General features: G+C 38.6%; 1 protein-coding gene across 1 annotated transcript in view; it reads right to left on the reverse strand.

Annotated features, from left to right (window-relative positions):
• Positions 1 to 71,256: 71,256 nt before the first annotated feature.
• Positions 71,257 to 72,089, reverse strand: part of LOC110131088 (uncharacterized) — a 1,331-nt gene continuing 498 nt past the window's right edge. Inside the window, exons 1-2 of the mRNA XM_020883469.2 lie at positions 71,450 to 72,089; positions 71,257 to 71,331 (exon numbers count right to left, since the gene is read on the reverse strand). The exon at positions 71,450 to 72,089 is cut by the window's right edge and continues 498 nt beyond it. Coding sequence (XP_020739128.2) covers positions 71,305 to 71,331; positions 71,450 to 71,866 — 444 coding nt within the window. The 5' untranslated portion in view covers positions 71,867 to 72,089 and the 3' untranslated portion in view covers positions 71,257 to 71,304. The remainder of the gene's footprint in view (positions 71,332 to 71,449) is intronic.

Consider the following 72,089-nt stretch of genomic DNA (forward strand, 5'->3'; position numbering starts at 1 on the left):
TTATGATGAGAAAACTGGAAGGGAGAGGAGAGAAAAGAGTAGAAACCTATGAGGTGAAGGGATTGGGAAATGTAATATTTACAGTGGCACATAGTACAAGAATTTTAGATACATCTCTCATTCTTCTTTCCTTTTAAATCTTTGAGAAATAGAGGCCAATCTTTTACAGATAACTTGAGGATACAAAGTTGAAGCTGCAAGATACTGTATGTCCCTAGAACTGGTATCTCCTAGCACGTTCCCAGCCTTATCACAGCAAAGACCGAATGGTGCAGATAGAATTGGTGCAGAAAGGGGATGGGTGTTACGATTTAGGAGGGAGATGGGAAAAAGCAAAAGATGAAGAACCAGGCCTGTTTAATTCATGAGCATGGAGAAGATAGGCCAAGTGGAGCAAAAGATGAAGAACCAGGCCTGTTCAATTCATGTGCATGGAGAAGATAGGCCAAGTGGAGCAAAAGATGAAGAACCAGGCCTGTTCAATTCATGTGCATGGAGAGGATAGGCCAAGTGGAGAGTTAGGGATTGGGACTTGGGGCCCTCTGTGGCTCATAAAAAGGCACAGTGTGGTGAGACTGGGTGTTAAAAGATGAAAAGGACTGAGGGAGAATGGGCAGGAAATACAGTGAAGGAGAAGAGATAAAACACAGGGCAGTGTGGGATTGAAAAAACCCATATGATTTGTGCTTGAAAAAACGTTCTGAAATCTCTATGTATGTTCTATACACAGTTGTCTTTCAGTTGCTAAGTCGTGTCTGACTCTTTGCAACCCCATGGGCTGCAGAACACCAGGATTCTCTGCCCTCCATTATTTCCCGGAGTTTGCTGAAATTCTTGTCCATTCATGCCCATGCTATCTAACCATCTCATTTTCTGCCACTCCCTCCTTTTGTCTTCAGTCTTTCCCAGGATTAGAATCTTTCCCACCGATCAGGTGGCCAAAGTATTGGAGCTTCAGCATCAGTCCTTCCAATGAATAGCCAGGATTGATTTCATTTAGGATTGACTGATTTGATCTCCTTGCTGTCCAAGGGATTCTCAAGAATCTTCCCCAGCACCACAATTCAAAAGCATCAGTTCTTTGACACTCAGCCTTCTTTATGGACCAACTGTCACATCTGTATATGATTACTAGAGAAACCATAGCTTTGACTATATGGACCTTTGTCAGGAAAGGGATGTCTCTGCTTTTTAATGCACTGTCTAGGTCTGTCATAGCTTTTCTTGTAAGGAGCGAGTGTCTTTTAATTTCATGGCTGCAGTCACCATCTGCAATAATTTTCAAGCCCCCAAAATAAAGTCTGTCACTGTACACAGAGCTGGGTTTTATGTCTGGACTTAAAAGATAGAAACTAACCTCAGCAGGTGTGAGTTACTGCAGTAGATCTTTTGATTAATCCATGCTAATTGTTAGTGATGCAGGAGAAATCAAAGAGTGACTTTTGTCTCAAGTGTTCAAGCAGAGATACAACTAAGATAGGATAGATGGAATAAAAGTTGTTCTTATCTAGCTGGCATTATGTCATGATTTTGCCTTGTTTTTAATCCATTCTTTTTTAACACAAGGAGTATTCCTGGTCCTTCTTTGTTTTCTTGTGTTTTTTCTTCTCTTACTTTCTCTTCTCCCTCGTCTTCCTCCACTTTCTGAACTGTCTTATCTGTTGTAAGGTTGTGAGCAGCTACAGTGAAAAAAAGCCCTCATCATGAGTCATTGTCTGGTTCAAAGAAAATGCCCAGTCAGTCCTCTCCCTCCCACCCCAGTCATTCATGTAATAAAACCACTCGCCATTTGAAATGAGACATTTAAAAATTGAAGGTCAATCACTGAGAAAGAAGCTATCAAGAGAATAAACTTAGATTAATATTTCCAGGCCAGTGGTTAAACTCCAGGTAGGCTGGAAATACAGAAGAATATCTTCCATCTGGGTTTAGAAAATACTGTTACCAAGGAATTGATAAGGTCTGATCACAAATATATTTAGTTTAGAATCAGAAAGAGTGGTGCTGGAAAAGCAAAAGACTTTTAAAAATTTCTGTATAATTACACCTTGGAGTCTATTATTTCCCCCATTGAATTGAATTCAACTGAATGTCCTGATTGAATCCCTTAATATGCTTTTTTAGGAGTTGAATCTTAACTGAGAAATACAGAATTGTGTCAGTGATGGGCACAGTTTTTTTTTCTTTTTCTTTTATTCAAATCTTTGTGGGTCAGGTTTAATACAGTAGCACAATCTAGTCATTTTTACATGCAAATATAGTGAAAGTTCAAAAGACCTCCAGTATAATTCAAACGAGTAGCCCTAACTGGTCATTTAAGCCTAGATAGATCATTTATTTGCAGCTTCCTCATCAATTAAAAAAAATAGCATTAAGATCGTTTTGTGTTCTTAGATTTTATTAGTTTCATTTAAACGCGGGGCATTTATGAGGCTGGCTTTTATTGTTTGGTTTGGTTTTCACTGATGAAAGGGAAAATTGTGACGATTATGAAGATATATGCATTTGTATTCTCCAAAATGGCTTCTCAGCCGGCTCACTGGTAAAGGATCCACCTGCCAATGCAGGAGATGTGGGTTCGATCCCTGGGTCAGGAAGATCCTCTGGAGAAGGAAATGGCAACACACTCCAGTATTCTGGCCTGGAGAATCCCATGGACGTGGGAATGTGGGGGGCTACAGTCCATGGGGTCCCAAAAGAGTCAGACATGACCTAGTAACTAAACGGCGATTTTCCCAAACACCCAGATCCGTGGTGGGCAATTAAGAAAAAGGAAGTGCTCAAATAGTCAACGTTAGTGTCTCACTGGTATTTGACTTTAGGACTTGGTTATTAAGGCAAGAAAGCCTCTGTCTCAGGATAGTATTTTTGATGCTTTAATTTTCTTTCCATGTAGAGTTTTGTATTTTGATTCTTAACTTGTAAATTCACACTACATTTCAAACTCAAAGAAAAGAATAAGAGCAGACTATAAAATGATATGGACACCGATTTAAGGAAAAAATTGACAGCTAATGAAATGATAGAGCTATCTGGCCTCCCCTTGAGGCCTCTGCCATCAGCCAACTTACAAGTCGGTCTCAAATTCTAAAGATGTAGGAAATTATTTCCTTTTTTTTTTTTCCCCTACAAAGGGAAAAGTTTGCTGTCAGTGGTACTTCTCAGAGTACATCCATCCTATGTTTCTGAGGAGCAATTTTTTGTTTGTTTGTTTGTTTCATCCTCTCCTCTGGGATCTAGTTCCATAGGAGGAAATGCAGACCTGATGGGAAGTAATAGCAGGCCTTTTATGGGCTGTAATTGATGAAAGAATGAAATGCACTAACTAAGTGAGAACAGAAAATTGGAGCCCAGGATCCCACTAGAAATCTCTTCTACTTTCTAGATATTTTTAAAGATTTACAAAACACTTCTGGTTGGCCCCCTCACTGCTTTCCATCTGTTCTGATTTTCTTACTAGCACCCCAGTTGCCATGAAACAATGAATTTTCCCATGAGACCAAGCAGATAATGTATTTTCAGATGGATTCGAAAATGAAAGGGAATGACTTCTTAATTAGCTGGCCATACATCACTTCACACTACGAAGGATTTACCATTAATTACTTCCAATACCAGGGGTGGGGTGAAAAGTGGAACACAATGAGGTATCACTGGGTTTCCCTGAAGTGTAAACATTTGTCCTGAATAGACAAATATTTATGGTCTGCAACATGCTCTGGAATAGTCAGCTGTTGTACTTGGGTGAGAGCAGGATTGTGGATACTAGTATGAAACTTGATAGTTTACACAATATTTTGCATGCTTTATTGTGTTTAGTCCTCAAGCTGACCCTAGAAAATAGCTGGTATCCATCAATTTTGTGGATAAAGAGTTATGTCAGGAAGATTTAGGAGACCTCTCCAAGGCTATCCTACCAGAGAACATGTAAACTCAGCGAAGTGCTCTCTGTCACAGAGGAAGATGTTAGGACTCTGGAATCCCTGGGAAGGAGAATGCTCAGCTTGTCCCTTAGAGCTCAAAGCATGTGTCTAGGCAACCTGTACTTGCCCTCTTTCAGGAGAGGCTCATCAGAGGGTATATTCTATTAACTGGCATTTCAATCTTATCTGCTTTATTTCCAAGGGTGACTCCGATTCCTAGGAGTTTCATTTCCAGAAGTTCAGCCAGGAGTGAAGTTGTTCAGTCCTGTACAACTCTTTGTGATCCCACTGACTATAGCCTACCATGCTCCTCTGTCCGTGGCATTTTCCAGGCAGGAGTACTGGAGTGGATTGCTATTTTCCAGTGGATCTTCCTGACCCAGGGATTGAACCCAGGTCTCCGACATTGCAGGCAAATGCTTTACCCTCTGGGCCTTAGTTTGTGAAAACCAGGTGGCACCAGTGCAGGAGACACGAGACACTAGTTCAATCCCTGAGTTGGGAAGATCCCCTGGAGTAGGAAATGCTAAACCACTCCAATATTCTTGCCTGGAAAATTCCATGGATAGAGGAGCCTGGTGGGATATAGTCCATGGGGTCACAAAGAGTCAGACACTACTGAGCACACATGCACACACACACACACACACACACACACACACACACACAGTTTGTGAAAATATTCTCTCTCAAATTGAGAATAAGTATTGTCTAATACTTTCAATGTAAACGGGAGATTGGATATACAGAGATTTGTGCCACATTCTGAGTGTTAAACAAATAACATTGTGGAGAGAGGACTGAGTCTAATTACAGCTCAACTTTGGAAGCACAAAGATGTAGACTGTGTATGTGGGAATCAACTTGTCTAGTTTCATATTTTTCACTTAGAAGAGTATGGTGATAAAATCTGCAGAATATCAGTTCTTGTCTTAAAACTCAATTTGCCTAGTACCTTCAGATGAGCAAAATGTGTCACCCCCGAAAAATGTCTCTTTGGAATGAGGGTTTATTTAGCCTGATTATTTATAAGGTACAAAAGTCTCAGGAAAAGCTTTTGACCTTCCCCCTAACTGCCTAAAAGAATTTAAATAAAGGACTGGTTCCCAGTATAGAGGACTTTCCTGGTAGCTTGGATGTTGAAGAATCTGTCTGCAATGCAGGAGACCCGGGTTTGATCCCTGGGTTGGAAAGATCCCTGAAGAAAGAAATGACGACACACTCCAGTATTTTTGCCTGGAGAATCCCATGGACAGAGGAGCCTGGCAGGCTACAATCCATGGGGTCACAAAGAGTTGGACATGACTGAGTGAGTAACATTTCCACACTCTCAGAATACAACTATTAGAGAGACAGTGTCCTGAGGAAACCCAGGCAGGGGCTAGATATCAAGTCCTCTCTATATCTCATTGCCTCTACATGGCCCTGCAAACATTTGTTTGCCAGCGTTTGCTTTTCTATCTTCATGTGAACTGCCTTCCTTCCCTTCCCAAACCACTATTCCCAACATCCTCTTTTATTTAGCTCAAAATGGTACTTAAAGTGAGAGCTTTAGCCATTTTGGTGAGTTACTCAGTTTTCCTGGGTTTCTCTTATGTACACATGTTACCAAAATTTGGATTTTCTCCTGATAATCTGTCTCATATCAATTTAACTTTTAGATCATCCAGCAGAACCTAGAAGGGTAGAGGAAAACTTCTTCCTCCTCAGCATTTTTCTTCAGAAAACCCTTTATAAGTACCCTCTTGCCATAGAGTAGTGAATATACCCTCTGTGGTATCATCAGTATCACACCCATATATGTATTCTACATTTGTTAGAATAGAGTCATTTACCACCATAGACAGCATGCTTTCCATCCTCTCTATGACGACTGAGATTCAGAAAAGTCAAATGACTTGCCCACGGCCATACAGCTTGTATATCAAGACAAACTCAAAACTGGCAGATGCCAAAGCCCCTCTTAATTATATTTCTGTCTAGACTAAGATTTCTGTGTATATTTTAAAGTAATATCTACTAGCTTAAAATTTTAACTCACTGTTTGCTACTGTTAACAAAAAGAAAAATTAGATCAATAAAAATCTATTTTAAAGTTATGGAAAACTATATAGTCAAACTTCCTTGGAAGGACTGATGCTGAAGCCGAAACTCCAAAACTTTGGCCACCTGATGCGAAGAGCTGACTCATTAGACAAGACCCTGATGCTGGGAAAGATTGAGGGCAGGAGGAGAAGGGGACGACAGAGGATGAGATGGTTGGATGGCATCACCAACTCAATGGACATGAGCTTGAGCAAGCTCCTGCAGATGGTGGAGGACAGGGAAGCCTGGTGTGCTGCAGTCCATGGGGTCACAAAGGTCAGACACAACTGAGGGACTGGACAACAACAACATATAGTAGATCTGAAAGTACCTAGCAAAAGCACTTCATAAGTGTATCTGATGAAGTAGACCTGAAAATATTTATCAAAAGCATGATACAAAAGGAGAGTTTTGCTGTTTTTTTGAGCAACACTGGGAGCCTGTGGTATGCTAGAGAAGAGATGCCTTTTCTCTTCGTTTTGCTGAAGCTACATTGCAGTGGGGACAGAGTCTGGAAGCGTTAACTAGTTTTATCTGCATGGGCAGTCAATCTGTGATTCAAGAATCAATCCCAGATGACCAAGTACTCACAGGAACTGTATCATTTAACCTCAGGCAGATCACTTAATCTCTCTGTGCTCCATTTGCCTCATCTTCGAAAACAGACAGCAAACTAGATCTTTTCAAAGGCAGTGGTTCTCAAACACTAGTGCCCATGAGAATAATCCCACAACTTTTGAAAACTAGAAAGTCCCCTGGCTGTCCCACGGCTAAGATTCCATGCTCCTAGCACAGGGGCTCCAAGTTCAATCCCTGGTCAGGGAACCAGATCCCACACGCTTCAAGAGGGTCCTGCTTGCCACAAGTAAGACCTGTGGAGCCAAACAAACAAAACTGCATATTTAAATAAAGGAAAAAATCCTAGTGTCTAGGAAATAACCCGTAAGAAATAAATCTGAACTTCTGACTGTGGAATCCAGGTATCGGCACTATTAAAATCTCCCTAGACAATTCTAATATACAACCAAACTTGAAATCCAGTGTTCCAAAGGCACCATCTGAGGCATTGAAGTGTATAGTGCAAGCCTTAGTAGTTGGCTGTCTTTCTTGCTTTCCTTTTTGGGAGATACAAATGTCTGACTTCAGCTTTGATTTCCATCCATTTTAAAGAGGCATCTACTTAGAGATGCAGTCTCACACAAACACACAGCCAGCCACTGGACTAGGCCTCCCACTACTTAGAGATGCAACCTCACACAAACACACAGCCAGCCACTGGACTAAGCCTCCCACTACTTAGAGATGCAACCTCACACAAACACACAGCCAGCCACTGGACTAAGCCTCCCACTACTTAGAGATGCAACCTCACACAAACACACAGCCAGCCACTGGACTAAGCCTCCCACTACTTAGAGATGCAGTCTCACACAAACACAGCCAGCCACTGGACTAAGCCTCCCACTACTTAGAGATGCAGTCTCACACAAACACACAGCCAGCCACTGGACTAAGCCTCCCACTACTTAGAGATGCAGTCTCACACAAACACACAGCCAGCCACTGGACTAAACCTCCTACTACTTAGAGATGCAGTCTCACACAAACACACAGCCAGCCACTGGACTAAACCTCCCATTACTTAGAGATGCAGTCTCACACAAACACACAGCCAGCCACTGGACTAAGCCTCCCACTACTTAGAGATGCAGTCTCACACAAACACACAGCCAGCCACTGGACTAAGCCTCCCACCTGCAGCCTCCCTTCCAAGCTCCTTTGGTTTATCTTAGTTGATTTTGACAATTCACCATTTGGGTCGTTTGTTTTTTCTTTCCTTGCTTTACAGTCCTGCTCTTAGGTTTTCAATTCACCACAAAAGAATGAGTTCTTAAAACCCTAGGTTTTAAGGTTTCAAGAACCTGGGAACCCTAGGTTTCCACCCCTGACCCCAATAAAAACGGAACCCCAGGAGCTCCTTTTGCTTTCTCCCTTCGTCTCTCTCCTCTCCTGCACCTCCAGCAACCTCACTGTGTGGCAGCAGGTGTGACTTGTGCTTTCTTGGACCTGTGAGTGATAAACCTTTTATTTTTCCAGGAGTCCTTTGATGGTTATTTGCAAAGGGTGTCTTGCTATCATAACAGGAACCACAAGAGTCAGTCCACCACAACACTGGCTATGAGTAGGCTGAGATCAACGCAAAACAAGGTGTTCAGTTGGCCTTCCATATCTATGAGTTTTGTGTCTGCAGATTCAACCCACTGTAGATTGAAAATATCAAAAAAGAAAAATTCCAGAAAGTTCCAAAAGGCAAAGCTTGAATTTACTGTGTACAGGCAACTACATAGTATTTACATTGAATTTACAGCTATTTACATAACACTTACATTGCTTAGATATTATAAGTAATCTACAGATGATTTAAAGTACACAGGAGGATGTGCATAGGTTATATGCAAATATGATGTCATTTGCTATAATGGACTTAAGCATCAGCTGAGTTTGGTCTGATTGTGGGGGTGGGGTGGGGGTGGGGTTCCTGGAACCAAACCCCCATGGATACTAAGGGATGATTGTGTATGTATCAATTCAAATGGAGGTAGTTCACAGAATACCATAGAGTATTATCCAAATCACAGTAGTGATTTTGGTGATGCAAGATGCAGCAAATATATGATGAAATAAGAATGAACATGCCATGCAAATCTCTCCATCCCTATTTTTCTTTCCTGATAGTTATAAGAAAGCTGGCATGCTAGGTTGCTGAATACTATGGGATTACATTCAGTGTGACCCACGGAGAAAGAGTGAAACTGGATTTGAATTTTAATTCTGCTACTTACTGGTTTTCTTGTCTTAGACAAGACACTTAAACTCCAGAAAAGCTTAAACAGAGAATAACACAGAAGAAATTACAGTGCTTGTAGGTCATAGTGAAAGTAAATTCACTCAGTCGTGTCTGACTCTTTGCAACCCCATGGACTATATTTAGAGCCCATGGGACTCTCCAGGTCAGAATACTGGAGTGGGTAGCCTTTCCCCTCTCCAGGGGATCTTCCCAACCCAGCGATTGAATCCAGGTCTCCCGCATTGCAGGCGGATTCTTTACCAGCTGAGCCACAAGGGAAGCCCTGCAGGTCATAAGTGCCATCTATACTAAAGTTACATGCCATGGAAAGACCTTTATAGATGAACCACACCCAGGGATGACTTCAAGGTAGAAGAGGTGGCTGGGCTAAATCCTGAAGGGTAAGTGGTATTTGTTAACTCAGGGCCGACATGGAGAAAAGATGACCTTGATAGAGGGCCTGATGGGTGTTCTCATTTAGAAGCTACCAAGAACATGGCATGTTTATGAGGGAATAGATTTCAGAGTGTGCTGAATGGGAGACAAAGAGATGTTGCAAGTGCAGATAAATGAAGCCGGTGAGGTAAGGAAGAGTCAGATGGTGAAGGGCCTGTGTGTGACATTCACCAGACTCGAACCGATTATAAAGCTAATGAGGAATCTCTGAAAACTTCAGAGCCAATCAGTGGTCTGATAACATATGTGTTTCAGGAAGTTCCCTCTGAATGCAGTGTAGGAAGTGAATCAAAGGTGAGGAAGACAAACAGAAGGGTAAGCTGGGAAAGGAGTCTAGCTAAAGGACAATGGTCGTCTTGAGCAAGGAAGTAGAGACAGGTTTATGAACTACTTGAATTTGAAGTGATAGATCTCAGTGATTAATTGGCAGAAGGGCTTACACAGAGAAAGAAATCCAAACAGAGAAATTAGATGAATGGCAGTAGTAACAGGAATGTAGGATGAGGAAGTTGTCTGAGGATAAATGTGACTTATGATGATTTGTTGGGCTTCCCTGTCTGTCTGGTGGGTCAGACAGTAAAGAATCAGCCTGCAATGCGGGAGACCTGGGTTTGACCCCTGGTTTGGGAAGATCTCCTGGAGGAGGGCATAGCAATCCACTCTAGTATTCTTGCCTGGAGAATCCCCATGGACAGAGGTGCTTGGCAGGCTACAGTCCGTGGGGTTGCAGAGTTGGACACGACTGAGCGACTAAGCACAGACCATTATGCTTTGTAGATGTTCAATCTTTGATCCACCCAAGTAGACATGTCTAGAGCTCAGCTGATCTGATGTGGGAGTCGTTAACACATCTGTGAAATTTGAACCCATAGAGTGATGAGCTATACTAGGAAGATTAGAATGAGAAGGGAATAAGACAGGACCTCCAGAGCAGGAAAGAAAAGTATATAAGTAAAGTACTATTAATATAAATAAAAGTAAAAAATATAAAGGAAGAATAAAGGACAACTACAAGTCAGGAGAAGAAGCCACTTAAAGAGGATTATCATGGATGTACTTCTGTTACCTTAACTTCACAAAAATGGAGTTAAAGCCGTAGATCTCCAGGAGTTGTTGAAGAATAAATAAATAAATAAGTCAGCTGGAATTCTAGAGGATCTAAAAGTTCTTATACCTGTCATCACAGATTTTTCATTTCACCCATTTCTCTGCATTCCCTCAGCTCTTTTAAAATGTAAAATATCCAATAAAAACGAAGTTCAGATTTTTGTGTTTATCAACCTGCCTCTGTGGCTTCAAACACTATGGCACTTACAGTCTAAGGTGAGGTTAAAAAGTCAACCCAGATCCTGTCAGTCATTAATGGCTATACATCTGTGAATCTGCCTAGGGAGCTGGTCATTAGGAAGATCGTGATTTAACTTGTAAAATGGAACCAATTAAATCTGGACACCATCCTCAGGTTCATATCCCCAGCTTCTATGCCTTGCAGCACAGTTTATTTCTTGTCCCTGGAATACTAATCATGCATTTTTCAGTTCTGCTTTCTCTTGTGGCTGGTGATCATTTGGCCCCTACAAAGCAGCGACTATTTTCAAAGTATCAGATTCATTTCTTGGCATCATCTAATACTATACTGAAGTACTTAGGACAGTTTCATTAAAAATGGTGATAGACTAAAATGTTAGTTCCCATATTCAAATTCTGTGACTCTGATGCCTCGATTCCTGATATTCTTGTATAAACACCGCTTATGCAGGATGCTTGGAGAAGGCAATGGCACCCCTCTCCAGTACTCTTGCCTGGAAAATCCCGTGGATGGAGGAGCCTGGTGGGCTGCAGTCCATGGGGTCGCTAAGAGTTGGAAGCGACTGAGCGACTTCACTTTCACTTTTCACTGTCATGCATTGGAGAAGGCAATGGCAACCCACTCCAGTGTTCTTGCCTGGAGAATCCCAGGGACAGGGGAGCCTGGTGGGCTGCCGTCTATGAGGTCACACAGAGTCGGACACGACTGAAGCGACTCAGCAGCAGCAGCAGCAGCAGCAGCATGCAGGATGCTATATATCCGGAGCACAAAGTTCTGAGAGGATAAAGTCTGATAATTCAGTGATGTATGCCAAATACTGGGAACTAAATTTTCACAGTTTATCCATCACTGACATGCTTTGAGAGGTAATAAGAGCAAGATCCGCTGAATTCTTCAGAAGAATTCAGGTTCTTGCTGACAAAACAGTCATTTAAATTTTCCCTATCAAGGGTTCAGATATAATTTTGTGATCCATAGTTCAGCAATAGGCTCTTGTTCCATTCTTTACATGTTCTCTCTCCTCTGTATTCTCTTCTTCTCTCATCTCTTCTCCCTGGATATTATATCATATCATCTACAGCTACTATCAAATATCTTGTTCATTTTTATCTACATGTCTCTGAATAGTTTCCTGCATACTGAGTTTCTCCTTCCTTAATTTTCTACAATCCACAACTCGCCATCAGGCCCTGTCTTTGCCCTGAAACTCTTTTCATTGACATCATCATGGCATCTGAATTCTCAAGTTTTAGGAGCCCATTTCATTATCTTCCTGGACCTGTTTGTGCATTAGTCTGTGTTCATCATTCCCTCTCTGCTATAACTTCTCTTTGATCTCATGATACCACTCTGTTTCCTGCTTATTTCTGAACATCCCTTCCTCTTCCTATTTAAACAAGCATCCCACTCTATTCCATTATCAGCCTAATACTTTCCTCCTGCCCTGCAGTTCTAATCCTCTATATTATAATTAACAGAGATACATAAAATCCAAACTTAAACACCAAGTTGAGATATCTGCCGTGATTTAGACCCCTGTCATGCTACGGTAAGAGCTATCATTTTGTATAAGCACAAGAACACACCTTGATATCCTCAAATACAACTTTTTTCTTTAATGTGTTGAGTTTGTTGTTTTATTGATTGTTCCTCATTCTACATCACCAGTCAGGTTGTGTTATTCAACTCTTGATGGTCTACTTTAGCTTTGCTCTTAATAACCAGAATTGTCTCAAAAAATTAGTAAACAAAATATTTCAAACAGAACCTAGCCCCTTCCTCCTCTGGGACTTACTAGTTTCTTTCATATATCAAAATTGCTTGATGTGGAAACTCTGCAAGCCTTTAAAATCATCATTTTATCACTCTTTCATGGAACTGTGAGCTCCCCTTGTGGCCGTGGCTCACCAATGACTAATTTTTTTTCTCGAGATGGTGACCTTGTAACCATTACCAGACCAGGCATTCCTATGGAAAATGCAGTGTAGGTTGGAACAATGCAGACATTAGACATAGCCAAAGATGAATTTTAATCTGGCTATGCCACTACCAGCAAATTGACATTCAATAAATTGCTTATTGAAAATTGAAAATGTTGAATTTTATTGAAAATGTTGTAAGGAACATATAAGACACATTTATGAAATGGTTAGCAATGTTCTTAGATGAGTAACTGGTAATTACTGAGGTTTTTCTCTTTGTTTTCTGTTTTTGTTGTTATTACATTTTATGTCCATGTCCTGATTAGCCAAACTAGATTTTTACTGACTTTTTTAAACTCTTGTCTTTGTTAAAAAGTTGGGTGTGTCTGTGTGTGTTTCTGGGTATGCAGAGTGGGGAGAAGTTGGGAGTATCATTTTAAGACCATGGTCTCCATGCAACAAATAGGAGTTAATGTTGAGGTTAGGACTAAGTATGGTCTGCTTCATTCCTTGTTCTAACAAGTGAGCAGAAACCTGCCTTGAAACAGACTTGTCATTATGTTTCCTCATCACCAAACACCAAACCAAAATGAGGGACATGAGTATTCATGCCTGTTCATGTGTTTGTGGAGATATAAACTTCGGATCTAATTATTTGCATCCTGCCTCTCTCTGGATTCAAACTGGGGGTGAATGTTAGGAAATTTTCCTCTCAGTTTCTGATGATTCGCCAACATGAAAGTTTCATTCCCAGCGAAGAGAATAGGACTGCAGATGTAAAAGTTTTGTGTCTCCAAGACTTAGGCTTATGTTTTAGGCAGAATGTAAACTATTTAGGTCATACATTTTAACAGTGATTACTCACAGGCTGTGTTTTCTGGGTGACACAAGAGTAGACTCTTGAAGAAGAAGAGTGATTTGGGAGCACTGCTGCTCTATAACTCTTTGGCTCATGATAGCACATGGTAATCAAAATAAAATTTTTTTGTCAAACCCAACAAGTGCCCAGAGCACAGCAACAGCACTGAAATTGGGCTTCCTTGATTACATGCAGAGAAGGAAGGAGCCCTTGTGAAACCTTGTTAAGGGCTTCCCTTACAGCTCAGCTGGTAAAAAAAAATCTGCCTGCAATGCAGGGGACCTGGGTTTGATTCCTGGGTCGGGAAGATCCTCTGGAGTAGGAAATAGCAACAAACTCTAGGATTCTTGCCTGGAGAATCCCATGGACAGATGAGCCTGGCAGGCTACAGTCCATGGGATTACAAGAGTCGGACACGGCTTAGTGACTAAACCATGAAATCTTATCATTCCGTTAGCTCAGCTTTTATTTTCAAGGTCGATTGCAATTTAATTTTTATTATTGAGCACTGAAATATAGAAACAAGTTAAATATGTAGAAATAAATAACTGTCTCCCCAAACATATTCTATTTTGGGATAAAGACTGCTTGTCACTAAATCTTCTCACTGGGACATAAGCAAAAGCACCCCCGAACCATTTGGCATGAGCTCTCCATCTTCCTACTAGCCTATCCTCTCTCTTCACTGACGCAACTCTCTTGACTACTGAGGCTGTGAATTCGTTTTTCATCCTCTGCTCCTGTTCTTTGTTCACTTCATTTAATAACTTACCTACTATACTCAAAGAGTCTGTTGTGTGAAACATAATGTGTAGAGTGGTGTTTTGTGATGTTTTACACTAATATGATATTTATAGACAGCCCGAGTGGTTCACACCTGAAAAAACTAAAATAATTGCACCATTTTAATTTATTTATTTTTTTGTTTGTTTTGTTTTAAAGAAAAGGCTTTGGCTTTAAACTAACCAAAATTTAAACCTCAACTCTGTCAGTCAAATCCAGGCAAATAGTAAATTATATAATCTATAAATCTATGTTCTCCAAATTGTCAGATGGAAAAAAATTAAATGTATTTTCAAGTTCATTTTAATAATCAAATGAGATACTCATTGTAAAGTGCTTAACCTAACCCAGAAACTTGGTGAAAAGAAAGTGAAAGTGTTAGTCACTCTTTGAGATCCCATGGACTGTAGGCTGCCAAGCTTCTTTGTCCATGGAACTCTCCAGGCAAGAATACTGGAGTGGGTAGGCATTCCCTTCTCCAGAGGGTCTTTCTAACCCAGGGGTTGAATTCAAGTCTTCTGTATTACAGGCAGAGTCACAGGGAATAGCAACTTTATTTGGAAAACCATCAGACCCAGAAGACCGTGAACTAGTGCCCCAAGGAAACATCTTGCCAGGGTTAGGAAAATCCATGCTTATTTTATACTAAAAGAAGAGGGATTTATAGTTTTCTATGTATAGGTCTTTTGTTTCTTTAGGTAGATATACTCCTAAGTATTTTATTCTTTTTGTTGCAATGGTGAATGATATTGTATCCTTAATTTCTCTTTCTGTTTTCTCATTGTTAGTGTATAGGAATGCAAGAGATTTCTGTGTGTTAATTTTATATCCTGCAACTTTACTGTATTCATTGATTAGCTCTAGTAATTTTCTGGTAGAGTCTTTAGGGTTTTCTATGTAGAGGATCATGTCATCTACAAACAGAGAGAGCTTCACTTCTTCTTTTCCTATCTGGATTCCTTTTACTTCTTTTTCTGCCCTGATTGCTGTGGCCAACACTTCCAAAACTATGTTGAATAGTAGTGGTGAGAGTGGGCACCCTTGTCTTGTTCCTGATTTCAGGGGAAATGCTTTCAATTTTTCATCATTGAGGGTGATGCTTGCTGTGGGTTTGTCATATATAGCTTTTATTATGTTGAGGTATGTTCCTTCTATTCCTGCTTTCTGGAGAGTTTTAATCATAAATGGATGTTGAATTTTGTCAAAGCCTTTTTCTGCATCTATTGAGATAATCATATGGTTTTTATCTTTCAATTTGTTAATGTGGTGTATTACATTGATTGATTTGAGGATATTAAAGAATCCTTGCATTCCTGGGATAAAGCCCACTTGGTCATGATGTATGATTTTTTTAAAATGTTGTTGGATTCTGTTTGCTAGAATTTTGTTAAGGATTTTTGCATCTATGTTCATCAGTGATATTGGCCTGTAGTTTTCTTTTTTTGTGGCATCTTTGTCTCGTTTTGGAATTAGGGCGATGAAAGAAATCAAAGAGGACACAAACAGACGGAGAAACATACCATGTTCATGGATTGGAAGAATCAATATTGTCAAAATGGCTATACTACCCAAAGCAATCTATAGATTCAATGCAATCCCTATCAAACTACCAACGGTATTTTTCACAGAACTAGAACAAATAATTTCACAATTTGTATGGAAATACGAAAAACCTCGAATAGCCAAAGTAATCCTGAGAAAGAAGAATGGAACTGGAGGAATCAATCTGCCTGACTTCAGACTCTACTACAAAGCCACAGTCATCAAGACAGTATGGTACTGGCACAAAGACAGAAATATAGATCAATGGAACAGAATAGAAAGCCCAGAGATAAATCCACGAACCTATGGTCACCTTATCTTCGACAAAGGAGGCAAGGATATACAATGGAAAAAAGACAACCTCTTTAACAAGTGGTGCTGGGAAAACTGGTCAACCACCTGTAAAAGAATGAAACTAGAACACTTTCTAACACCATACACAAAAATAAGCTCAAAATGGATTAAAGATCTAAATGTAAGACCAGAAACTGTAAAACTCCTAGAGGAGAACATAGGCAAAACACTCTCTGACATAAATCACAGCAGGATCCTCTATGACCCACATCCCAGAATTTTAGAAATAAAAGCAAAAATAAACAAATGGGACCTAATGAAACTTAAAAGCTTTTGCACAACAAAGGAAACTATAAGCAAGGTGAAAAGACAGCCCTCAGATTAGGAGAAAATAATAGCAAACGAAGCAACAGACAAAGGATTAATCTCAAAAATATACAAGCAACTCCTCCAGCTCAACTCCAGAAAAATAAATGACCCAATCAAAAAATGGGCCAAAGAACTAAACAGATATTTCTCAAAGGAAGACATACAGATGGCAAAAAAACACATGAAAAGATGCTCAACATCACTCATTATCAGAGAAATGCAAATCAAAACCACAATGAGGTACCAGTACACGCCAGTCAGGATGGCTGCTATCCAAAAGTCTACAAGCAACAAATGCTGGAGAGGGTGTGGAGAAAAGGGAACCCTCTTACACTCTTGGTGGGAATGCAAACTAGTGCAGCCGCTACGGAAAACAGTGTGGAGATTTCTTAAAAAGCTGGAAATAGAACTGCCATATGACCCAGCAATCACACTTCTGGGCATACACACCAAGGAAACCAGATCTGAAAGAGACACGTGCACACCAATGTTCATCACAGCACTGTTTATAATAGCCAGGACATGGAAGCAACCTAGATGCCCATCAGCAGATGAATGGATGAGGAAGCTGTGGTACATATACACCATGGAATATTACTCAGCCATTAAAAAGAATTCATTTGAATCAGTTCTAATGAGATGGATGAAACTGGAGCCCATTATATAGAGTGAAGTAAGCCAGAAAGATAAAGACCATTACAGTATACTAACACATATATATGGAATTTAGAAAGATGGTAACAATAACCCTATATGCAAAACAGAAAAAGAGACTCAGATGTATAGAACAGACTTGTGGACTCTGGGAGAAGGCGAGGGTGGGATGTTTCAAGAGAACAGCATTGAAACATGTATATTATCTAGGGTGAAACAGATCACCAGCCCAGGTTGGATGCATGAGACAAGTGCTCGGGCCTGGTGCACTGGGAAGACCCAGAGGGATCGGGTGGAGAGGGAGGTGGGAGGGGGGACTGGGATGGGAAATACATGTAAATCCATGGCTAATTCATTTCAATGTATGACAAAAACCACTGCAATGATGTAAAGTAATTAGCCTCCAACTAATAAAAATAAATTGAAAAAAAAAAAGAAGAGGGATATGATCGCTAGTTACAAAGTTCTTGGTGTAGGAATCCATTGTTCTTGCAGCTATTCATATAGGTCTGGTCATCACACACCTGTAAACTTCCAACATGGCAATTGTTATTTTCTGCTCTGCAACTTTTTATCTCTAGATAAATGGAAAAGTGTTATATGTTTATAGGTCAAGCCTGAGAGGCAGAGCCATGAGAATGGGCTATCATATATATTTCAGGCTACAGGCAATATTCTTTTAGAAAGGTGCAGAGCCAGCATGACTAAGCACAAGCGATAGAACATAAAGGTTGTAGCCAAAGGACCAGACCTATGTTGTTCTTCTCTGCCACAAAAGTGCTTAACTGTTTACCCTCTACCCCTGAGCAGAGGTAGACAAATCCATACATGGGCTGAAGCTCTCTCCAGTAGGTCCTATGTAGACAAATGGTGAGAATGCTCAACTTGGGCAGTAGCAATAATGAACTCTCCAAAGGAAATTTAACATATGTTTTTGCTCACAAGTAAAACTTCTGCAAAAAAACCCCTCTCCCATCCATAACAGCATTGTCAATGAAGAAATCAGGAATCTGACATCTTTTTTTGTCCCCAACACCTGTAACATTGTCAAACTGTTATAGAAGCTTCACAGACCAATGGATGAATAGGTAAAACAATGGATAGCTGTTTCCCTTCTGCTAACTTGGCAGGTATACTTTCCGGATTTTTTGTTTTTTAAAAAAGCACACTTTATTATGATCTCTTTCTCTCTCTCTCCCTTTCACTCAATACTTTTTGGATCTTTTATCAAAATAAGTGAGTTTGTGGAGTTATAAGAGAATATGAGTTTAGACCTCACCCTGTCATGAATTAGCTCAAGAACTGAGGCAAGTAACATGACCCATCTAGGCTTAATTGAAAAATCTAAGAGCTGAACTATAGCCTATGGCTATTTTAGCTCCCAAATGATATTATCATTAATATTTCTTGGTAAGAATTAAAGTTTTGCTTTGTGGTTCCAGAATAAAGCTAGGTAATCAACCCAGAAGTCAAACTTTTAAACACAATGTACTAAGTCTAAAACTTCTGAGATAATTAGTCTTGCTCAAGCATTGGCTTTGGACAATGCATATCTAAAGTAAAGAAAAATAATCAATTATTCTGTGTTCAATACTACATTCTACATATGCCCATGTTCTTTCTTATTCTTTTCATTGAGATAAACAGTAAGAAGAGAGAAAATAATGAGTACTTTCCTCTAGAAGCTTGTCTTTTCTGTTTGTTTGCAGAGTATGGATATTTTTAGCTATTCATTCTTTGGGAAGTTGGATATACAACATGAAAGGTTGAGACTTTTATAGAAAATAATCTGTCCTTATCTGAGAAATCTGTGTCATGATGCCTTTCAACCAACAATAATGAGCCAATTTGTCTCTTGTTTTTCAGAGCATTCCCTGCCTTATTAAAAAAAAGTAGTTCGTTATAAATAAAAGTAAAGACTTAACAATAGAACATGCAATTAAAATTAAAAGTTCCCAGGATCCAAAAAGACCTAATTAATTTAAAAAAGAAAGTAAAACTCCACAAGAGACAAAGATGCTCACTTCAGTGGTTTGATATGAGGTCTCACAAGTGGAAAGTGTTTAAAATATTTACTGATATGTGAAATATTATTAATTATTAGATTATTTTTGTTTGAGAAAAGCCAAGAAATATCTCTCAAACATATTATTATGTTGTCTTCTAGCTGTAAGTTTTCATCCAAAGTTTACAAGTTAGGAAGGAGAAATGGATTAAAAAAATGTGTTTATAGTCATAAAGTTGTTCTTTTACAGTACCATTAGAATGAAAAAAGAAGCTTTTTCTCCCATTTCAGGTCATCCCTTTTCATTTGACTATGTCATCAATGCATATCTATGTGGCAATTTGTATTTGTAGAATACAATGCCATTGTACTGTATGATAAACTTATCAGGTAACACAGACCATAGGAATATAGCTTAAGAAAATAAGATGCTATAAATATTGTGAAATAATCAAAAATGTTGGTAGTATCTCTAATAGTGAAAATAATACAGATCCATTAGATAATGATGCACACTTTTTCATGTAAATTAAGATTCTCTATGTAATTGATTTTTACAAAAGACATGCTAAAGATAGATTATAGTCATCTACTTTTTTCTGAGAAATGGTTTTCTGGGATAAGAATTATTACTTCATAGTTTAATTTGTCTGTGTTTTAAATTGGACATTATATGTACATTGCCTTATAAACTTGACACATTTAAATCAGATAAACTATTTTAAAAGTATAGTTAAATCTTAAAAGTTCAAAATCATTGCTCTGGATATTTTGCTTAAATATTTAATAATATATATATCACTAGAAGTGTAACTTTCCTTTTAAATAAAATTATTTGTCTAGTGTTTCAAAGAGTTAATCATGAATCCTTAGTAATGCCTTTCACAGCTGGCTTTGATTTCATCTTAGTTTGGCCTACAATTTAATGGTTCAGAAGTATGTTAATTTTTAATTTAATCACTAGGCAAGGTGATTTTAACTTGTAAAATCTTTTTTAACCAGTATGTTAATTTTTAATTTAATCACTAGGCAAGGTGATTTTAACTTGTAAAATCTTTTTTAACCAGTAAATATATACTAATTTGTAGCAGAAGAAATATAAGTCAATCATCAAAAATGTGGTGGTGGTTGTAGTGATTTAGTGGCTAAGTCATGTCCGATTCTTGCGACCCTATGGACAGTAGCCTGCCAGGCTCCTCTGTCCATGGGATTCTCAAGAACTCTTCCCCTTCTCATCTCTATCAATCCAGTGGACAAGTCTAATAAGCATCTATTAAGCTTAAAGGGGATTTTAACAATCAAAAATGCAAAGAGATTAAATCAATGGTAAAAGGAACAATTTTATCATGTGGGCTGGGACTCTCTGACCAGTAGAACAAGGAAAATAGGAAGAGATGACCTATGAATTCTGAAATTAAAAAAGCATTTTTATTTTTTAATTCTAGATCCTTTCAGTGTTTCTTGCATTGGGCTGAGTCCCACTGTGATAAGTCACTTGTGACTATATTTTAGCAATACCTAATCATACAAATGGGCTTCCCTGGTGGTTCAGATGGTAAAGAATCTGCTTGAAATGCAGGAGGCTTTGGTCAGGAAGATCCCCTGGAGAAGGAAATGGATACCCACTCCAGTATTTTTGCCTGGAGAATTCCATGGACAGAGGTGCCTGACAGGCTACAGTTCACGGGGCTGCAAAGAGTAGGACACAACTGAGCAACTAACACACAAATAAGTAAATAATTGAGAGTTTTCTTTTTAATTAAAAAATAATATTTGGACTTCCCTGGTAGAGCAGTGGATAAGAATCCACCTGTTGGTGCAGGAGACTCAGGTTTTATCCCTGGTCTGGGAAGATTCCACAGGCCATGGGGCAGCTTAGCTGGAGCTCCATGACTATGAGACCATGTTCTAGAGCCTGTGAGCTGCAACTACCGAAGCCCGTGTGCCTACAGCCTCAGATCCACAAGAGAAGCCCCCACAGTGAGAACCCACTCACTGCAATGAGGAGCCCCCGCCTGCTGCAGCTGAAGAAAGCTTATGCACAGCAACACATGCAGCCAAAAGTAAATAAATAAAAAGCTTAAAATAATAATCATAACAGTTAAGACACATTCCCACTATCAAACCTCAATATCTCCATTCAAGATACTATTTTTTCAGTAATAATAATTCACATAAAATATATTAAAGGGAAGGTGCTAGATATGAAACATAGAGTCTGCAGCCCTAGATCATCATTCACTGAATGTGTGTGAACATGAAAACTTAAGTGTCCCTGAGGGGGCCTCAAAATGCTAAATAAAATATTCTAGCTTGGTTGCATTTTATGACTCTAATATTCAAGTCAATTGCATCCATATAAAATTAACCTGCACAATATTTTCATGTTCTCTCTGTAATTAAAGGGATAGTAATATTTCACCTTTAGCTGTGGTCTTAAGGGTTGTTCTTAAAACACATAAGTCATCTGAATAGAAACAGCTTAATCTGTCATACAGATGATATTTTATTTATAACATATCATTATGAAATCAGATGAAATTAAAAGAGCTAGATAGTTATATGTTTTCAATTAATTTCTTAGCATCTTTAGGCAATATCAGTATGTTGTGGTCAATTCCTTTAATTTTGTTGGGCATTAACTGAGTCCTATAGTAAGGAGGTTACTGTTAGTCATAGACTATTGTTCTCAAATTTTTGAAATGACAGGCAGTCTGTGTTTATAAATCTAAGATGGAAACAGCTCTCTTTTGCATCATTATTTCTCATGGAGTTGAGGCCTTTAATATGTGTCATATAAAGATGAAATAAATTTGACCCAATCATGATGATAGTAATGATGATGATTATGGTTTCAGAGATGTTGCTGGTGATAATTTCTGCAAGTTGATTGAATCAGTGACATATAAATGCAAAGAAACCATTACAGAATAATTTTGCTTACTTATGGAAAATTCAAAATATGACTAGGAAAAAGTACTTAAAAAAGTGTTTCTTAAAAAAAAAGTGTTTCTTAAATGTTAACTATTTAAATAATATTCTATCTGTAATTGTGCCAAAGTTCCTAAGACATTTTTGAAGTCAGATTGTTACTAAATCTATAGGTGTACAAAGAATAAGATGGAAATTATTATTAAAACTATAGTTATACTTTGAATAATACAGAAATATTTCACATATATGGAAGAAAATGTTGGACATTCCTTGTAAGCTTAAAATGAACTCTTAGAGAAAAATCTTTAAGACCGTTGCAGATGTTCTCAGTCAAAATAATAGCCTCATGAAACATTATTTCAGCTGTTTAACTGATATAACATGAAACCTGAGAGGAAATTAAAAGACTAGCTTTATGGAATTTGAAAACTAAAAACACATTTAAATCTACATGTGCTACTAGTCATTTGCTTTGGAATTGGTCATCCTATCCCATATAGGTATAAACATAAAATGCTACCTATTAATTTGCTTTCTTTTCCACCTGGCATATTTACACATACAATAAGAAAACTGTATTTACATTTGAGAAAATTACCGATCTCAGAGCTCTGCGAATATTCAGTGACATTGAATTAAATACTTATTATGTGTCTTTCTGCTGTTAGGACAAATAGATTTATAAGCATAAGATGTCCCTGTACTAAAGGGTAGTGTAGCATCAAGTGAAAACCAAGTGTTCTGTAGCAAGACTATCTCTGTACCTGCTGGGAACCTGTTTCTTCTGCTAGTTCTATGATTTGGGGCAAAGTACTTCATCACCCTGTACCTCAGACTCATCTATGAAATGCAAATAATTCAATCATTTCCTCATAGGTTTGTTATGAGGATTAAATTAATCGTATAAGGAAGTGCTTTGTACACAGCTTGTCACACACAAATATGTTGTTATTATTATCACTTTGCTGGGTCTCATAGTTTTAGTAAATATGCTTGAGTTGTAAAAAATCAGGATAATACTTTTAGTCTTTATGAATTCAATCAGTACCTAACCAACAACATGATTATAGACTGACTGATATACCTAAAAGTGAACAAGATGTGAAAGGCAATTGTTGGAATTTGCTGAACGAGAATAACAGGTGAAGGAAAAAAGACTTCCAACAGAGCTAGAGAGGTTCCGTCATCTAAAAGGGGAAGGGAGAAATGCTGTCCACATCCATTTGCCCAGTGATTCCCTCAAAGGGTGGAAGGAACATTGTTAATTGAGAGGAAGATAAGAAGAATCTATTATAGAGTTCAGTAGTACTTCACCAAGCCAGCGCATGGTGCAAGTGAGCATGGCATTAGCATAAATTCCGAGGCTCAAATTGTTGGAAATGCTGCAATCTTGTTCCTTTGTTTAATTTTATTTAAAAGATGATAATGTTTAGGGTATTCAAGGTGAAAAAAGTTTACATGTCCAAAATTATATAAAAAGTAAAAGTTATTATTGGCTCTGAAAACTATCCAATATTACTTATGCAACCAATATATTAACAGTGAAACCACAAAGTTTTTTAGTGGAGTACATATATGCATAGATGTTCACCAGACAGGACAACAATATTGCATTATCTCTGCCTCCATTTCCAGATGAGTTGCTCATATAATAGAAACCAGATTGTTAAACTGAATATGATACAATCTCAAACACCATAATATATTATAGGGCTTATTTGGAAACATGAGAACAATTTGTGATTTTTGAACCCTGTAATTCATTTAGAGAATATAGAAAGATGGAGAAAGGGGAAAGAATATTGTCAGGATATTAGAAAAGAGATGATGTTGGCAATAATGGACATGTAAGTGAGAGACTCAGCTTGGGGTTGCTCAGGGCCCTAAAAAAACTGAATTTACCTAAGATGTAAGGTAACTGCAGTAGATAAACTCTGCAAAAGTATCACATGATGCTCAGAGTATGAAGAAGGGGTCAGCTCGAACCATCTTCCAGGCCCACAGTGCTTTCCATCTCATTGAATCTCATCCATATTCTTTCAGCTTCCCCGGGGCTTCTGGGAAAGAGCAGACGGGAAGAAGGGGAAACGCTGAGCAGTAGGGAGTAGAGATTCACCAGGACCCCATCCTCTCTCTCCACTGCTGGCTTCCAGAATGAAGTAGGTCCTAATTAGGGATGAAGAGAAAAGTTTAACACTGAGTCCCTTTAGAAATTTCCATCAATTTCTTGACTGTTTAAAAAAGGTCGTAGAAATGTCTGCATTACCTACAAGAGAGCAGAGAAGGTACAGATGTGCAGAGTACTCAGAAAAAGGAGCTGTGGAACATAAACTTCTCACAACACATTTTAATGGGAGAGTAGGAAATCTGCATTAAAAATCTATTTTTAACAAAAATGGGATCATAATACATGCAGTGCCTTCACTGCTCTAAGTCTCTTCTTTTATTAACCTATTTGTTTAAAAGAATATCTTTTTATATCAGCATACGTAGATAGCTCTAAAATCTCATTCAGAAGATAGAAGTGGAATATTTTCTAACTTATTTTGTGAGGCCAGTATGACCCTAATGCCCAAACCAGGCAGACACAATAAAAGAAAACTACCAGCTGATACCTTTCATGTACACAGATACAAAAACCCTTAACAAAATATTAGTAAATTAAATCACATAATGTATAAAACAATGTATACACTACGACCAGATAGAATTTTTCAAGTTATTTGAGGCTGGTTGAAGGATGGGCCACCAAGTGAGGGTCCTGGCCCTCATGCAGGAAAGAATTCAGAGAAAGGCAAGGCAAAAAAGGGGAAAACAAGTTCGCTTAGAGATACAAGTTCCATAGGAAAAAGAGCCAACACAATATTGAAGAAGAACAGCAAAGTTTGAGGACTAATGCTACCTAAATTCAAGGGTTACTAGAATACATGGTAATCAAATAATGGAACATTTGTGAAAGATAGACAGATAAATCAATTGAGTGGACTAGAGCTCACAGGAACAGACCCTCATAAATATAGTTAACTGACCTCTGACAAAGGGTACTGGCAATACAATGGAGCAAATATTTTTTTCAATAAATTATGTTGAAATAACTGGATATCCAAATGCAAAAAAAAAAAAAATCTAGACACAGATCTTATATCCTTCCCAAGAATTAACTCAATATGCATCATAGATCTAAATGAAAAATTATAAAACTCTTAAAAGGTAACATAGGAGAAACCTAGTTGAACTTGAGCATGGCGTTGACTTTTTAGGTACAACACTAAAGGCACAATCCATGAGAAAAATAATCGATAAGCTGAATTTTATTGAAATTAAAACTTTGTACTCTGTCAAAGACAGTTTCAAGAGAATGAGAAGAAGCCACAGACTGTGAGAAAATACTTGCAAAAGACACATTTGAAAATGGTTACCACTCCAGAGATGCTTTCTAATTCCCGCTTGACTTCACATTCCAGGATGTCTGGCTCTAGGTGAGCTATCCCACCATCGTTATTATCTGGATCGTGAAGATCTTTTTTGTACAGTTCTTCCGTGTATTCTTGCCACCTCTTCCTAATAATTTTTGCTTCTGTTAGGTCCATACTATTTCTGTCCTTTATCGATCCCATCTTTGCATGAAATGTTCCCTTGGTATCTCTAATTTTCTTTAAGAGATCTCTAGTCTTTCCCATTCTATTGTTTTCCTCTATTTCTTTGCATTGATCACTGAGGAAGGCTTTCTTATCTCTCCTTGCTATTCTCTGGAACTCTGCATTCAAATGGGAATATCTTTCCTTTTCTCCTTTGCTTTTCACTTCTCTTCTTTTCACAGCTATTTGTAAGGCCTCCTCAGACAACCACTTTGCCTTTTTGATTTTCTTTTCCATGGTGATGGTCTTGATCCTTGTGTCCTATACAATGTCACAAATCTCCGTCCATAGTCCATCAGGCTGTCTATCAGATCTAGTCCCTTAAGTCTATTTATCACAGATCTAGTCCCTTAAGTCTATTTATCACTTCCACTGTATAGTCATAAGGGATTTGATTTAGGGCATACCTGAATGGTCTAGTGGTTTTCCCTACTTTCTTCAGTTTAAGTCTGAATTTGACAATAAGGAGCAGGAGGAGAAGGGGACAACAGAGGATGAGATGGTTGGATGGCATCACCGACTGGATGGACATGGGTTTGAGTAAACTCCGGGAGTTGGTGATGGACAGGGAGGCCTGGTATGCTGCAATTCATGGAGTCACAAATAGTCGGACACGACTGAGTGACTGAACTGAACCACTCCAGTATTCTTGCCTGGAAAATCCCATGGGCGGTAGAACCTGGTAGGCTACAGTCTGTGGGGTCACAAAGAGTCATGCACGACTGAGCGACTTCACTTTCATTTTCTTCTTTTCACCAAAAATTTATAGAAAACTCTTAAAACTCAACAGTAAGAGAACAAACAACCTGATTAAAAATTGAGCCAAAGATTTTACCAGACGCCTCAACAAAAAATATGTAAATGGAAAATAAGCATATGAAAAAAATGCTCAACATCATACCAGAGAAATGCAAACTAAACAATGAGATACCACCACACATGTCTTAGAATGGCCAAAACCGCAACACTAACAACAGCAAGTGCTGGTATGAATGTGGAGTGCCAGGAATTCTCATTCATTGCTGGTGGGGATGAAGAATGTTACAAAGAGAGTTTGCCAGTTTCCTACAAAAAATCTAACCATAGTCAATGATCCTGCAGTTGTGCTCCTTGTTATTGATCCAAGTGAGCTGAAAACATGTCCACACAAAATCTTGCACAGGGATGTTTATAGTAGCTTTATTTATAATTGCCAAATCTTAGAATCAAAATAGTCTTCCATATGTGAATGAATGAATTTTGTGTTATGTCTAGAAAATGGAATGGTATTCAGAGCTAAAGAAATTAGATATCAAATCTTGTAAAGCCATAAAAGTGAACGTGAAAGTGAAGTCGCTCAGTCATGTCCTACTCTTTATGACCCCATAGACTGTAGCCTGCCAAGCTCCTCTGTCCATGGGATTCTCTAGGCAAGAATATTAGAGTGGGTTGCCATTTCCTTCTCCAGGGGATCTTCTTGACCCAGGGATCAAACCCGGGTCTCCTGCATTGCAGGCAGATGCTTTAACCTCTGAGCTACCAGGGAAGCCCAAAAAGGACCCTTTAGAAGCATTTTCTGTAAGTGAAAGAAAGTGAAAGTGAAAGTGGACATGGCTCAGTCATGTCCGACTCTTTGTGACCCCATGGACTGTATAATCCATGGAATTCTCCAGGTCAGAATACTGGAGTGGGTAGCCTTTCCCTTCTCCAGGGGATCTTCCTAACCCAGGGATCGAATCCAAGCCAGTCTCAAAAGGCTTCACACAGTATGACTCCAACTATATGACATTCTGGAAGAGGTAAAACTATGGAGTCAAAAGATCAGTGGTTGTCAGGGATTGAAGAGGGGGAGAGATGAAAATCACTACAGTGATTGATACATGTCAGTGTACATTTATTAATCCCATAGTATGTATAATATGAACCTTATTGTAACCAACATATTTTGGATTATTATGCTGTACTGATGCATGTTTACCAATTGTAGCAAATATACTACTCCAGTAGGGAATGTTGATGATGGGGGAAGCTGTGCACCTGTGGAGGCAGAAGATATAAAGGAAATCTCTGTAGTTTCCCCTTAATTTTGCTGTGAACCCAAAACTGATCGAAAACATTAAAATCCTAAAAAAAAAAAAAAAAGAAGTCTACTACCTTGAAACTAGCATCCAGATTTAGAAACAAAAAGATTATCAAAACCCAGAAATTTTCCTTGTGTCCCATTTCATTGGATAATTCAAAGGTAGTTATTATCTTGCAACTAACATTACCTGATTTTGTCCTTTGGAGAAGTGGAAATATACTGCATGCAGTATTTTATCTGGCTTATTTCTCATCACAATGTTATGTTTGTGAGATGCTTTTACATTTTTGTATGTAGTTATAGATCATTCATTTTTATGCTGTATTGTATTTGTGTGAATATATTGCATTTTAATTTTTACATTATGTTTCAATCAGTATTTGTGTTGTTTATAGCTTGGAGTCTTACAAATAGTTATGCTTTAAATATTTTAGTATATACCATTAGAGTTACATTTTTCTTCAGCCTTTAAAATCAAGTATGTATCTTTGGTGAGAAGAGGGTAAAAATACTGTATTTGAATCTAAGTGATGGATACTTAAAATAGTCTTATATTCAAATGGCATATTTGAATGTTATTAGATATATCTGGAATCATACTCTTTAAAATTGTAATCAATGATAAAATACATTACTCTAGTGAAAAAGGGAAAAAAGAGACCAGCTATTGCTAAAATAAAAAGAGCACATGCCAAAATAATGTAAAAAAGCTCATTGATGCTGGTCTTATATCATGAATTAATCATGTTTTAGCTCTTTAAAATTACAGAAGTTACCAAAATTTGTCTGTGCTTCAGGTTCTCAGTCTGCAAAATGGGAATAATGGTAATGTCTACTCAAAAGCATTGTGGAAATGAAGCAAGTTAATATATAGAAAGTACCTTCTGCAGTACCTGGCATGCAGTGAGTGCCAATAACTGTTTATTTTTATTGTGCTGAAGGAAAGGTCCAGCTCAGAAGAATAAGAGAAATTTGTAAATAGTATTTGGCAATGTACCCAATAATTGTGAAGGAATAGTTCCTTACCTTAGAATGAAACTTAATAGTTTAAAAATTCTTTCAATCTCATTAGTTGTCTTCCAGGAGGAATTATTCCTATTTTAAAGAGGAGAACAGGATGTCTCAACAAATTTATATACAGTCAGCCCTCATTTCCTGGGTTCTACATCCACAGATTCAACCAACTGCAGATTCAAAATATTTTTTAAAAATTTCCACAAAATTTTGAAAAGCAAAACTTGAATTTGCCATGGCAATTATCTACATAGCATTTACATTATATTAGATACTATAAGCAATTTAGAGGTGATTTAAAGGATAGGGGAAGATATGCATAGGTGATGGTCAAAACTGTGCTACTTTATGTAACAGACTTGAACGTCTGAGGATTTTGATAACTGTGGACTTCCCTGGTAGCTCAGCTGGTAAAGAATCCACCTGCAATGCAGGAGGCTCTGGGTTGAGTACTGGATCAGGAAGATCCCCTGGGGAAGGGATAGGCTACCCTCTCCAGTATTCGTGGGCTTCCATGGTGATTCAGATGGTAAAGAATCCACCTGCAATGTGGGAGACCTGGGTTCAGATCCCAGGGTTGGGAAGATCCTCTGGAGGAGAGCATGACAACCCAGTCCACCCAACCGTCTCCATTCTCTCTCCATGGAGAATCCCATGGACAAGGGGCCTGGCAGGCTAAAGTCCATGGGGTTGCAAAGAGTCAGACACGACTCAGTGACTTAGCATAGCAAGCACAGCGAAGGTTGGGGGCGGCGGTTCCTGGAACCAGTCCTCCATGGATACCAGTGATAACTGTATTTGGTTAGAAGGGGGCTTTCCCCATTAGATAAGAAAAGAGAGAGAGAGAGAAGGTGAGAGAGAAAGAAGTGGAGAGAACTATTACAGAAATGAATAAATTACAAAAAATTTAAAATAAATAAGGAAATCATTATAAATGGAGTAAACCCTGGTGGTACTATAAGATAAAGGAAAATGTAGAATAAGTTCATGAAATACGTACAATGCTATTGTACAGTTACTAGAGGTGAAACAAAAATATAATTCTGAGTATCTTAATAGCCAAACCCAAGAAAGACAATTAGTTTTAAGATTCATCATGAAGTTAAGAAACACACAATTGCACACACATTCTCAATTTCAGATACCTACATATAGTCTCATTCACACATTTTTACATAGACACATATCTTCACACACAGAGAAATACACCCTAAGAGTTCAGTCAGTTCAGTCGCTCACTCGTGTCCAACTATTTTTGACCCCATGGACTGCAGCATGCCAGGCTTCCCTGTCCATCACCAACTCCTGGAACATATTCAAACTCATGTTCATAGAGTCGGTGATGCCATCCAACCATCTCAACCTTTGTTGTCCTCTTCTCCTTCTGCCTTCAATTTTTCACAGCATCAGGGTCTTTTCAATGAGTCAGTTCTTCCCATCAGGTGGCCAAAGTATTAGAGTTTCAGCTTCAGCATCAGTCCTTCCAATGAATATTCAGGACTCATTTTCTTTAGGGTTGACTGGTTGGATCTCCTTGCAGTCCAAGGGACTCTCAAGAGTCTTCTCCAACACCACAGTTCAAAAGCATCAATTCTTTGGTGCTCAACTTTATTTGTAGTCCAACTCTCACATCTGTACATGTCTATTGGAAAAACTATAGCTTTGACTAGATGGCCTTTTTGGCAAAGTTATGTCTCTGCTTTTTATATGCTGTCTAGGTTGGTCATAGCTTTTCTTCCCAGGAGCAAGCGTCTGTTAATTTCATGGCTGTAGTCACCATCTTCAGTGGTTTTGGAGTCCCCCAAAATAAAATCTGTCACTGTTTCCATTGTTTCCCCATCTATTTGCCATGAAGTGATGAGACTAGATGCCATGATCTTAGTTTTCTGAGTGTTGGGGGAAAAGAAATGCCCTTTTCATTATATGGGACTGGAATGCAAAAGTAGGAAATCAAGAGATACCTGGAGTAACAGGCAAGTTTGGCCTTGGAGTACAAAATGAAGCAGGACAAAGGTGAACAGAGCTTTGGTCATGGCGAACACTCTCTTCCAACAACACAAGAGAAGACTCTACACATGGACATCACCAGATGGTCAATAGGAGAATCAGATTGATTATATTCTTGGCAGCCAAAGATGGAGAAGCTCTATACAGTCAGCAAAAACAAGACCGGGAGTGGACTGTGGCTCAGATCATGAACTCCTTATTGCCAAATTCAGACTTAACTTGAAGAAATTGGGGGAAGCCACTAAACCATTCAGGTATGACCTAAATCAAATCCCTTATGATTATACAGTGGAAATGACATATTGATTCAAAGGATTAGATCTGATAGAGTGCTTGAAGAACTATGGATGGAGGTTTGTGACATTGTACAGGAGGCAGTGATCAAAACAATCCCCAAGAAAAAGAAATGTAAAAAGGTAAAATGGTTGTCTGAGGAGGCCTTACAAATAGCTGAGAAAAGAAGAGAGGCTAAAGGCAAAGGAGACTAGGAAAGATACACCCATCTGAACGCAGAGTTCCAAAGAATAGCAAGGAGAGATAAGAAAGCTTTCCTCAGTGATCAATGCAATGCAATAGAGGAAAACAATAGAATGGAAAAGATTAGAGATCTCTTCAAGAAACTTAAGAGATACCAAGGGAACATTTCATGCAAAGATGGGCACAATAAAGGACAGAAATGGTATGGACCTAACAGAAGAAGAAGATATTAAGAAGAGGTGGCAAGATACACAGAAAAACTACACAGAAAAGATTTTCACAACCCAGATAATCATGATGGTGTAATCACTCACCTAGAGCCAAACATCCTGGAATTCAATGTCAAGTGGACCTTAGGAAATATCACTACGAACAAAGCTAGTGGAGGTGATGGAATTCCTGTTGAGCTATTTCAAATCCTAAAAGATGATGCTATGAAAGTGTTGCACTCAATATGCCACCAAATTTGGAAAATTCAGCAGTGGCTGCAGGACTGGAAAATGTCAGTCTTCATTCCAATCCTAAATAAAGGCAATGCCAAAGAATGCTCAAACTACCACACAATTGCACACTTCTCACACACTAGTAAAGTAATGCTCAAAATTCTCCAAGCCAGTCTTCAGTATTACATGAACGGTGAAATTCCAGATATTCCAGATGGATTTAGAAAAGGCAGGGGAACCAGAGATCAAATTGCCAGCATTCCTTGCATCATCAAGAAAGCAAGAAACAGACATTTCTACAAAGAAGAAATACATATGGCTAACAAATACATGAAAAGATGCTCAACATCACTCATTATCAGAGAAATGCAAATCAAAACCACAATGAGGTACGATTACACGTCAGTCAGGATGGCTGCTATCCAAAAGTCTACAAGCAATAAATGCTGGAGAGGGTGTGGAGAAAAGGGAACCCTCTTACACTGTTGGTGGGAATGCAAACTAGTACAGCCACTATGGAGAACAGTGTGGAGATTTCTTAAAAAACTGGAAATAGAACTGCCATATGACCCAGCAATCCCGCTCCTGGGCATACACACCGAGGAAACCATATCTGAAAGAGACACGTGCACCCCAATGTTCATCGCAGCACTGTTTATAATAGCCAGGACATGGAAACAACCTAGATGCTCATCAGCAGATGAATGGATAAGGAAGCTGTGGTACATATACACCATGGAATATTACTCAGCCATTAAAAAGAATTCATTTGAATCAGTTCTATAGAGAAGGATGAAACTGGAGCCCATTATTCAGAGTGAAGTAAGCCAGAAAGATAAAGACCAATACAGTATACTAATGCATATATATGGAATTTAGAAAGATGGTAACGATAACCCTATATGCAGGATAGAAAAAGAGACACAGATGCATAGAAAAGACTTTTGGACTCTCTGGGAGAAGGCGAGAGTGGGATGATCTGAGAGAATGGCATTGAAACAAGTATACTATCAAGGGTGAAACAGATCACCAGCCCAGGCTGGATGCATGAGACAAGTAATCAGGGCTGGTGCCCTGGGATGACCCAGAAGGATGGGATGGGGAAGGAGGTGGGAGGAGGGATCAGGATGGGGAACACATGTAAATCCATGGCTGATTCATGTCAATGTATGGCAAAAACCATTACAATACTGTAAACTAATTAGCCTCCAACTAATAAAAATAAATGAAAATAAAAGAAAGCAAGAGAGTTTCAGAAAAACATCTACTTCTGCTTTATTGACTATGCCAAAAGCCTTTGACTGTGTAGATCACAACAAACTATCGAAAATTAAAAAGTTGGGATAATAGACCACTTGACTTGCCTCCCATGAAATCTGTATGGAGATCAAGAAGCAACAGTTAAAACTGGACATGGAACAATAGACTGGTTCCAAATCGCAAAAGCAGTATGTCAAGGCTATATACTGTCACCCTGCTTATTTAACTTATATGCAGAGTATATCATGTAAAATGCCAGGCTGGATGAAGCTCAAGCTGGAATTAAGATTGCCAGGAGAAATATCAATAACCTCAGATATGCAGATGATACCACCCTTAAGGCAGAAAGCGAAGAAGAACTAAAGAGCTTCTTGATGAAAGTGAAAGAGGAGAGTGAAAAAGCTGGCTTAAAAGTCAGCATTCAGAAAACCCTAACAGTTGCTTCTCAGTATATTCATAGCTTTATTTTGAATTGAGGTTTTTTTTTAAAAAAAAACCTTCTCCCCTTTAAGGGAGAAACACAGTGAGATAAAGTGGCATGCTTCCTACAGTCATTCACACATTACATGAAAAACCTCGGCAGGCTACAGGTATAATATGACACCCTACCCGCATTGTAGTGAAATGGACTCTTTGTGGGGACAACACAGTCTCTCAGAGTGACATCACTCAGCTCTCTCTGGCTGGATGCAGGAATGATTTCTGCCTGCAAATCTTCAGTTATCACTAATAGTTCACAATGGCAATAGAGAAATTGCAGTCCTTTACCCATGAGACCTCTAATGTTGAGAAGGGTAGCTTCCTGATTCTGGAGAAGATGAACTCCTGATGTGAGATGTCCCACCAGGTCAAGTTGCTGGATATAAAACAATTCCATGTGAGAAGGACTCTGAGAGCAGAGTGTTGAGCCCAACTCTCATTCCCACGTTTTCCTAGGTGACCGACTAGTTATTCAACTGCTTCCAGCTTGTTTTTTATCTATAAAATAATACTTTTAATATCCACATGACAGAGAAGTTAGGAAGATCAAATGAGATAATCCATGTAAAGTGCTGAACATAGAGACTAATCCGTAAGAAGTACTCAGTGCTAGAAATTTTTGATTTTGTTATTTCTAAAAGAAAGAGAAAAACTCTCTCTAGTCAGTCTATCTGGCAATTGCCAATTTCACTCTTTCTTAGCATTTGTTTCAGATTCATAATCAAACTGAATACTATCTGCCTAGAGGAGAATAAACAGTTTTCTATAGATAGGGGCTATGGCATTTCACTCAAACACAATGCAGTTTTTTCTACAGAATGGTAGTCTAAACACATTTGTATTTTATGGAGTTTAAAGTGACTAGATAACTTGTTAATGACAAAATATCTGATGATCCTGCTTCTTAAGGTTAAGCTTTAAAATCTGTATCAGCAATAAAGAAACATCTAAGAATTATATTTTTAAAAAGAGACAAGGAATAGTTCATCATACCAAAGATGGTCACTAAGTGGAAATCAAGTTTGAAAGACATAATATTATAAAGATTTGGTGTAACACGAAAAAGAGTAGGGCTTCCAGAGCCCCTATTAGAAGAGCACAAAGCGACTGGACCCCCTCTGCCAATAGGCTGGGTGACTAAGGCAGGACCCCAAACTTCTTAGATTCTAGCTCCACGTCTGAAGAAGAACAACTTGCTGACTGTCCTGGCTCAGATTCAGCGGGGAGAGTGAGGACTAGGGGCAGTCAATACACACTGGAAGTGCAGCGAGAAACCTTGATTTTATTCGATTTCTATTTTAAAAAGTGGTTAAAACACTGAAGACACAGAATAAGGAACTGAAAGTGTCTCTCTGTGGCATCACTGAAATATTAGAGATGTCTGAGTGGTACCTAAAATGCAATAGAAATGCTGAGAAAAACATAATCAAATTAAGAAGAAAATCATAATATAAAACAAAACGAGGAGCCAGTAAGGGAACTTCTGGGGAATAATTCTGGGAAATGATACTAACCTGATATGCGTTTCTCTTCAGCAATGCCAGGGCACTCTTGAGAAGTTTTAAAAAGACATCTTAACTCAATCCAGAAGGAGAAATATTACTTATGAGAAAAATTTTTATAGCAGACATTCTTTGGGAACTTTTCTGCTTTTTTACTTTCTAAAACAGCTGTCATCATAATACAGTTCATGGACCAAACGTGGTCGATCATCTGTATTTGTAAATAATAAAGTTTCATTGGAGCAGGGTCACACTCATGCAGCCACACATGGCCTATTCTGCTTCCACAGTACTAGATAGAGCTGAATATTTGCCATGAAGACCCTGTGGAGCCTAAGATGCTTACTACTTGGTCTGTCATGATAAAGTTTGCCAGACTGTGTTCTAAAACACACTTTATGCATCTCTATAAACACAGGTTATATTTAATTAATAATGCAAGCACCCATTTTATACATTAGAATAGGAATTTGCAAATTATGGAATAAAAGTAAAATTATATCTAGTTTATCATGTTGTTAGAGGATTAAGTATTGAACCTTTGACTTTTACTTTTTCATCCAGTTAGGCCTTATACGTTCTCTTATGTGTTTTTTCTTATATAAAGAGAAGTTGTTTAAACATCTTTAATTATTTTTCATGAAAACACAAATCAGATTTAACCTCTTTAGATACAGCAGCCTGTGTTATGCATTCTTTGTTAATTCTTTCATTCAAATATTATTTTTGTGAGCATCGTACTAACTGCAAAGTGATTTTCTTGATGTTAAGGATATAGAAATGAGTCAAGGAGAAAAGACATCCCTGCCTTCACTTCGCTTCCCATTTTTATGTAGCCCAGGCCACACTGAGCACAGTAGTAACCTGCATGAATGACTGACTACATTGCTGAGTGATACATAATGGCTTCAAAAGGCACAGCTTCCTTGTGGGGAGATAAGAGAAGGACTCTTGAGAAATCATCATAATGACTGCTTCTAGACCAACTCTAGTTTAGACTTTCAAAAATTAAGAGAAGGCCTTCCCTTGTGGCTCAGCTGGTAGAGAATCCTCCTGCAATGAGGGAGACCTGGGTTCAATCCCTGGGTTGGGAAGATCCCCTAGAGAAGGGAAACTGTACCCACTCTAGTATTCTGGCCTGGAGAATTCCATGGACTGTATTGTCCATGGGGTCACAAAGAGTCAGATACGACTGAGCGGCTTTCACTTCACTCAGTCAAAAACTAAGAAAAGCCTAACCTCTTTGAGATGTTTACCTACGAGATGTTTGTGTGTGTGTATATATATATATATATATATATATATATATATATATATATAAAATGTTATGGGAATAAAATTTTTGCCAACCCAATATTTGGTTGGCCAAAAGTGTGTTTGTGTGCGTGTATGTGTGTGTGTGTGTGTACATGCTAAGTCACTTCAATCTTGTGTGACTCTTTGCAACACTAGACTGTAGCCCACCATGCTTTTCTGTCTATGGGATTTCCCAGGCTAGAATGCTGGAGTGGGTTGCCATTTCCTTCTCAGAGGATCCAATCTAGGGATCGAAGCTGTCTCCCGCACTGGCAATCCGCACTGCTGGATTCTTTACCACTTTGCCACCAAGGAAGCCCCACATAAACACATACATGTTTAATGTCTGTTTCCGTTGACTTACAGAGAAATATACTTAACATATATGGGGCTAGAATTCTCTGAAAAATGCACATAATTTTAAAAATTAAGGCTATTTATCATATCTAAGGCAATACTTGCATCTGAATCAAGGAGAAAAGTTTGCTCATTTACCTCAGAAAACTGTCCTGTTGGAATTTCCACAACTGAAATGCTGGAATTCTTACACATTTATATCCACTAACTACTTTTATTTATTTTGATGTATTATTTCTGGCAGGTTTTGTTTATACAAAAAAAAAAATGCAGCTAAATAGCAAAATAAAGAATCATTCAATGAGTTTTCAACTTACCACAACTCCACTTCTGCCAAAGGAATATTCAAATTATCATTATTACTACACACCTAATCTTTTGCTTTAATGTCTTAAATGTTAATTTACAACACTATGTCAAAAAGCTATTTCATATGAAGATGATCGCCAAATAAGAATCTCCTTTAAACTGCAGCTCTGAACATGAGCACCTCAATGAATATTGGATTTAAAAAGTCATATTTCTCAGACTGTAATCATTTGGGGATTGGTGGGGAGACTACACGCTTACCTCACTTTAAAGGAAGTGGATTTCATTTCTGAACAACTATATATTGCTAAAACTTTGGCTTTTGCCCTATTTTCCAAATGATGTTTATCCCTGTGGCCATTATGAAGGATTGCTTTGCCATTTTAATAATCAGATCTGCAAATTTCCATTTGGCATCAAATCCAAACAGTCCAATCTGCTGGTGATTGACATCTCTGCTTGTGCATCAACATCTACTAAACCAGATGTTTTACTTCTTCTCCTGCCAAGAGTGAGCATCTCTTTATGATCAATTGTCAAGGCAAGTCTGTCAGTCAAGGCATTACTAATGTTTACATAGAAGAGCGTAAGTCATTCAACTGCAGTCATGCTATACCATCCATCTAGATTGTTACCATTTTGAAATTACATTCTTTTTTTCAAGAAGAAAATCAGTTGAAGCTTTCCCCGGAAATATCTGCTAATGTCAAAAAGAGCCTTCTGACCCTGAACAATATAATCTTCTAATTGCAATCAAAATGAAGCTCTTGTTTATGTGAGCAACTAACATGAGCAACAAGACTGCTAGTGACTTTGAAAGTCTCCATAGTTTCTCTTAAATTTAGATCCTTGCAACAACTTTTCTTTTTAAAAAGCACATTTCCTTCTCAGTTAAATTAGGTGGTGCAAAAATTGGGAAACAGTGCACAGCTAATAATCTCCTATAGCATCGTATTCACATGCTTCTTCCCAACATAAAATAATGCACTGTTTAATGAGTGCAAAAGGATAATGTTTTAACATGGCATGGAATTATGCTGATGACAATGTGAACAAGAAAACATTATCTCCTACATTTAAAACAAGCTTAAAATATATTAGTCTTCTTCAAAGACTGTTGGCAAATAATAAAGGTGGATAATTTTTCCATTGGGAGAATACTTCATAGTTATCTGAAGGGGCCTTTATAAAATATTTAGTTCAAACCTTATCCTGAAATGAAATATAAACACAATAGAAACAAATTGCTCATTCTGGAATATTTTAGGAATAGTAAGAAAATCTTTAATTTCAACAGTCAAATCTTATTGCACCCAGTGTTTTTTAAAGGCCCAACAACTTTTGGAGTGTATTCTGTATATATACATATATGTATGTGATGTGTTAGTTGCTCAGTCACATCTGACTCTTTGTGAGCCCGTATGTGTTTATGCAAAATTACTTGAAGGAGTATAAGGGAATAGAAAAATTGATAAATATTCTCAAAAGGACATGGAATGAAAACACTTAAATGTCAAATACTCCCTTTGAAGTTCAAGAGTGTTGTCTCCACAACCAATGAATGGTGTGTGTGCGTTACCTCATTAATATTAAGCTTATTTACTCACTTTTCACATCAAGAACCAGTGCCGGCTGAACATTTCTGTCAATTTTTAGCAATACTTATGAAAGAAGTCTAAGATTGTACTCAGTTCTGAGATAACTGACAGATGAGAAAGTTTACCTCTCTAGCAACATTTCTTTTAGAGACAGAATCTGGGAAGAGATGAACCAAAGTATGACACAAAATAATGATTCTTGCTTCCCCCATACATTTAAAGTACCAGAGTAATAAAATATTGCACATTTGAAAGCTTGGTACTATTAATTTTCTTGGGCTTTCCCGTTTATAGTACTTCCCCCCCCCCCCATTCTTTTCACTTCTTTTCTAGACAATGGAAGATCAGCCAAATTCTTTCAGAAGAATTAAATGTGAAATAAGAAAGTAGATTAGCAGAACATATCAATCCACATGCTCTGATTAGTTACATGAACGCTTTTAAAGTTTATCTGTATTACCATCGTCAGCTGAATGGATAAATGAGATTTGAGATCTATATATGTATATAAATAGTATTTATATAAATATGTATAAACACTACTTATATATATTTACATATATATGTATAATGGATATTACTCAGACATAAAAAAGAAGTAATAGCATTTGCAGCAACATGCATGGACCTGAAGACTGTCTTACTAAGTGAAGTAAGCCAGATAGAGAAAGAGAAATGTTATATAACATCACATAAGTAAGTGTTAGTCTCGCTCAGCTGTGTCTAACTCTGTGATCCCATGGACTGTAGCCTGCCAGGCTCCTCTGTCCATGAAATTCTTTAGGTAAGAATACTGGAGTGGGTTGCTATGCCCTTCCCCAGGAGATCTTATCAATACAGGGGTTGAACCCAGGTCTCTTACATTGCAGGCAGCTTCTTTACCATCTGAGCCATATGTAGAATAAAACATGGTATAAATGAATTTATTTACAAAACATAAATAACTCACAGATGTAGCAAACAAACTAATGGTTACCAAAGAGGAAAGGAATAGGGAGGGATAAATTAGGAAGTTGAGATTAACATATAGACACTACTATATGTAAAATTGATAATCAACAAGGACTTACTGTATAGCACAGGAAACCATACTCAGTATTTTGCAATATTGTATAAGGGAAAATACTGCAGAAAATACACATGTGTGTATCTGTGTGTAATATATATATATATAAACTGAATCACTTCGTTGTACACCTGAAACTAAAGCAACATTGTGAACCAACTATGCTTCAATAGAATGTAAAACAACAAAAGATTAAAACCAAAAAAAAAAAATGTTTAAATATATAGATTTCACATGAATGGATTCATGTAAATCCTTTCAGATGAAGTCCAGCAGGTAAGGTTTAGGAGAACTCTGGGTAAACTGAGTCTTAGTGGCAGCAAAGCATAAATTATGTCCAAGAAAGGACAAACCTCTTCAGAGTCTCAGTAAAAGTGTCAAATCATGTCACACTTCTGCCAGGACATCTCCCTTGGCTGGGCACAGCTCACAGTGAGAGGTCTGCAGCATTGCCTCCATAAAAACCTGACTGATGGGAGCAGAAAGAGAACGATTGCCAGCACTCTCGATGTCCGCCCTTCGTCTTTAAAACATACTGCTTCTCCTCGGGATGATTTTCCACCTGCAAAGACAGGCACTTGGAGAAGGCGATGGCAACCCACTGCAGTGTTCTCGTCTGGATGATCCCGTGGACAGAGGAGCCTGGTGGGCTACAGCCATGGGGCCACAGTCAGACGCAACTGAGCACACGCAAAGATAAATGCTATTTAATTTGGTTTTACTCTACATACAGTCAGAGGTCTCCGTGGAGGATCAGAGAAATTAGAGATTTAAGTCAGCGAAGGTTGTTTAGCATGATCGTGAACCTGCATGAGCCCCTTCAGAATTCTGTGGGGAGGAAAGCTGGTGGCTGATGATCAGAAGACAAAGCTGGGCTACGGGATGCTGTCCTAAGATCATCGGCTACAGAGAACATTATTTTTATTTTTTTTTGGAGTATGATTGCTCTGCAGTGTGCTGGTTAGTGCCCGCTGTTCAGCATGAAGCAGCTGTGTGTGAACGCAGATCCCCCTCTCTCTGACCTCCCTCCCAAGCCCCTCACCACCCCTCCAGCTGGTCACAGAGCGCCCCACTGAGCTCTCGGCTTTGCAGCCACCGCCCGCCAGCTCTCCATCCCACACGGGGCGGTGGGGACGTGTCCACGCTACCCTCCCGGCTTGTCCCGTCCCCTTCCTCCCACGTCCGCGCGTCTGTTCTCGAAGTCTGCGTCTCTGTTTCTGCCCTGCAAATGGTTTCAGCTGCACCATTTTTCCAGGTTCCACATTTATGCACTAGTATAGGAGATTCGTTTGTCTCTTTCTGACTCACTTCACTCCGTAGGCAGACTCTGGGCCCATCCGCGTCTCTGCAGATGACCCAGGCTCGTTCCTTGTTATTCTGGGCACTGTTCGCAAGGTGAGAAAGACCTCCTGCTGCTGCGTTGCCTTGCTCTTTGCAACAGCTTCCCATTGCCAAGTAGCAATGGGAGGAGGTGTCTCCCTGAACTACAAGAGAGACATACAGAGAAGGGAAGCTTTTGTGAGAAAATATGAATTTGTGATTCTTGAAAAAAAAAATAAGGTAGGACAATTCCTCTTGGTCATTAGTTGGTGTGATTTTCTTTAATGCTTTGTCGCATCCATGAACCTAGAAATGGTGAGAAAGGCAAGAAGAATGACAGGCTCATGAAACAAAAGATATCAGCTTTAAAAAGCCATTTGAGTGGTTCAGGACACGTAAGAGATTTACATCCAGCTTAAAAACAAACTAATCAAAAAGCATGAGTGTATTTAAACAGTTTTTTTTTTTCTTAAATGCTTATATATTTTTGCGATTGCGTGATAGTCTTCACTTGGCCCAGATACTCTATAACCATTTTTTAATGTAAATCTTTTCAAAACAAAACAAAACAAACAAACAAAAAATATTAAAGGTTACAAATAATCTGAGGAGACTGAGTCCTTTTCTGGTTGTTTCTCCAGAAAACTTTTAGTGATAGGAAGTTATTTATACACTTTTTTTGTCCTCAGCACCTGAAATGAAATGTCTAACTCATTTATCTTTGTGAGTGCTAACAATGCTCTGTTTAAGGACCTATTTCAAATCACAAATACATAAATTTTTATGTTTGAGATATCTTTCAGTGAGAAGTAATAATTTTTTCAATGGGTTTCCTTCTCTGTGGGCAATTAATTCCAATATACTTTTTGCAGTAGAAAAAAAATGAGAATACACACAAGAAAGAACACTTATGCCTTCAGCGTAAGTTGAAGGCACCTGAATTTCAAAATTACTGAAGAAAAGATGAATAAATTCTAGGGATCTAATATACAGCATGGTGACAGTAGTTAACAGCCCTGTAAATTTGCTAAGAGAGTAGATCTTAAAAGTTCTTACAACACAAACAAAAAAGGTAATTTTATGAGGTGATGAATATATTAACTAACTGTATTATGGTGATCATTTCACAAAATATGTATGTACCAAAGCATCACATTCTCTGCCTTAAATTCATGCAATGTTGTTTATTAATTATATCTCAGTAACCATGAAAAAAAAATTACTGAAGGAAAACCCAATAACTTAACTAATATTTAAAATTATAATCTAAGAAACTTTCCATGATTTATAAAACATTCAAACATAAACCATTGTTTTAAAATAATGTGATATGCTCTCTGTACTGATGTGGAAAGATTTTAAAGATATATTTGACTCGAATAATATTAAAGGGTATCAGAAGAATGTATGTGAATATACTTTGTGTGTGCACTTTAAATAAATGGGAAATTTCTAAAAGGGTATTCAAGAAATTATTTTTCTGGATTTATACAGACTATCTGTCCTTGAAAACTTTAATTCCATTTTACAATATTCATGCATTATTTTTTATAGTGATAGTCAAATCAGTAAAAAAAACTAGAGCTGATTATGTCAGCTATAAGTGCAATGCTAGTTCAGACAAAGAAACTAAGAAAACAAACAAGTCATTGTAAGTAATTGTGATAGGTAAAACCTATGAGAATTTGACTGTGTAAACTTTAAAATATAAAACAATGTAGTAGACTCAGTCCCTGCAAAAGTTTGGTCTTCTCAACTCACAGCTAAGCAGACGGAGCTAAGTTGTTCGTAGTTTAGTGCTTAGAGGGAACTTTGGGATCATCTAATAGAAATTCTCATTTTATAGGTGAGGAATGTAGAAGATAAGTGACTTGTCTTGTTTCACACGTAATCAGTGACAGAGCCGTAACAATAAGGCAGGTTTTCTGATTGCTCCATTGGCCACCTTCCTTCTAAATGACAGAGAACAACCTATTTGTCACTAACAAAGAAAGTGACCCATCTGCTAATCGAGTATCATTACTGAGTAACTTGCGTTTGTCACATCATTTCTCTGCTAATAATTGCAGTTATGGGAAATGTTCCAAAAGAAGCCAAAGAAACAGAAAAAAATAAAAAAAGAGAATGAGGACACGTTTTTACCCATGTGTACAGTGAGTTTTGTGCAGGTATGGTTTGAGCATGTTGATAGAAATAATCAATTCACTTTCAAAAATTCACAATTAATTGACTTAAAAAATAAAATCAAATGAGTTTTAATGAGTAATCAGGGCCTCTAAGGTCCTGTTTCCAGAGGCTCTGAAACCAGAATGCTTAAGGTAAAAACTGGCCCAAGTGGTTTGACTTGCCAGTGTCCAAGATAAGTAAATGTCTAAGACAGCAGGAGATAAACCACAGAAAATCTATAAAATGTTTCCAAACAGTTTTCTGCATCTAACTCTGATGGTTGACAAAATTTTTGTTTTCATAATAATTCCACTTGGTATAATTTGGCCCCTGTTTTATGTCTAAGAAATTTTCCAACGCCTCCAAACCAGTTCTGGTCTGTTTCTATCTTCACTTCCCAAATTCTTCTAAGTTTTCTGTCACCTTCAATTTGCAGGCATACTTTGTGAATCTCATCGCACCTTCAGGAGCCCACCTAGGGATTCAAAACATAATATCAGGTTCCAGTTGTCATCAAAGACTTATTTTGGAAAGTGGCCCAACTTCAATAAGGCCCTGGTTTACCAACCACACAGCTTGATTCAATCGTTAGCAAGGTGATGCTTCAATCACCAACTGGTTGCCAAGAAGAGTCAAGAATCATCGCAAACACTGGCTGTCATTTTCATCAGAATTCCCAAGAAGGAATGAAAAATGAGGAGCGGACTCACAATGACCCTGAGCTCCTGATGTCCATGTAAATCTTTAGGCAAGCAAAAGTTTAGCACCTTGGTCACATTACCCCACATTCAGCTGAGTCTGTCCAGAGACGTGAGAGGGTGGAGAGAGTGGGGAAGGGTGCTTTGTTCCAGAGTCTTCTTCATGCCTGCAGCAACTGTTAGACGCACCTGGGGAAGATGAAGGCAGATTCCAATCCAAGCCACCTCCATCAGAATTCTCCCATGTTGCAAAACTGACCAAGCGATTTAACACTCACAGGACAGATTTCCTAGACTCATTTATGGCCACCTGAGCTGCAAATGGGATGAGGGTTTTCCTGCTGGGAAGTAAAGGTATAATGACTCTCCTGGGGCAAAATTCAATATAACATAAAATAAAAGTCAATAATAAGACATCCATTGTTGCAGTAATGGTGTTGAACTATGATTATTCTGTCACCTCACTCTTTGAGTAGAGGTCTGCAATGTAGCCATGATTCTATTTTTATTTTGTCTGTTTGTTTGTTTCATCATGTTTTGATTTTGGATGCCCTGGTGTTTAGATCATTGCAACATGAGCTAAGGCCTGAGTGGCTGAACATCTTTTAAAACATCATTTTGCAAGTTATTAGATTTGGGGCATATATAATGTTTTAAAATGGCTAACCTTTCTTTTAAAAAGTGAGCTCATCTTTCTGCATTAGACCGTTTCTGTAAGAGTCATGTAAGAAGGTCATTAGCATCATTTGTGTTTCTCCTTTACTTTTAGCAAATCCTGGGTGAAAGAATAACATCTAACAGCCCTACAGCACTTACTACATGCCAGAAATTCTTCCAGCGACTATGCGAGTACTAAAACCATTAACTTCCAACAACCCCGTGGGAAAGGCGCTGCTGTATTTCTCAGTTCACAAATGAGGAAACAGGCAAAGAATGTTCAAGCTACCTGATTAAGGTCATGCAGCCGAGAAGTAGCAGCTACAGACCCCAGCACCGGTAGTCACTTCTCCGGACGGAGATCCTCTGTGGGAGGCAGCACAGACCTTCCCCCGAAGAATTCTGGTCCTTTATACCCTTGAGGACTGATCACGGGAAGGACTGCTGCTGAAGCTGAAGCTCTGATACTTTGGCCACTTGATGCAGGGAGCTGACTCTTTGGGAAAGACCCCAGTGCTTAGAAAGATTGAAGGCAAAGGGAGAAGAGGGTGACAGGATGAGATGGCTGGATGGCATCACCACCTCGATGGACATGAATTTGACGAAACTCCTGGAAATAGTGAAAGACAGGGAAGCCTGGTGTGCTGCATGCCATGGAGTTGCAAAGAGTTGGACACAACTTGGCTACTGAACAAAAACAACACAATTGTGAAGGCAGGGTAGAACACAAGAATAAAACAGAAACCCTAAATTAAACACTCAGCAATTTAGGCTGTTAGCTTCTAGGCATCTAGATATGTTTCTCAATGGAGAAAATGAGGCTAGGGACTCTATGATACAATTTTGCATAATAAGCAGCACCTTTCACGAAATTCAGGGCAAGCACTGATAAATGCTTATGAAGTCAGTTTGGACTCGGCGCCCTCCTTAACCTCACCTCTGCTCACCAGTGCCCTTTCCTAGGGTTCTGTGTCTGCTCCTCCGTCGGAATGCAGCCTTGGACTGTCCAGTTCACTAGTTCTGTGCCTCCTACACAGATTGCCTTTGGAAGTCAGTGTTCCAACCTCTGAAATTATTCCTCTCCTACCTTCCATTAGTAGTTGGAAAGAGATGTGATTAATGGGATGGTGAATTTAATATTTTACTCTCTGGAAAGTATTTTATTATTGTTCTGTTAATTGTTGTTTTTTTTTTTTTTAAAGACTCTGTGATGAGACTCTGATTCTTGTATTTAAAGCACAAAAGCAAGATGACAAAGAGGAAAGGTGTAAGCAAAACACCATCTTTCTGATTTCTGGAATCAAGAAGTGTGGTCAGTTCTTGACTCTGCCTACTTACGTAAGTATCGTTCAGTTCTAAAGACAATCCTTGCAAAGGGGTTCTGACACTTGAGCTGCCTCTCAGGCTGACAATCAAACAAGTGATCAGAGTCAAATTATGACTTATTACTCCACCCCTACAGCTGGGTTTGGTGCTGGGTATTAAAAGGTCTGGTTGAACAATGCCGCCTCCCCTTTTCTGAATATGCAATGCTCCTGGCCTTTGTGGATGCTGTTCTGCCTGGTAACTTTCCTCCTGCCTGCCCACAGCCACCCACATACAACCTTCCCCTTATGCTGAGTACTGCTATGGGCAAGACACAATTTCAATGGGAACTCATCCTGAAAGTAGTATAAAATGCATTTCATTTGTGGCCATGTCATACTTATCTCCTAAGTGCCCCCATAAGGACCAGAGTGTACAGCCGCATCACAAGTGGACAAAGAACTGCTTTTTGTACTGAGTTTCTGAACATAGACAGGGTGTGATTTTTACCTTGGTTAATTTTTCACATGTATTTATTCTTTGCCTTATATTTGCCATTCTCTAAATCAATGGTATCATCTTTTTGGAGCTATATGAACACTGGGCTTCCCAGATGGGGCAGTGGTAAAGAATCTGCCTGCCAATGGGAGACACGGGTTCAATTCCTGAGTTGAGAAGATCACCTGGAATAGGAAATGGCAACCCACTTCAGAATTCTTGCCTGGGAAATCCCATGGCCAGAGGAGCTGGGTAGGCTACAGTGCATGGGGTTGCAAAAAAAGTTGGACACGACTGAGTAACTAGACAACAACAATGAACACTGAACTCTGCCTTACTAAATCAATGAAGAAAAAAAGACAAATTTAAAGAGAATTATTTCATTTTACATTTTACATTTACAAATGCATTATTTTGCATTTTACAATGGGAACAAAGAGAAAAACACTCAAATTGCCTAAAAAATTAACCTAAATTTATGTCACTTTGCCCAACAAGGGCTGCTATGGAAGATATTTTAATTATTGAAGATTAGATAAGAAACAAAAGCTAAATATATTCTAAAAGTGTATTTCAATTTAATTCTATGTTATACTTATTAAATATTTGCAATTACCTATTTAGGGCTTCCCTAATAGCTCAGCTGGTAAAGAATCCTCCTGCAATGCCAGAGATCCCAGTTCAATTCCTGAATCAGGAAGATCCACTGGAGAAGGGAAAGGCTACCCACTCCAGTATTCTGGGCTTCCCTTGTGGCTTAGTTGGCAAAGAATCTGCCTACAATGTGGGAGACCTGGGTTCAATCCTTGGGTTGGAAAGATCCCCTGAAGAAGGGAAAAGCTACTCATCCAGTATTGTGGCCTGGAGAATTCCATGGACTGTATAGTCCATGGGGCTGCAAAGAGTTGGACACGACTGAGCAACTTTCACTTCACTTATGACCTATTTACTTTTTAGGTATTGAAAATAGAGGTGAATAAGTTCACCACAGAGATGAGGAAGAAAAAAGCAACAATGAATCTGATTTAATATGCTTTTATAAATGTAAATTTAAAAAAATCAGAACTAACCTGTAATGGAGGCTGAGTTCTACCGTCTGTACCTTTGTGAGGCCCTCTCAGTCCTGGCTGATTGCAGACACTGGAAGTGGAAAACACCCAAAGGCACGAGGGGTGGATACTTGAGTAAAAGGCGAATGTGAAGCCGTGAGAGAAAAGGCTGAAAAAACTCTACGCTCTGATTAGGATCTTTGGTGACACCCCACTGGTGAGGATGATACAAACCCATCTGGAGCATGGCTTCGGAATGATTCCGGCCAGATTAGTTATCAGTTATCCTTAGGGTGTCAGAAAATGAAGAGCGGAGGGGACCAGGTCAGGCAAAGTGGCAAGTGTGCCAAGGAGGACGAAGGGAAGGAAGGAAGAGAGGACGGGAAGAAAGGAAGGAGGGAGGAAGGAAAAGGAGGAGGAAAAATGCCTCTAACTGGAACATAGACTTGTAATATGTCCCTTCACTGCCAATATGCTCTGTGAGCTAATTCCCCTACCTCTTCATTTTCCCACCGTATCATCAGAAAGCCCTTCTGAGAAATGTATTCCCTTTCTGGCAGTCTTGATGTAAAACCTTTTCCGTCTCCTTCAGTGCAAATAGATAAGCCTACCTGGAGCCTACTTGTTCAGGTGGTTTGGAACAAATCCCGTATGAGCTCCTCCTCCGTGGAGACAAGGCTGAACATTAGATCATTCCCTCTTCTATTTCCTGTGTTTTTGGAAGTCACTCATGCAGCAGCTGCCGCCACTCTTGAGTGTCCAGGAGGCACTTCTCCAGGTGCCATTCCCCAGTTGTATTAATGTTTTCCTTCCATATCCTGTGTGTACTGGTCAGGTCTTGCCAAGTATAATATTCTCCTTTCATGTAGAAAATAATTTTCAATCCTAGCATCCATCTGAGAATGACTTAAGAACTTTCTAGAACAGAGGATAATTTTGCCAGTGTGAACATATTCTCTTCAGAGGCGATGCTTATAGACGTTCTTACATGTAGATTTTCAGGTGCTTCATTTTATGAGTGAAGAAAACACATTTATGAGAAAAAAATTATGAAGAGAGTGTGGTAGTTTTAATATTAAGAAAGGTGTGTTAGTATAACTGAGATTCTGGCAATTTTTCAAGAAAATAAACTGTTTTATGGAAACAAAAATGTATGTTGTTACTAGAACTGAGTAGAAGGTCAAAGTCCATTCAGAGAAATAAGAAAAGAAAATTGAGTTAACAGGTTTTGGTGTCTAGGTGAGAATGACTCCATCCTGCTCAGGTTTAAATTTCCGTGGATTAAGAAAGGACTAATCTCAGAGCCTGAGATAGACTTTGACCCGAGCACAGGATGCAAGTGGCCAACAGCTGTGGAAATGGAGGACTAGTACGGCTGGGATCATATTTCTTTGTATAAAATAAAGATAAGTCATGCGTGCTTTGGCCATCACAGTCTCTTAGGTACTCTGGAAAGGATTATCAATAAAGCTGTCCAAATATCCATATTGAAATTAGGTCTACAGACTCTAAAAAATGAGGCTCGTGTATTGGTGTGGCAAGGCATAAACTACTCTGGGTAAGGAATGAGAATGACTTCACCAAGGGAAGGGAACCCAAATGTAACATGAATCAATAAAGCAGACATATTTCATATGAACTCTATTAACACAATGCTTTGAAAGTGATGTCCTAGTTTATTATTTAGATGGAATTATGAGTCTGCCATGACTCCACAGTGTGAAGTTTCATGAAATTCATTTCTTAGTTTCTGTTATCCTTAGAAACAAAAAAATAATACAAAAGGAGAAAAGAGATAAAATGTCACTTGAAAATTTCAATTCAGAAGCAATAAATATCATTTCTAGTTTCTTTCTGTTGCTTATGTATTTAATACCATCTCCAGACTTTGGGATTCCTTGATTACCCCTTTGGAAATTACGATATCCTAAGAATCATCTTCCAAAATATGAACATTTTGTTAAATTTGGACATTAACATGCATGCTTAAGTGAATCCAGCATTATGATTGAATACTAATAAGAATGTTTTCCTATCAGCCTTTCAGATTAGTTTTCATTTTTTTCTGATAAGAAAATCCTTACCAAATGTTACTATACAAAAAAAAAAAAAGCAAATGGTCAATTGTGCATACTGTAATCACAGATAGATTTCACTTAAATTGTTACTTAATATATAAAATAAAGCATCAGCATAACAGAAAACAAAAATAAGAACATTTTAATTGTGTTAATTTATATTTTTCAGCCAAGTTATATTGAGTAAGTATCTACTATGTGCCAAGTTATATTACTATCTTGCTTATATCCTTCCAATAACTTCTCATTGTCATTAGAATAAATGATGATGTTCTTAACATTTCCTCCAAGATCTAACCTGAACACGTGCATTTCTCTGACTCACTATTTCTCAGCAAGCAGCTTTCCTTTCTGTTTCTATAAATCCCCAAAGTCCAGAGTTTTTGCACTTACTGTTACGTCTCGCCTCTCAGCAAAACCCATCCCCTTCCTACCCCAGTTGCCTAAACCTCTGCTCCTAGAATGACTGATTATTTTTCATACTTTACAACTGAACTCAAGTGTTACTTCCTCAAAGTGGCCTTTTTACAGCCCTCAGTTAATTTCTAACTTGATTTTTGTCATAAACTGATTTTTTTCCCCCATTCTTTGTTTACTTGCATTATTTTTTACTTTTTCTACTTTGAGGGGAAATAATTTGTAGATTTTGTACTTCTTTTATTCTGATACTCCAAATAGTGTCCATCATAAAGTAGATTATCAAATACATTTTGCATGTTCTAGATGCTAGGGATTTAATTGTAAACAAGAGTTGTGGATTTGACCTTAACAGAGTTTATGATCACTAATGAATGTGATCCCAGTTTTAAAGGCATAGTCAAAGAAAGGTATATTGCTGTTTTTGCTGTTATTTATCTACAATATCATCCTGCTTGCCGAGTGAGCACAGAACTTTATGTGTATAGTCAAAGCTCTGGCATTATTGCCGTGTAAGTGAGTTTCTCATACAGCAAAGTAGAAGAAAGATATCTAGTTCATATTTATTGCAGAGAAAGAAAGTGTTTAGACTTGGAATTTTTTTCCAGAAAGTTGTAACTCATTTATAATGTCTCATTATTCCTAATATACAAATATACCTTTATTCTTGCTTGACATCTGTTTCATAATCAAGCAATGCTCACAGTTTAAAGATTGCAAGTTTTGGGGGCAAATGTTGTTTCTTTATTATGTTAAATATAGACTTTATTGCATTATATGGGTTAATACAATGTCCATATCATGAATGATGAGTTCAATCCCTCCATTGTTGCATCTCTGAACATTATTTTTTAGATGTAAATTATAATATCATTCTTTTGGAAGGAGAATAAAGAGATTAGGAGATATCAATAATAAAAATATTGCTACATTATTGCCATGATGTTTATGGCTAAAGTTGTATTTGCAGGTAAACAAATATCCAAATAAAAAGTAAAACTTTATTTCGCCATTAAGATGTTTTAATGTGAAAATATCAAACAGATATGTTTCTAAAACTTCTCATATTTTCCCACTCTTTGGAATGAGACTTCAGTAGATTTCCCCCCTTCAAAAGAAAATTCCAAATAGCTAAACTGCTTGTTTTTACTTTTGTTTATTCTTTATAATTTCTTTTATCATTGTTCATATTTTTGTTCTTTATTTGCTCTATTATTCTATCTCTAACTTCTAAAACTTACTAAAACATTATCACTGATATGTGATAAGTAGTTTTTCAGTCTCCCTTAAGGGATTATTGGTGTCATTTTTGCTGTTCAGTCACTCACTTGTGTCTGACTCTTTGTGACCCCATGGACTGAAGCATGCCAGGCTTCCTTGTCCTTCACATTTCCTGAAGCTTGTTCATGCTCATGTCCATTGAGTCAATGATGCCATTCAACCATCTCATCCTCTGTCAGCCCTTTCTCCTGCTGCTCTCTGTCTTTCCCATCATCAGGGTCTTTTCCAATGAGTATGGTCATTGACTACGCTCATAGTACCAGGTACATTCACAATGGTTTTAATCCGTTTGGACCTATTTTGTACATTTTCTACAATTAGTGTATTTTACGGGCTTCCCTAGTAGCTCAGACAGTAAAGCACCCGCCTGCAATGCAGGAGGCCTGGGTTCAATCCCTGGGTCAGGAAGATCTCCTGGAGAAGGAAATGGCAACCCACTCTGGTATTCTTGCCTGGAGAATCCCATGCACAGAAGAGCCTGGTGGGCTGCAATCCACGGGGTTGCAAAAAGTCAGACATGACTGAGTGACTAACACATACATATAGTATATTTTAACATGCCTGAGAACAGGTAGTGTTTTCACTCATAGCTGCATTCACTTAGCACCTAGACTGGATTCTGGGTCATAGTATTATTCAGTACATCCTTTGTAAATTCAGTGTCTTTGTGGTTTAAATTCCAAGAGCATTACAAAAGAAGTTGTCTTGAGAACCAGCTGTGGTGGACCAGTTTGGGTTGACAATTGCATTTGAGATCAATAAATACGGTTCACTGATGAGTAAGGCATCTAAGTTTTCCTGATGTCCATATGGAAAAAATGCCATAAATTTAAACCAATAACATATTAATGAGACAACTGAACATTAGAGGTTACCTAATTTTATAGTATAACATGTTAAAATACAAAACAGGTACAATTTCCACAAAACATCTCAGTGCCTAGTGACTTTTGAAGAAACAAAATTTCTTCTATAGTGATTATTTTTACTTTGCTTGTTAAATTGCATGTGGTATAAGCAAACAAGCTTGTTTTCCTCTTTAGACATAAGATTGACAAATACACAAAGTATTGCTTACAAGCTATATTTTTTCATCACTTTATTTTAGACTTACATCATATCTGTCCCAGATTATCAGTTCAGTTCAGTCTCTCAGTCGTGTCTGACTCTTTGCAACCCCATGGACTGCAGCATGCCAGGCTTCCCTGTCCATTGCCAACTCCTGGTGTTTACCCAAATTCATGTCCTTAGAGTCGGTGGTGCCATCCAACCATCTCATCCTCTGTCATCCCCTTCTCCTCTCGCCTTCAATTTTCCCAGCATCAGTGTCTTTTCCAGTGAGTCAGTTCTTCACATCAGGTGGCCGAAGTATTGGAGTTTCAGCTTCAGCATCAGTCCTTCCAATGAACATTCAGGACTGATTTCCTTTAGGATGGACTGGTTGGATATCCTTGCTGTCCAAGGGACTCTCAAGAGTCTTCTCCAACACCACAGTTCAAAAGCATCAATTCTTTGGTGCTCAGTTTTCTTTATAGTCCAACTTTCACACCCATACATGACCACTGGAAAAACCATAGCCTTGACTAGGCGGACCTTTGTTGGCAAAGTAATGTCTTTGCTTTTTAATATGCTGTCTAGGTTGGTCATAGCTTTTCTTCCAAGGAGTAAGCATCTTTTAATTTCCTGGCTGCAGCCACCATCTGCAGTGATGTTGGAGCTCCCCAAAATAGTCTGTTTCCATTGTTTCCCCATCTATTTCCCATGAAGTGATAGGACCAGATGCCATGATCTTAGTTTTCAGAATGCTGAATTTTAAGTCAACTTTTTCACTCTCCTCTTTCATTTTCATCAGGAGGCTTTTTAGTTATTCTTTGCTTTCTACCATAAGGGTGGTGTTATCTAATCATTCTTTCTGCCTTTAGTGTATCCCATCTCTCACATTTCTCCATATTGTCTTTTTAATATCCAAATATAATCATGTAACATTTCTGTTTAAAATTTGCCTCCATCTTACTATTTTATGTAGATTTAGTCAAAGAAGCAAACTCTGAGTAGTTCTAACTGGCCACTCTTTCTTGCAGCCACACAAATCTTTTTATTGTTTTATAGAAATATTGGTGAGGCATTTCCTGTCTTCCAAACCCTGTGCTTATCCTTCATCTACATATATATGCCACGTGCTCAGTCAGTCTATCATGTCTGACTCTCTGCAACCCCATGGAGTATAGCCCACCAGCCTCTTCTGTCCAGGAATTTTCCAGACAAGAATACGGGAGTGGGTTGCCATTTCCTACTCCAGGGGATCTTCCCAATCCAGGAATCGAACTCACATCTCTTACATTTCCTTCATTGGCAGGCGGATCTTTTACCACTGCGTTACCTGGAAAGGCCATACTTTATATCATCATATTTATTCCTTGTAGTGGACACTGCTGATGCCCCAGCCAGATACCCTTTCCTGGCAGGTACCACCCTCTATTTCAGTGAGGGTTGGATGTTAATGACTGATAGAGACTTGCCCTGCATCAAATGGAAACCACTTTACCCAGGAGGTTGCACACTACTCACTCACACTCTTCATCCCACCCTCAGCTAGTGACTGAGGCATCAAAAGCCAGCTGTCTGGTCTCCAAGTGGGGATAGCTCTGGAGACTTCACGTTCTTCAAACTCTCCATCTGATCAGACAAAGGCTGGAGCTGATCCCTAGCTGAGACCCATCTCTGCTTAGATTATGCTCCCCTGTCTCATCCATGCTTCACACCTTCTGCCTCCTGGGGGAACTCTTCCCACAAACCTTGGCACAAAAGTCCGTTTCTCCGGTTCTACCTTCAGGAAATCAAATTTAAATTATACCTCACTTGAATGCCATGAAGCCAGTACTGTCACTGTCAAGTTTTCCTATTGAGAAACTTAGGGCTTAAAAATATAAGTTACTTCTTTCTCTATTCTTTCATGATCATTGATATGTTACCTCAGAATCATTGGTAAATTACTGCAGTGGGTCACCAGTGCAAATGGTTTTCTATTTCATGGAAGTTACTATGCCTGTGAATAGGCTGATGATCAGACAGTATATCTTTGAAATCATTGTTGAAACAAGATCTCAGTTCACCACACAATCCATTTAGATTTTATTTTGTTTTTTTAAAATGACTTTTATAGGACTGAATTGATCTTTGGCTACAGGTTTGCAATTTCAGTCCCAAAGTCCCAAACGGATAAGGGCATATGTTTCCATATTTTTATTTTCTCTGAGACACCAGATGAAATGATTTAGCATGTGATCCGCTTGAGCCTCCACTGTACCATGTACACTGGATGTTTGTGATAGACAGATGCGGTTGCTTTGGTCCCCGGGAGGCATGTCTCTCCCCTTACCCACACTGGAAGCATTTAGTTTGTACCATGATGGCTGAAAACATCAGACCTCTCCTTTGGAATTCTGGCAATGTGTCTCCTTGGTTAAAAAGAAAGAAAGAACATCAATATGTAAGCATCACCGGTCGTTCCCGGTGTGTCTGTGAGAAGGTGCTCACAGGGACACTCCAGCCGTCTTCTGACCACAAAGAATACAACGGCAACATGGTGAAGGTAGAGATCAGGGAGATGGGGAGAGTCGGGGCACCTGATGAAAGATAAACAAGATAAACGTGAGCCTGGAACCAACTCCAAACGCTCCCTTCAGGGACTTTTGTTTTGTTAGAGAGAGAGTGAGTGAGGGAATGCACTCTTGCCTGAGCAACCATTGTGGGTATTCTGTTATTTGCAGCAGAAAGCCTCCTGACTGACATGCTATGAGAAAGGTAAGTCTCAGATAATTTTAGTGGCTTGATAACTTTTTTTATAATTTATTGATGAGAGTGATAGCATTCAGATTCGGGCCACCTGAGATTTCTGTGTAGAGGATTTCTCCTTCCGAGACATCATTGTTCAAGGAGACTGCCACATCTTTGTATGGTTCACATTTGGCTTCTTTCAAATACTATGCTGACCAAATGGTTCAGGACATCTGGATTGCACAGTGATAATAAGCATAGGGAAGAATATTTCACTGACGTATTGAGAGTGAGCACCCAGCTTATTTCTCTTTAAAATATGAAAATAAACTTTTGCTATCTGAAGGAGCTGGACCTCAAAAACTGCACTTTTCTACCTCCTGTTTACTTTTCTCTTGAAAGGAGATCCTTATGAGTGAAGAATAAGATAATTTGATTCAAATACTGATCTCAATTTTTTGATACATAGGTGATATTTTCCATATTCAGGAGATATTTCAAAAGGCACATTTAAGCGATCTGGAAAGTTTAACTCTCTACCTCAACACATGTAGTATATGGAAAAAGTGAAAACAAGAATACTCGCCTGAAAATAGTCTCCAAGTTCTTCATGAGAGGTCAATATGCATGTATTTAAATAGAGTTTTCTATAAAATCACCAGTGTTGTTAAGTCATTAGGCTGTGACCAACCCTTCTGCAACCCCATGGACTGTAGTCCACCAGGCTCCTCTGTCCATGGGATTCTCCAGGCAAGAATACTGGAGTGGGCTGCCATTTCCTTTTCCAACCAAATCACCATACCATTTGCGTTAAAGAATATTTTTCATAATGCAAGTATCCTCTGTTTGAACATTTAAGTTTGAAAGAGTAAGTGATTTTTTATGATCAGTGTGGCAATAGAAATGCCACATTTTGCAATCTGTGTATTGCAAAATGCCTACCAGTTTTTATTTATTTTTTTTAAGAGAGAGGGAGACTTCTGCATTAAACTCAATAATCATGATCTTATTACTACAGTGAAATTTCCATCTAATATATCATAGATAATCACAGCTACAGTGAAATGCCAGAAAAGTGTAAATACTCAAGAGGAAATAATTTAGAAGGAAGATATTTGTTAACAGGATGAAATTTAATAACAGCAAATGAAGTATAAACAGTTGATTATTAGAAAAACTTCAATAGTTTCCTAATCAAGAGACAGAAACTATTTCCTTTGGGAAAAATCAGAATAATTTCAAATGTTCCAAACTAGTTGGTTTGATTTAAAAAAAAAAAGAATAATGCTGATTTTATATAGTCCCCTGCAATTTAAAATGGATTACCATGCACATTTTATCATTTGATTGTTACAGTTTTCCTCAAGGGTATATAGGTTAAGGATTATTATTTCATTATTTTACAGATGACAAAACCGAGACACAAAAGTGATACTTGTCTAGGGTCACAGAGAGTAATTGGAAGATTTTAGTTTAAACTCAATTTCTATGCTACTGTTTCTAAACTCCACTGTTAGAAGTTCTGAATAACTCAACTTGAATAAAATATAGATTTTTCTGAAGTTTCTACTTTAGTTGCTAAGCAAAGGATGCATTAAAAAAATATTTTGGAGCTTTTTGCAATTTTTATTATATAGAAGAATACAGAAGGTTGCGAATCAAGTTTCTTCCCTTAAAATTGAAAAAGAATAAAAACAAGTAAGAGGAGATAAAACTCTATGATAAACTGAAAATATTTTATATCTTGCTCTAAGTGATGATTGCATAGAGCATATGCATGCAAAGTTATATGTTTAATATTAATATACTTTATTGAGTAAGATTTATCTTACTTAAAAAGGCTCAGTTCAGTTTAGTTCAGTCCCTCAGTCATGTCCAACTCCTTGCGACCCCATGGACTGCAGCATACAAGACCTCCCTGTCCATCACCAACTCCCGGAGCTTACTCAAACTCACGTCCATTGAGTTGGTGGTGCCATAGAACCATCTCATCCTCTGTTGTCCCCTTATCCTCCAACCTTCAAATATTACCAGCATCAGGGTCTTTTCCAATGAGTCAGTTCTTTGCATTAGGTGGCCAAAGTATTGGAGCTTCAGCTTCAACATCAGTCCTTCCAATGAATATTCAGGACTGATCTCCTTTAGGAAGGACTGGTTTGATCTCATGCAGTTCAAGGGACTCTCAAGAGTCTTCTCCAACACCACAGTTCAAAAGCATCAGTTCTTTGGTGCTCAGCTTTCTGTATACTCCATTTCTCACATCCATACATGACTACTGGAAAAACCAAAGCTTTGACTAGACAGACCTTTGTTGGCAAAGTAATGTCTCTGCTCTTTAATAAGTTGTCCAGGTTGGTCATAGCTTTCCTTCCAAGGAGCAAGAGTCTTTTAATTTCATGGCTGCGGTCATCACATGCAGTGATGTTGGAGCCCAAAAAAATAAAGTCTGTCATTGTTTCCATTGTTTCCCCATCTATTTGCCATGAAGTGATGGGACCAGATGCCATGATCTTAGTTTTCTGAATGTTGAGCTTTAAGCCAACCTTTTCACTCTCTTCTTTCACTTTCATCAAGAGGTTTTTTAGTTCCTCCTCACTTTCTGCCATAAGGGTGGTATCATCTGCATATCTGAGGTTATTGATATTTCTCCAGGCAATCTTGATTCCAGCCTGTGCTTCTTCCAGCCCAGCATTTCTCATGATGTACCCTGCATATAAGTTAAATAAGCAGGGTGACAATATACAGCCTTGACGTACTCCTTTTCCTATTTGGAACCAGTTTCTTGTTCTGTGTCCCATTCTAACTGTTGCTTCTTGACCTGCATACAGATTTCTCAGGAGACAGGTCAGGTTGGCCTGGTTACTTTGCCAACAGAGGTCCATCTAGTCAAACCTGGTTTTTCCAGTGGTCATGTGTGCATATGAGAGTTGGACTATGAAGAAAGCTGAGTGCTGAAGAACTGGTGGTTTTGAACTGTGGTGTTGGAGAAGACTCTTGAGAGTCCCTTGGACTGCAAGGAGATCCAACCAGTCCATCCTAAAGGAGATCAGTCCTGGGTGTTCACTGGAAGGACTGATGTTGAAGCTGAAACTCCAATACTTTGGCCACCTGATGTGAAGAGCTGACTCAGTTGAAAAGACCCTGATGCTGGGAAAGATTGAGGGCAGGAGGAGAAGGGGATGACAGAGGATGAGATGGTTGGATGGCATCACTGACTCGATGGACATGGGTTTGGGTAAACTCCGGGAATTGGCGATAGACAGGGAGGCCTGGCGTGCTGTGGTTCATGGGGTCGCAAAGAGTCGGACATGACTGAGCAACTGAACTGAAATGAACTGAAAACTTTTTCAGATTTTTGCGATCCACCCTGTCAAAGTCTTTTGCATAGTCAGTGAAGCAGAAGCAGATGTTTTTTCTTGAACTCTCTTGCTTTTTCAATGATCCAATGGATGTTGCCAATTTGATCTCTGGTTCATCTGCCTTTTCTAAATCCAGCTTAAACATCTGGCAGTTCATAGTCTATGTACTGTTGAAGCCTGGCTTGGAGAATTTTGAACCTTACTTTATTAGCGTGTGAGAAGAGTGCAATTGTGTGGTAGTTTGAGCACTGTTTAGCATTGCCTTTCTTTGGGACTGGAATGAAAACTGATCTTTTCCAGCCCTGTGGCCACTGTTGAGTTTTACAAATTTGCTGGCATGAGTACAGCCCTTTCACAGCATGATCTTTTAGTTTTGAAAAATCTCAACTGGAATTCCATCACCTCCACTAGATTTTTTATGTACAGTTCTTCTGTGTGTACCTTAAAAGGTAAATATATATTATATATAAGTATACATGCATAATAATTTGTATATATATGCACATGTGTGTATTTTTTCTTTCACTTTATAATGATTCCATGCATACATGAAGAACTATTCTGTGTATAACCTTAACATGGCAAAAACAACATTGTCCAAAGCTTTCTTTTTTACATAGGTATAAAGAAATAGTATTTATAAATTGTGCATATGATAAACAACTCAAGAAGAATATAAAACTCATTTTTATGATATAATATACATGGAATCTAAAAAATAATACAAGTGCATTTACAAAACAGAGATAGACACAGACATAGAAAACAAAATTCTGATTACTAAAGGGGAAAGGTGAGGAGAGGATTAGAAGTTTGGGATTAACATATATGCATTTCTGTAAGAAAAATAATAAGTCAACAAACACCTAGAATATAGCAGTACTCAATACTCTATAGAAACCTACATGGGAAAAGAATCTGAGAAAGAATAATATGTGTATATATATAACTGATCACTTTGCTGTACATCTAAAATGAACACATTATAAATTAACTATATTCCAATATAAAATAAAAGTTAAAACAAACAAATAAAACATTATTAATCATGAACAAAATGGTCAATTTACATATACAGCAAAACCTTTTTCAGAGTTGTTTTATATGCTCCACTTCTAATACCTAGAAGACTAATGAGCATAGGAAAGATGTTTGACAAATATATGCCTTCTGAACAAGTGAAAGAAATCTCATAACTGTAAGTCAAATCTTGCAAGCTTCATTTCTTTCTCGCTCCATTTCTGGACTACCTAATACTACACATGCTTCTTGATGGCGAAGTCACTGTATCTTCTTTGGTCAATGCCCCTTGAAGCTCCAAAGATTTCCGTAAAGCTATCTCAGCTTGTTCCAACAAAGCATGCATGCCTACATTCACAATTTTGGCTCTTATATATAAAGTGACTTCAGTTAGCTCTAAGGGGATGGGTAAGGGGAGTGTATGTGTGTGTGCAAGTGTGTGTGTGTGTGTTTGTGTGGTAGGGGAAGGTGAGTTGATGACAAATGAGATAATAGTTACTATATTGCATATATTACATATCTTAATAATCTTCCTCAAACTGCAAGATAAAAATGATCTCAAACAAATTATTTTGCCAAAGTATGTCCATGTGAATAAAGTTGAAAAGAAAAAACCAGATATGTCTCACTTTGAGGAAAATTTTATTATTGTTAGATTATTCTAATATTCCTTATCCATATTCTACTAAAATTATGGAACTATTTTTACCTTGGGGCTTTCGGGTATAGACAGATACCAGAATGTGTGAATATTTTATATATTTCTAAATGAATATATATATATATATATATATATGTGGTTAGATGACATCATCAAGATGGTTGGACGGCATGATCAAGTCAACGGACATGAGTTTGAGCAAACTCCGGGAGATGGTGAAAAACAGGGAAGCCTGGCGTGCTGCAGTCCATGGAATTGCAGAGTCAGGCACAACTGAGTGACTGAACAACAACCGCAAGAATAAATATATATTCCTCAGACTATGGCTTGCTTGCTTCGCTTTAGTTGTTTCTGAATCTTGGCAACCCTATGGACTGTAGCCAGTGAGGCGCCTCTGTCCATGGGGTTCTCCAGGAAAGCATACTGGAATGGGTTGCCATTTCCTTCTCCAGGGGAATTTCCCAACCCAGGGATCAAACCCACGTGTCTTTCTTCTCCTGCATTGGCAGGCCATGGGATCACAAAGAGTGGAGCACGACTGAACAACAAAACAACCACAATCTATATTCCTCAGACTTATATACATAGACATAGTCCCATAAAAGCAAACTACTTAATACTCCACAGTTAACTAACAAATTAATTAGGACTGAAATGTAGCTCTTTCAATTGCTATTAATTTCTCTCACATGAAGTACTAAGGTGCTAAATATCCACCCAATAATGCATCGCTTCTGCCAAGAGCTAGCAACAGTTTTTAAAAGACTATTGGAAAGAAAAAAATATATAATTTGGTAAAAAAATCCATAATGGTGCTATAACTCCAGCCTTCCAATACATGTATCATAGTCATTTTTTCACTGTTTTTTAATCACATGCATTTTCTCACTTCTCATAGTAGTCAGAGTTTTAAAATTGAAGTCTCTTTTGTTTGGTTTACTTTTTGTTCTTTAATTCTGGGGAAGAGCTTGGCATATACTCTGTACACAATACTGGCTGCTGAATGAATGAGGAATGAATGGTCCAGAGGATGGAGAGTGGCATTCTGGTCACCATGATACTAAATGAGGACGTTTTTTATAACCCAGGAAAGCTTTGAGCTACCTTGAAAATATCACCTATATGACAGCCTACTTAAACGATAGGTAAGAACAGCAGCCAGGGTAGAAATAAATCTGTCATTCCCACAGTGGCTATCTGTCATTACAAGAGGTACACATGCTTTACCCCAGAGGAGAAAGATACAGTGCTTTCATTCACAGGATTTCATTTCAAGAAAAGAAAGGTGGTGAAATAACTCAGAATATTGGCCAAAATAGACGTTAGTTTTAATCGACCTATGTGATAAATCATTGACAAAGATTATTAGATTTTGTTACAATTCTGTTTTTTGTTTTGTTTTATTCCACACCTTGCAGCTTGCGGAATTTCTATTATTCAACCAAGGATTGAACCCATACCCCCTGCAGTAGAAGTGTAGTCTTAACCACTGGATGCCCCGGAAGTCCCTGCTACAATTCATTTTATATGCTAATTTATAAGAAAAGTTTCCCTCTCCCAAAAGGAGTGAAGGTGAGGAGATTGCAGATTCCTTCCATTTTTCTTATAATTGGCCAGATCTATCCTTCTTTTCAAAGATCATTGCTCAATATACCCTTCCTTGGTGCCTGGTCAACTAAGATCAGACGCACAACCAAAGTGAGTTTTTTCCCAATAGTCAGTGGGTTTGCTGCATGGAGGTCACTGGCCTTGAGGTTATGGATACTGATGTTGGAAATTGTCAAAGAAATAAGACAGATGGAAGTGGCTGTTTTTTTTTTTTTTTTTCCATTTCAACAATAGTAAGGTCATAAGTCTGATTAAGAATTCATAGAGCATCTTGGTTAGATTTAATTATAAAAAGCAGTTTGTCAAGTTTCTGGCAAATTTTATGAAATGCCATCACTGTCTGTAATGACACTGGCAGTCCCTAGCCCTGAAAGTGAATGCCTAGTTCTTATGGTCACTATGAGATATATTAACATATAGCCTCATTGGAGGAGAAGAGAAATTAATTCCTGGGTGTGAAATGACTGCATGCGTGTGTGCATGTTCAGTCACTCAGTCCTGCCCCACTCTTTGTGATCCCATGGACCATCATAGCCCACCAGGCTCCTCTGCCCATGGAATTTTCTGGGCAAGAATACTGCAGTAGGTTGTCAGATCCAGATCTTCCTGACCCAGGGATTGAATCCACGTCTCCTGTCTCTCCTAAATGGCAGGTAGAGTCTTTACCTCTGAGCCACCTGGAAAGACCATAAATGATGAGGCAGATAAACTATTTTTCTTTGTGTGCTTAACAAGAGCTCTTGTAAAAATTTTATGTGTATATCACTGGACTTCACACTGGGAAGAGATGTAAATGATAAAAGCCCCACACACATCTACTATAGTAGGAAAAAGGAAGAGAGATTGCATCTTCAAATTCTGCTTTCAAGAAAACAAGATGCTTCTTTTGAGCTCCTTACAGACCCTTCTGAAGGCCAAAGACTCCAGGTTGCCTCCTTCCAGCCCTGATGCTGATTGGGTTTAAGCACTTGAGCTTGGCAGCTCAAGAATGCCCTCTCTTTTTTCTATTCTGTACACTGCTCTCAAGGAGACCTTCTGAATCCACAGCTTTACGCTGTATGTGGTTAGGGCGGAAAGTGCCATATCCTAGTGGGAATAAGAAAAGACCTTCTTTCTCTGCCCCTTGCAATAAAAACAATCCAGACCTGGGCAAAATCCATTTTCTTTCTGCTCTGCCCATTTAGCACGACAGCATCTTCACTACAGTTGTCATACATAGATCCAAAATCTACCCATGACAATACCTAGATGGATTTTTTGTTTTGTTTTGATTGTGTTTTTCTTTCTTTCTTTTCGTTTTGCTTTTTTTTTTTTTTTTTTGATTCATTTGTAGCTTTACAGGAAAGTATTTTGTTTCATAATGACTTAAAACTATACTATGACATGTGAATTGCATACAGGTTTCTCTATAGCTGCTTTTAACACTGTGATGTGTAATATTCTGCTATTCTTTCCTATTGTGTTTTAATAGTGTTTCCAAATCTTCATGAATGACTAGTAAATATCCTTGGTTGGTTAGAAGTGAATCATTTTTTCTGACTAATTTTCCCTCTCCTCCTCATTTCCTCATTCCCCTCCCATTTGCTTTTCCTCTTCCTCCTCCCCCTCCTCTTCCCTGCCTCTTCCATTTTCTTGGTCTTTCCAATTTTAGCCAGGTATTGTTTCACACAGAATTGCATGTGTGTGTCTTCTATATGAGGCTTCTCACACTGGTGTCTTTATTACTATTTGTGGAATATCTCCATATGTATACCTGTTTAAAGGCGATGGTTTCTTCCTTCAAACTTTAAAAATTGAGTTGAATAGCAATGCATCAAATCGTGTCTGTTGTGATGCCAAGAACACAGTTACTAAAGGAGATAATTGAGCAAAAGGATGCAGGTAGGGAAACAGATGTCATCAGGCAGGACAGGGTATAGTTGTTGAAAGGAGAGGAATATGGGACATGTGCAAAGGCAGGCTGAAGACAGATTGGGAGAACCTTGCCTGTCAGGTTAAGTGATGTCAAACATTTACACATGTCATAAAGCATCACTGTGGATCTTTGATAAAGAGAGGTGCTTGCTCAGACTAGTATACAGTTAGTCATTCAGTTGTGTCTGACTCTGTGACCCCATGGGAAAGAATCCATGGGACCCTCCAGACAAGAATACTGGAGTTGGTTGCCATTTCTTCTCCAGAGGATCTTCTGAACCCAAGAACTGAACCTGGGGCTCTTGAATTGCAGGCAGATTCTTGACTGTCTGAGCTCCAGCTTGAATAACAAATTCACATGGGGTGATAATCAAACTCTAGAGCAAATGCTAGCTACAGAGTAGGGGAGAGAGACTTAAGAGGTAGACCAACAAATAGGTGATTACAAAAATTTATGCAAGTTCCAATGAAGGTCTTAACCAGCAGAAACAGTATTTGGGCAACTGCCATACAAAATACCAGAGACTTAGGGCTTAAACAAAGACATTTATTTCCTCATAGTTCTAGAGGCTGGGAAGTCTAAGATTAGGATGTAGGCTAATTTGACTTCTGGTGCGAACTCTTTTCCTGGTTTGTGGATGTCTGCTTTCTGGATGTGGCAGACATGGCAGAGACAGAGGGAACAAACTTTCTGTTGTCTCTTCCTATAAGAAAACTAACTCTGTAGGGTCAGGATTCCACCCTTATGACCTCGCTTAACCTTTTATATGGCATATAGATGCTTTATATCTCCAAAGATGCTTGTTCCTTGGAATAAAAGCTATGACGCACCTAGACAGTGTGTTCAAAAGCAGAGACATCACTTTGCAGACAAAGGTCCATAGAGTCAAAGATAATGTTTTTTCCATAGACATGTACAGATGTGAGAGTTGGACCATAAAGAAGGCTAAGCACTGAAGAATTGATGCTTTTGAACTGTGGTGCTGGATAAGACCCTTAAGAGTACCTGGGGCAGCAAGGAGATCAAACCCGTCAATCCTAAAGGAAATCAAGCCTGAATATTCATTGAAAGTACTGAAGCTGAAGCTCCAATACTTTGGTCACCTGTTGAGAAGAAAGAACTCATTGGAAAAGACCCTCATGCTGGGAAAGATTGAAGGCAGGAAGAGAAGGAGATGACAGAGGATGAGATGGTTGAATGGCATCATAATTCAATGGATATGAGTTTGAGCAAACTCCAGGAGACAGTGAAGGACAGGGAAGTCTGGCGTGCTGCAGTTCATGGGGTCGCAAAGAGTAGGACACAACTTAGCAACTGAACAACAGCAGCCTCCTAAAGGCTCCATCTCCAAATAAAGTTATGTTGGGAGTTAGGGCTTCATTATATAAACTTGTGGAAGGGGATGCAATTCAGTTTATAGCTGAAGGGAAGAAACCTAATCTAACTGCTCCTCTCTTCAGGCCTCTTCTATGTCAAGTGTCCGAGTTTTGCAGTCACGTAAATTTTAACAGCTCATTCTAATGTTACAGGCATTGGAAAGAACTCTAATATTTGAAGAGCTGCGTTTAACACTGGAAATAAGCTTGTGCAGTACTGAAATAAGTGTTACAAGTATAAAACAGCGAAATGTTCAGGAAATTGGGAAAGAGGAGGATTCTCCTCACATGTGCAAAGTTTCACCTTGGTAACCTGATGGATGCTGACACCCCCCACTCAGCCTCAACGGTAAGCTCCTCCTAACTGTGTGGGGTCTTAGCTGCAGCACGCAGCATCTTGTGTGTTGTGGTACCTGGACTCTCTAGTTGTGGCGTGTGGGTTCCACAGAGTACAGGCTCAATAGTTGTGAGTTAGCTGCTCCATGACATGTGGGATCTTAGTTGCCAGACCAGGGATTGAACCTGAGTTTCCTGCATTACAAGGTGAATTCTTAACCACTGGACCACCAGGGAAGACCCATGTAGGAATTTTTTTTTTTTTAATCTCCACATTACATTAGCTCTCTACAGAGGGAGCCTGAAAATAACTAAGATTCTATGGTTCTAAAACCCCAACTGGGGATGGCTTATTAGTCTCGTGGGAAAATTCAAGGAGAGAATTTGAATCCTTTGGTTCCTCCTTCCATGATGATCTGACAGGAAATCCTATCTGGTCGTAGAACCTACATTTTGTCCTGAGATCCATGCTGGACTGCTCCTGCCTCCTGCCTCTCATTAGGAGAGGAATGGTGGGTGTCCCTGGAAAGGAAACATGTATGCAGTTGGTGGTATGGTTTTAAAGCATGACCTCAAAGCTAAATGCTGGCCTTCACTTCCAGTATCTCTGACTGAAGGTAAATGATGGTTGGACTGTTTCATTCTAGACATAGTCCCATGCTTGTGAGTCTAAGCTATTCCAAAAGCTGATAGAATCCTGAATCCTTTCAATTACAGGACACAGGATCATATACCTAATCTTGTATATAAACAGGAATGAATGTGATGGTTTTCTCAACCACTTGCTATCTTTCCACGTGACCTGCATTTTTAAGACCTCTGGACACTTGCATTTTTCCTAGAATTTTCATAATTTAAAGATGCGACATGGTGCATGTGGGTTCCCTTCCTTTTATTTCCAGGGAGCTAAACTGGTCTGAGCTGCTAGGGCAATGGCATAAGAATCATTGTGGGGAAATGAGAAACTTTCTAATTTTGTTTGATCTTGAACACAGGTACATTTCTACTAAGTGAGCATTTATCTACAGTACCTTGAAGACCCCAGGATAAGATGAAAGTTTTGAGAATAGCTAGTTTGTAGTAATCCCATCAAATCTATTAATTCTTGCTATTGATACAGAATTTATAGTACAGTGAATATAAATATGACTGATTTTTTCCTGTTAATTTTTTGGCTTAAGTTTGCATGATTGGGTGGGGAGAATTATTGGAAGAACATCCATTGATTTTGGGACTGTTAACTTAAATCATTCTACATAAGTCATATGTTTAATCCTGAATATATTACAAATGTACAATTTTTTTAAAAAATTATTAAGCAGAGTTTAGTTCATATATATGTATATCTTGTATCTCATATGTATATTACATATATCATATATATGTATGTATATATCTTGTATATCATATATATATCTTATATATATATATGTATATCATGTATATCTTAAGCCACAGAGTATCTAAAGTGAATATAAGGTAAATGGCTTACGCTATTTGTCCATTTTTACTAACAGCAAATAAATTGGATTCTGGCCATTTCACCAGTATGTCTCACTCTCATATTAAAGTCTGAAGATTTTTACCTCCATCCTGGTAATGTTCTCACTGTCTTGATGTCCTTTGCTGTGTTTTATTGGATTGCTTGGGGTAAAATATTAATTAAAGGTAAAAGATGAGGAAGTGAAGCAGCAAATATTTGTCATTCTGTTGAGAACTTTTGCTACAAAGAGGAAATGAAGAAGTCAGTAGTAGCTGGAGGGGAATATAGAATCAAGTGAGGTTTAGCTTTACGGTGAATGTTTTTTGCTTTTTTCATACTTATCTATTTAAGGCAGGCTATTCTACAGCAAGTTAGCCTTATGCAGAAACAAACTTCAGAATAAATGAGAGAGAAATCTGACTGCCGCTGAAGGAGAAGAGTTAACAATGGTTCCCATTGTCTTTAATGGTTAGTCTTTTTTCTTGGCTGGCTATTCTCTGGAAGCTGATGTGTAGCTATTGTTCCAGGTCCCATTTCATTCCAATGAACTTTATTAAGACACGGGGATAGATCGTTCCACATGTACTGTTTCATTTAAGCCTTACAGAAACCATGCAAGCTTAAGATAGTCTAAGTATCCCCATTTTACTGAATAGGAGACGGAAGTTCAGAAGTGTGAATGAATTTACTAACAGCCTTACTACTTGGAACTATTGGCTTTGCAATTAGAACTCAGGTATTAATATTTCCTGCAAAGGCTGGCCGTGGTCCTACATCTCACTGGTAAATAAAGCTTTGCAGAGGAATAGGAGTGGCCAGAATTTGAACTCGTCAGGTACTAGAGTTTGATGCAAGGCTGAAAAGTAGTAAAGGACAGGGGACTGTTGACACTAAAGTGGTTTCCCCACCAACTATTAACTTTTAATAAAATTATAGAGGACAACCTGATGAGCTGTAGAACAGGTATTAGCATCATCTCATTATGCTGTAATCAAAACCAGCTACCTGAAATAATTACTAAAACTTCTAGTGGCTGGATGACATTTGATATACCCAGGGCCCGGCTGTTTGAACTTGAATATCTGTAAATTGTTAGAAGCATCACTCCCTCAGTTATGTGAGGATCATTTACAACACTGTGCTTTCTACATTTCAGCATTGGAAAACAAAAGAGAGAACAGAAAATATGAGCCATCTGCCAGTGCAGGCTCTTGGAAGAACAGGCACCACCCTGTGTATCCTCTTTAGAACAGCAATAATCTTGGAGTCCATTTTCCTAAAGTCCTGGAGGCAGAATATGGAGGTATTTCATGTTAAAATACCTCAGTTCAGTAAAGAAAAACTGTTCAGATTATATACAAATGAATGCAAGAATTTCTTAATAATCCGAATATCATTGCTTTTATTTATTTCTCCATTGCCATGGTGCCAGGCTTTTAATTTCTAAAATATTTGTAAGACATATTTAGAAAGTCTCCCTTAACATTTTTACCTCTGACAGATGCACTGTGATCATATACAATTGGATCCAAATTGTTTTCTTTACGGAAGAAATATGTGGATTTGACAAATATCTTTTTTTCTTGAGAATAAACCATGGAGAACTTTCAAGGATGTTGGATTTTTTTGTTGTAAACAACTTCAGCTTTCATTTATCTGACTGCCAAGAACCCAGGCTACTTCAGTGAATTGAATGGCAGTTTACTCTTCAAAATTAACTCTTTGGGACTATGGTTTATTACCTTAATGCCAAGATAGAATCAATATTCAACAAATGTAAATTAGTTTTGTAGCTTTACATCATGCATTGCTTGGAATCACAGATTTTTAGAAGGCTGTGCATCTAAAGAATGATCATCTCCGATAATTACAATCTGTGAACGTGGGAGCCAAAGTCCAGGAAAAAAAAAACAAAAAAACTACAATATGTTTTGTTCTAAATCACAAAGCAGGGAAGAGGCAGAGCCAGGACTAGACCCACTTGTCAATTTTGATACTGAATTTATTCCTATAGAGCTCTCCTTCACCGTCATGATAGGGTTACTGATGAAATGCTGAGTTTAGTTGAAAGGACAAAAGAACAAAATGTTTAGCAATACACTGTAATATCAAGTGAGGCTTTGTTCCTGTCTACTGCTGCTGCTGCTAAGTCGCTTCAGTCATGTCCGACTCTGTGTGACCCCATAAATGGCAGTCCACCAGGCTCCCCCGTCCCTGGGATTCTCCAGGCAAGAACACTGGAGTGGGTTGCCATTTCCTTCTCCAATGCACTCATGCATGCTAAGCTGCTTCAGTCATATCTGACTCTGTGTGACCCCATGAACAGAGGAGCCTGGAGGGGGCTGTGTCCATGGGATTCTCCAGGCAAGAAGACTGGAGTGGGTTGCCATTTCCTGCTCCATCCTGTCTTCTACTGTTTATTAAGAACAACTTGTCAAAAATAAAAGGTAACTGTAACAATAAATTCATAATAATAATAAAAAAAAGGAAAGAGCCCAAACACCACTGCTTTGATTTCAATCTACTTAATACTTTAAGTTTATACTGAGAATGTAAGGCTCAGCCTATCAATTCTTTTCTATATTCTTAATTCTATTTCTTTAAAGTGTATAAATGCTTTACACCAAAAGTCTTTTATCAAGGGTGGCATTATCATGGTTTACTTGCATGGGACTCCTGATTATGTCCCTGAAACAAGCTAAACAAGTACATCATAGTAAATGCATTCACTGATGGGGTACCAAGAAGAGAAAATTATAGTACGTTCTACTCCTGTGTGTTATACTTGAGTTTGTCTCTTCTTAATTTCTTGGGAGGCAGACGAGACCTGGAGTGCCACCAGGCTGTGACACCGTGGCTTGAGAACAAGTCGCGTTTCACAGAGAGAAACGACCCTGTGGTTGGGATGCGGGGTCTCACTGCCTCGTCTCCTTGCTGTGCCCTCTTGAATGTCCACGGTTCGCTTGCTTCCTAATCTGATGTGTTTTCCTCCAGTTTCATGTGCATAAAATAGACCTCAATTCCTGCATTTTTCAGGGTCTTTAAAATTTTACTAAGTCAGTTTTCTATTGATGTTAAATAGAAAAAAAAAAATGTTTATGTAGAAAAATAACAAATTTAAGAAAATTTTAAAAAATAACAAAAACATACTAAATCTCCTACCTTCAGGGAATGCTAAGTACATTCTCACACAATCATTGAATGAAATTTACACAACTACTTAAAAAGTTTGTGGACACTGAAATAACATAGAAAAATGTTTGTTTTATATAAAATGAAAAAGGTATGACTCACAATTATAAATCAGTATCCCTGCTGGCTCAGATGGTAAAGAATATGCCTGCAATGCAGGAGACTTGGGTTGGGAAGATCCCCTGGAGAAGAGGATGACAAAGCTCTCCAGTATTTTTACCTGGAAAATTCTATGGACAGAGGAGCCCGGTGTGGTACCATCCACGTGTCACAAAGAGTCGGATACCACTGAGCAACTTTGACTCACTCATGATGATTATAGAGTATTTAAAAAAAAAAACTTCTGCATAAACGTGCTGGAAGGATTTACACAAATTTTTTTTATTGTATTTTCACATGGGTAGTGGTATTTTGGATGATTAAAAGTTCTTTGTACTTTCATGTATTTCTCAAATTCTATTTAACTTATTCACTCAACAAATATTTACAGAACAAAAAATATATATCAGGTTCCTTGCTAAATGTTGCCAACAGAATTGTGATAGGCAAAGGGAGTCCGCTAACTGCTTACAAGGAATGATGAAAAAAACAGTTCACATGCATCCAGAGCATAATGAACTAAGAACAGTCTAATACTCATACTAATTTGGATGAGGTAAGCCAAATTTTGTGGGAAAATATGAGTATCCCAAATCTGTGAGGAGGTGAAGGAAGGGAATATTGACCAGCATGCCTTCAGCTGCAAATAATAGAAACCATAATGCAAAATGTTTTTAAAAATAAGAAACATGTTGATTCATGTGGGTTGAATCATATTCTTGAAGAATATATGCTGAAGTTCTATCCATATACCCATAAACTTTATTTGGAAATAGGGGTTTTATAGATGTAATCAAGTTTAAAATTGAGGTCATTCTGGGTTAGGGTGGGCCCCAAATCCATTGATTGGCATCTTTATAAGCGGGGAGAGATTTGGAGACGGTGATCCAGAAGAGATGCGCATATACAGAGGGAAGCAGACCATGTGATATCAGAGGCAGAGGTTGGAGTGTTGCTCTTCCACGCCCTGAACAGCGGCCCTGAGACACAAACTTGGCTATAGAAGCTACCTGGTGACCCCAAGGAATGGCTTAAGGAGAGTTAGTCTGGCCCAGTTCATAAAATGCCCACATCCTTGGCACCATTAGCTGTGTAACCCACTCCAGCCCCATCACCACCCCTACCTACATCTCCATATAGTAACCTTTTTAATTTTGATTTCATTACCTCTCTCTAGCTTCCTATTCTACAGTCTTCTACTTAAGCAGCGCGCTTGATCCATGCTTGACGGAGGCTTCAATGCCTCACAGGGGGCATCATGCGAGGATGGAAACCAAAAGAGCACCCAGCATTTTGTCTTTGCTCTTTTTGAAACGACAATTATATTTTATTTTAAAAGAATAGAAGATTAAGAGAATAGGATGTATGTATGGAAATGTCTTCAAGAAAATGACTGCCGGCCATTCCAAAACTCACTGTTCAGACCTTTCCTCTTCAACATCTGGACACAACCAGGGGATTCACCCTTTTCGGTGGTTTTATTGAACACCTTTCACAGGAGAATAGGAGGGCAGTTACTAGCAAAAGGATGGAAGTTGTGATTCCTAGGGGGAAAACATAGGAGAGATGTTTTTTTGTTACCATTTCTCTTTCAAGAGGAAAGGTGATTGGAAAATCGAGGGTGGTTTGGCCATAAAAATCCACGGTGAAATTCCAGCTCACTGTGGTCGTGGCACAGGCGCAGCTGAGGGAGAGCAACAGCGCAGACGCCCTGTAGCACAATCGGAGGAAATCGGGGTACGCGCCCTTGACCCTGCTGACGAGAAGCGCCACCGAGCTAAAAATCAGGGCCACCGACATCATAAAATTCGCCAGCAGCATCAGGTCCTGCCCATACAAGATTTCATTAGAAACGACCCAGCTCGAGTTGATCACGCTGTACATCGGTAACTCAACCATTACGCCAGACACGTTAAATTTTTGCCGGTAGAAAGCTTCCCAGAGTCCAATGAACACGACGGAAATGATGTCGCTGTCAAAGTCCCACACGCGCCAGGATCTGCTGTGGGCCAGGATTAAGCCAAAAGCCCAGACCAGATAAGTAAGAAAAACGCAGATCGGTTTTAAGAAGTACTTCATTTCGGGTCGTCTAAACACACACAGGTAGCCAGAGACGCTAGGACCGCACCGCCCGGTTGCTGCCTGTCCGGCCTGGATGGCTTATTGAAAGATGGTGAGTAGGCGATGTCCTCTTTCTTCTTCCACGAAGAGTGAATTCCAGAAGACGGCGGCAGTGATGTCACGACTGCTGTTGAAGAGCTGTGCTGAGAATCTTTGCAGCATTCTCAGTTGTTAGGTCAGG

The sequence above is a fragment of the Odocoileus virginianus genome, chromosome 6, assembly GCF_023699985.2.
Source record: "Odocoileus virginianus isolate 20LAN1187 ecotype Illinois chromosome 6, Ovbor_1.2, whole genome shotgun sequence".
NCBI lineage: Eukaryota > Metazoa > Chordata > Mammalia > Artiodactyla > Cervidae > Odocoileus > Odocoileus virginianus.